The sequence below is a fragment of the Mauremys reevesii genome, linkage group 3 (assembly GCF_016161935.1).
Source record: "Mauremys reevesii isolate NIE-2019 linkage group 3, ASM1616193v1, whole genome shotgun sequence".
NCBI classification, from domain to species: Eukaryota; Metazoa; Chordata; order Testudines; family Geoemydidae; genus Mauremys; species Mauremys reevesii.
Window position 1 is genome coordinate 51543478 of NC_052625.1, and position 72089 is coordinate 51615566.

General features: G+C 43.4%; 1 protein-coding gene and 1 long non-coding RNA gene across 3 annotated transcripts; both read left to right on the plus strand.

Moving 5' to 3' along the window:
• Positions 1-7167: 7167 nt before the first annotated feature.
• HLX (H2.0 like homeobox) lies at positions 7168-11713 on the plus strand. 2 transcript variants are annotated; one of them, XM_039528574.1, is made up of 4 exons: positions 7168-8022; positions 8598-8777; positions 9290-9474; positions 10827-11713. In XM_039528574.1, the coding sequence occupies exons 1-4, from the start codon at positions 7470-7472 to the stop codon at positions 11160-11162; spliced, it is 1254 nt and encodes a 417-aa protein (XP_039384508.1). In that variant the 5' UTR covers positions 7168-7469; the 3' UTR covers positions 11163-11713. The 2 variants fall into 2 exon arrangements, with proteins under 2 accessions (XP_039384508.1, XP_039384509.1); XM_039528575.1 differs by lacking the exon at positions 8598-8777 and having other exon boundaries at positions 7344-8022.
• Positions 11714-17656: 5943 nt separating this feature from the next.
• On the plus strand, positions 17657-34923 carry LOC120401906. Its single transcript, XR_005596828.1, has 3 exons — positions 17657-18646; positions 34568-34653; positions 34794-34923. It is a non-coding gene; the product is annotated as an uncharacterized LOC120401906 (long non-coding RNA).
• Positions 34924-72089: the final 37166 nt, after the last annotated feature.

Here is a 72089-nt window from a genome sequence, read left to right on the forward strand (position 1 = left end):
CAAAAGACACTATGTAAGAATCACCCACATTTTATGCAATGGCATTAATTTTCAGCTGGTGTAAACTGGCATAGCTCAACATCTGGCCCCAAGTATGTGTGACTACTCTAGCTATTCCAAGATTATGCAAAATAACAATACTTGGGCACTTCTGTGAAGCCTGTCACCTTTAATCCACTATACCAAGAATGGTGGAGTGTATCATTTCTAATATATTTGTATCTCCCTCCGTATTTACGGGTCACCTGGTACATTATGGTCCTGAAACCTCTCTCACACTGATGTAAATTGAAGTAGATGGATTTATCCTGGTATAAGCAGACTCAGACTCTGTCTGGATCTCAGTGATATTGCATCGCTGTTTAGATTAGTTACCATGTCTTCCTCTATGACTATGTTCTGATCAGCACAGAACATTCCCTTGGTGTCCAGCAAATTAAGTAATAACTAAATAATGAAATATTACACCAAACAGTGAAGAGGAAAAGTCAAGGGATTTCCAGTGTAGCCACTCCGTTCATTTGTGGTTCTGGAAAAATACTGCTAACAGCATCTTGTCTTTCCTGAATGGCGAACATGGCAGGCAGGTGATTAGCCGGGGGAAATATTTTATTTTCAGAAACAATCCAGCTACCTCTTCACCAATATTATTCGCGTGGCCTCCTTTCAATTGCAGATCCTCAGAGCGGGCTTTTGCCTACTCTGTTTGGAGTTAAATACAATGGGCCTAGCATAGCTCCTTGTACTTCCATGGAGTTATGCATGATTTACACTAATGAGGAGAATCAGACCCTCAAATTATCTTTATCCTGTGCTGCAAACTGCTCCTGCACACACTTCTAAGTGCCAGCTTTGGTTGCTCACTTTCAGGAGTAACCAGTGTCTATTGCCCACACTGCTAGAAAATACCAGCTGCTTGCTTCTAAGTAGCAATTAGACTGGAGGGAAGAGGTTTATAGCAAATCACTGGAATATCAAAGATCTCTTGCTTTATGTCTATCTCATCATCATCTCATAACCTGACTGCAACTCAGCGCTGGCGAATTATCCTATTAACATCTAATAAACTTGAATTATGATGCAGAGAACCAAAGGATCTTCCTCTGTCCAGACTGCTTAGACCTTAAGGAAACGCCCTTTTCGTGTTGTTGTTGTTGTTGTGCGGGAAACAGGTGTTTGTCAAAGCCGATTTTAGAAACCCTCTGTTTCAGCAAGATTAAAAGAAACCTCGCAGGCATAGCTGTGGTCTTTTAGAACTGCAGCGAGATTGGTTTTAACAGATGGCCAGCAGGTGTCGCCAGAGAACAGATTTTCCAATGACTGGCTCTGAGGGCCGGGTTGTACCAAGCCGGGATCAACCGGCGGCCCGCTGCTGTCACGCTGCAGCAAATCCATGTGCCAGCCACACGTTCACAATGGGGCGTATTTCGGAGCATTGTGTCCCCACTAATATGACGGCTCCTGTGGAACTGCGGCTGGTCTATTACTGACTCCGATTTCTTTCGGCGTGGTGCTGGCTTTGTTATAAAAGGGTCTCCCTGGGAGCGGGATGTATCATTCAAACAACTGCAGAATCACAAACCCATCTAAAGTCCGGACCATCGCTCCTCGAGACCCCGGGTGAAAAAACCCAACGCGTCCCTTAAACGAGGTCTGGCTCTGAGCTGGCTCAAGCAATTCACTGCCGTTGTCTTCAGCCAGGTGAAAGCTGGGATGATTATTGCACACACGGTTGTTCTGACTCACGATTGGGTAATCAAACCACTTCAGAGCAGTGTTTCAAGCGCCGCTCGAACAAACCAACAAACAGAAGTTCAGTCGGTGATGCAAAAGTTCCGCTTAACAAACAGGAAGAATCAGCATGAATCGTTGTTTATTATTTATATGAGGGCAGACTGGAACCCCAATTAGATCAGAGCCCCACTGTGTCAAGTGCTATACAAACACGGAATAAGAGACACCCCTCTGCCCGGACAAACAAGTAAAACTATTTATTTGTATTAGTAAAGCACATTATTACTAAACAACAGTAACAAAGGAAGCTGATTCCAAAGCACAGCTGGGATGTATTACTGCACGTACAAAACTACCCCATCACCAGGGTTGGCTCCTGATTATTCTTGTGACTGGCATCAAATGCCCCACAGAAGATAGTGCTAGAAATGCCAGCGTGGCTTAATTAGTGCTTATGGAAGAGACTGCCCGGTGAAACGCCCAGTAGAGTCAATGGGAGTGAATGGGCGTTGAGAGCAAGCTGGATTAGTGCTTGGTGTAGTGGGACAAGAGGGCGCGATGAATGTCACGTTTCCTACAGCGCTCAGCTGCACCTGATTTCACTGGCACGTTTCTGGTAAGCTGGGCCAGTCTTGCATCCTTTTCCCTAGATTGTTGTGTCTGGGTGACTAAGGCTTTTCCATGTATTTTGTTCCAGGGACTGGGCGGGGGAGTGGAGTTGGAATAATGTGGCCTTAAAAGAGAGAGAGGGGAAAAAATCTGGGTCAATGGGCAGGGATCGAACCGCTAAAAAGCAACTGAGGAGAATGGGATGAAATGAAAGCACAGGGCTGAAAGAGACGTTAAGAGCAACAGCACAGTTACGGTGACCAAAATAAAGTCGCCCCAACAGGTCTTTGGTACAAGCCCTGGCATTTTCGAGTTTTATTTTGATAGCGGTGACACAACTGTCAAACCAACGCATCCCAGACCTGCACTATCTGCCTGGCCCTAGCAGAACACTGAATGGGTGACTCCTGTACTGTAGCTCCGGGAAAGTCAATCACGTGGCATATAATTGCACATTCGGCCACTAATCTTTCCCTTCATGGTTCGATTTCTCCTTCTCTTCAAAACTACCTGCGTGTAATAATATTTCCTGCTTTCTTTACGCTCTTCTTCCTTCCTCTTGGGGACACTAGAATACCAGATCCTGAGAGACAGAGATACTGGCTAGAAAGATCCATCTATCTAGGTTCTTATACAGTGCACATAGCGGGGTTTGTGTTTGTGTGTGTATCAGAGAGTTTTACACACACACGTATGCAGATAACATGAAATAAATACGTGCACGTGGAGATAGAGAAAGATAATTGACTGGAGAGGGTAGAAAGAAGCACACGCATAAATCAATGGATAATCCATATGGGTAGCAGATATGTAGGTATAGCTATGTAGCTAGACACGCACGCAGACATTGAGTAGACGGACTTCTAACTCCAAGACACTTCTACAAATCTGCATCTCTCTTACTGCTTAATCTAATGTAATTTTGCCCAATCGAATCTGTTTTTGTCTAATGTAAAGGGATTGGAGATTAAGTGCATATGTTATAGACACACCGTTGCCATTATGTTAATTATCTTGTCTGCTGTTAGGGGAGTGGAAGGGAGGCGTGAGCAGTTTGGATTATTTAATTTTTAATCACTGTTTTTTCCACCCCTGGTCCCCTCCAAAACGTCTTTCAAGACTTCGTTCCTCAAAGAAGTCTTAAGAATCCTGGCTGAGCAGTTCATTTGTGTCCTTCGCAGAGTGCCTCGGAAAAGCAAGATTAAAGGGGAAAGTCGCAGCTGTATATTTATGTTTTCATTGCTAGAAGGGAATTGATTTCCTTGCATTTATTTCTGTAGCTGTAATGCACAAGGGCGGATTTGCGTCACCAGAGCAACTTGCTGGTCGAGATAAAGTTGCACAAATATTGAAAAGGGAAGTGCTCGCGCTCATTATAAAGTTTTTCGCCGGAAGAAATAAGGATTTCTGCTGTATCCTAAAATACTAAAGCCGCTTCTATTTTTGGGACAAATCTCGCAGGCATATCCGCTCATTTAGTCCGAGTTGGAGCCTATCAAAAACAGGAGATGACCTGAACTTCAGTGAGTCCTGAGCTTCCTGCAGCCTTCTTGCCTGTATGCAAGAGAAGGAGGGGTTGCCCCCCCTCCCCCGGACATGGGTGTGTGCGTGTCTCCTTACCCCTGAGCAGGGACGGGTTCCCTAGGAGGGGGAGGTTCTGCTTTATGAGTAGGGAGCCTGTTATTCTTGGGTAGGAGCTCTCCTTGAGCATAGCCAGGGAAGGAGGGTTGCCCCAGGACCAGGCGTCTTGTTGATCCAGAGCAAAGTGGGGTGACCGCAGTCCCTCCCCATGGGAGAAGGGAGCGGATACTTCGGGTTAGGGACCTCGTGCTCCCTGGGAAAGGGCAGGGGTCTCCTCTTCTCTGTAACTTCTTGCCCTCACACAGGAGAATTGGATGCCCGGGCTGGGCTGGCCAACAAGGGATCGTCATTGCTACTAGCTGGGGTGGGGGTGCGACTTCTAGGCGGGGGAGATTATTGACTCTGGAAAGGGGCCTTCTTGTCTCTAGTGGGTGGATGGAATTTGCCCGCTGGGCCGGTGATCTCCTAGTTACTGGACTAAAGGATTATCCCCTCGGAGGAGGAGGCAGCCGGGTTGTTGCCTCTGGAATAAGGTCCTAGGGGGATTTTTGCACCTGCTTTCCCCGAGCAAGGCTCACTCAAGTGTCCCCAATCGTCCCAATCCGCGCAGCACAAGGCCCAGCCCAGAGTCAAGTGCTTTGCTGCAAAGAGGTTAGAATGCTCCTTCGTGTTATTTCTGTCCTTAAAGGATAAAGCCCAAGCACCGGCCCCTCCCAAACTACGGAAAATACAGACAAAGCAGGTTGAGCTGGGGGCTGCTCACTCTTCTCTTGGAATTCCAGGTTTCTAAATATACTCGCTGCCTTCCAGACATCCAGGGAGGGGAGACGGGAAACAAAATTAGGGAGTGGTGGGAGGGAGCTGAGATGAGTGGCTGGAACCAGACCAATGGGGGAGGCGAGGGATCGGGCCCTAAATCAAGTGAAAGAAACTTGCAGACTCAACCTCATGCCTGAGTTAGTTCTAGAGAGAAGCCTTGACCCACGATCCTGTAGTGCTGCTACCAGCCAGAACAATGCATTTTAGAAAAGAAAAACCAAGCGAACGCCTTGTTACACTTCCAAACGATGCCCATGTGTGAAGATACCTCTTAGAAGTGTTGTTCTCTGTTCACCTTAATGCTGCACACCCTACTTCGCAGCAATCGGGAGAGAAAGGGTTTCTCTTTCCTAGACACTTACTTGTTGCCACTCTTAAAGCCCAGCCTTGGCTCTGATCCTACATATTCGGCACTTTATCGCGATGCACAGTAAAACACAACCTTTGCCATTTGAATCCAAAGACTCTAATGGTAAACGTTTGCTAAATGTGTTTGATAAATACTAGAACTAGAACTGCAGCTCTGTCGTAAAGTTGCCTTGGGATATTTCGCTTTGAACAGATCTTTCAATGCACAGGCTTCCCACGATTTCCCCCCAGATTAGTTCATTTAGAAATGAACATTGTCCTTTTATGACTATGCTTCTTGATAAAGTGCCCTATCTGGAGATCAGAATCACAGTGAAACATTACAAAGTGGCAAAAAGTGATTGTGTCTAGAAAAGAAAAACCCCGTTCTTTGCTGCTTGCTCTAAAGTAGGTTGAGCAGCCGTGAGATAAACAGAATAGTTTTTTTTTGCGAGATACCGTCATGTGCATGGCTGGGATCCTATTGAAGAAACACACTTCTTTATTCTTTTCTAAAATAGATTGATAACATTTTTTCGTCTGGCTGAAATTAACAGATTTACTTTAAGGGCACCTGACAAGGAGAAATGGATGGGATTTAGCCTCTTCCCGGCAAATCTTTACATTTTTAAAAATATGAAATGTTGAAATCTAATTCTCCGTTCCCCGAATACCCTCAGTTTCCGGCTATATTTTCACAATTCATCATGTTTCTATTATTCTGCTTAGCCTCATTAAAATAAATGCTGAGTTGTTTTCCATAAAGAGGTGCGTATGCATACATGAATTCACATAAGCTATTTATGTTGGCACTTGGCTGAGAAATATAACAATCAAAGGTTACAAATGATTTCATTTTTTTTCACGACTACATTGGATTTTCAGACCTGAAGAAAGAAAGAGAAAATGTTTGAATTTCTTGCTTTTCACCGAAAACTCTCGGAATTTTGCAGAATATGATTTTTTTAAAACGAACAACCTGGCTGCTGAACATTAAATGCATAGGAACTGTTTAAAAAAATCCTTGTATATGAAGATACTGTACAAAATAAAATATCTTCCCATAGGTGGAAATTTGGATATTAAACAACACATCAGTTACGTTGAAACCTTGTTAGTAAAGCCCTGCAGAAAATGTAATTACTTATTTTCCCTCTCCTAAATATTTGTTTTATTTGGTTTGCTGTGTTTACAAAATACTCAACGAGTCGTTACGGTGAATTTACAAAGCAAATAGAAAAGTGTAAGCACATTCTTGACAAAAGTATGCAGTAAAAAAGCAGTTAGTACCATTGTCTCCGAGACCTGTCGCTATTATTTATATGAAGCCCAGAGCCAACAGGGTAGTGTTCAGGTAAGTACCTACACAAATTCTCTCACAGACAGGCCAAGTCTCACTTGTTTGGAAGGAAACGTCTTTAATTTGAAACGATTTTAAGGCAGGTTTTCGCTCTCATTATGAAAGATTTTACAGTGTGTTTGAATGAAACATTTTGCAATCATAACTGGTAACTAAAGCATATCGCTAAGTCAATCTGTTACAGTTTGACAGTCCTGTGTGTAGAATAATACTGTAGAATTTAGGGGGGTGGGGAGAAGAGGACAGCACTATATACACGCAAGAGTTTTCGGCTCCTTAGCCCATTTTAAGGACGGGGGAGGGGGAAACAGCCTTGTTTATAGCAGAATTTGCAACTCAGCTCCGGGAGGAGACAGCTCTGCACTGTAGCTGCATCTTCTCCCCCACTCGGGACCCCGCAGGGGCATACACAGGGATTGTAGATGGATTAATATTCATCCCCCACCGCTGCCAAGAAGCCCCGAGGACAGACAGGGAAGATCGGGCAGCCTAGACCGCGGCGTGGCCAGTGCCCCGTTCAGGGCTGGGGGTCGGGGAAGGGGAGCTAGGAAGACAGAGTTCAGCCCTGGCCCGGCGCCGGGCGCGCTACAAGTGCAGCGCTCGCTCCCCCGGGGCTCGCAGCAAGCGCGGCGCAGCCAGCCGCCGCCTGCCCCCACCCCTCGGCCCTGAGTGGCTGCCGGCGGCCCAATGAGCGGCCGGAGGCGGCCGAGCAGCTGACAGCGGCGCCCCTGCCCGTTCCGCGGGAGGAGGCGGGCTGGGCTCCGGGCGGAGGGGGTTTGTTTGGGGTGGGTGTTCCCCCCTCCGAGTGGCCGGGCGCGCTGCAGGGAGAGGAGCGGCCCCACTCTCCGGCTCGCTACGGATGCACCGAAGGCGGCCGGCACCTTTGCGCTGAGCTCCCGGGCTGCACGGGAGGAGCCCCGCCGCTCCCCAGTGCGGGGGCAGCCGGCCGCACGCTCCCTCCGGCCGGGGGAAAGAGCCGACGGCGGAGCCTCGTCCGGCCCAGCGCCCCGGCCCCAGGATGTACACGGCCGGCCTGGCCCCTTTCTACGCCTCGAACTTCAGCCTGTGGTCCGCGGCGTATTGCTCCGCGTCCGGGCCGGGCGCGGGCGGCTGCTTCCCCCTGGATCACGCCGTGGTGAAGAAACCTTCCTTCTGCATCGCAGACATCCTGCACGCCGGGCCGGGGGAGGCGGCGGCGGCCGAGAGCCTGCCCGGAGCCTCCGCCGCCGGCCTGGCCGCTCACTTGGGAGCGGTCCATCCCCACGCTCAGTTCCACGCCGCCGGCTCCCCGCTCAGACCCACCCCGGTGGTGGCCCCGGACACCCCCGCCGGCTTCCCCGCTAGGCTCTCCCCGCTCTCTGCCGCGTACCCTCACCACCACCACCACCAGCAGCAGCACCGATCGCCGGGAGCCGCCAGCGGCGGCACCCCCGCCCCGGGCCGGCTGCACGGGAACCCATTGCACAGCGGCCCGGCGCCCGCTCCTTCCAGCAAAGATCTGAAATTTGGGATTGATCGCATTTTGTCCGCGGAGTTTGACCCCAAAGTCAAGGAAAGCAACACGCTAAGAGGTAGAGATCTGAGCTTTTCTCGCTGTCGGTTTGTAGCCCGTCTTAACGTTTACAAAAAAAAAAAATCACTACTCTCAATGTAGTGTTATTTTTCTGCAGTTTCCTTTAACAATCCCTAATCTACAATCCCGTGTACTGCAAAAGCCTGTCATTGAGATTACGCTTCTTTAGAAACAATCGCTCTCAGCTCCCTAAAGATTGTACGCAGAGGGTAGATCACATTTTGGAAGGCTTTTCCTGCAGTCAGGCTCCTCATGCAGTGTGTAAACACGCTGACAACGAGTAAATCTATTAAAGGAACTCCGGTGCTAGGGGAATATACTGCACCTCCAGAGGGAAACCATTGTATAAAGTTCCCTGGCTTGTACGTTCCTATCATGTCACTTCAGAAAGTGTGATTTCCCCACTGCCCACGCTCTTCATGTATCTGACTGTAGAAAAGCTACTGCCCCCCCCCCACAGTCCAAACTCCCACACATACACTTTAGATGAATCAGATAAATTCATTAGAAGCTTCAAGGTGTGTGGATTTATATTGCAATATAACAGAGCTCTCCTTGTTCCTGTGCTCACAGATCTGACCTCCTTATTAACTACAAGCCGCCAAACTGGGGTTCATCTCCCCACCTTGCAGCCTTCAGCCGGCCAGTTCTTCGCGTCTCTAGATCCCATTAACGAGGCCTCTACTATTCTGGGTCCCTTAAACACAAACTCAAGGAATTCAGTTCAGCACCAGTTTCAAGACACTTTTCCAGGTACAAACCCTCCCTCTTAAATCCATCCCTGGCACAAGTCAGTTATCAACAGGGCCTGGACAATCTAGACAGCTGATTGTGGCCCTCAGTGGATCTATATAGAGCCATAGGAGCTCTACCCAAAAGAAATTTGGCGGATGCTTGAAACCTGAAGTTTCTTTTTTTTTTTTTTAGTGAAGATCACACCTTAACATCTCATCTACAACGAAAATCTTGGAGGTGGGCTGCATGTGGGGAGGACAATACATCTAACAAACTGATCACAAATTATAATGCTAGTTAGTGAAAGTAACAGCTGGGGGGAAAGAAACATACCTGACTTTAAAAAAAGATGTAAGAAATTAATGAGAAAATGTTAAGTTGTAATATTTAGGTGGCATTTAGTTGGTCTCCATAGACTGATGCCTGCAGGGAAGGCCCTATCTATTATTTGAAACTCATTTAAAACTTCTCTTCATTCATAAATACAAATAACACGGTTTGTCTCTCTCTCCCTCTTTTCAAATCAACAGGTCCTTATGCAGTTTTAACTAAAGACACATTGCCTCAAACGTACAAAAGAAAACGTTCCTGGTCCAGAGCTGTGTTTTCCAATCTACAGAGGAAAGGTTTAGAGAAAAGATTTGAAATTCAGAAATATGTCACGAAACCGGACAGAAAACAACTTGCAGCGATGCTGGGACTGACTGATGCCCAAGTAAGAGCCTCTTTGGGTTTTATGTTTTCCTCTCCTCCCATCTCTTAAATCCGATCGGGTAAATGTAGATTAATTTGTGTTCCCCGCTTCCCCTTTCCCTGCGTTATGGGGTCATTTTAAAACCTGGCCACGTAGTATGTGGAATGCTGGTGAATTTGTTCCGCTGCTCAACCTATTTGTACAGTGAATCTGCAAATTCATGTGTTTGTATTCAAGTACGCATCTTCTAGCAGAGAAAAATCCCTGTAGCCCAGAGATTTATGTCAACATGCCCTGTGCGTTTGTTTTGGCAAATGCGGAAAAGTAGGAGCAAGAAAGCAAATAGGCCGTGGGAGATGGTAATTATGAACTTTATCGAAGTGCAATTCACCGTAGGAGGCAGTTTTTCTCGAAGGAGATAAACGAGAGAGCACAAGATTATTTTTTTTTTAATTCTCTCTTTCTGGATTATGAAATCCTTAGTTCTGAGGAAGTGAAAACTCCTTTTCATACGGAATCGTTAAACGCCACTAAGTAATGATTCCACTACTGATGGCCCACAGTACATAGAATTGTATAACCTTGCGGTCTGTTGAGCAAGATTTGGTTTCCTGGAAGAAAAAGAAGAAAAAGAAGAAGGAAAAAAACCGCGTGTATTCAAACACCACAAACAAACAACAACAAAAAAATCGTACAAAGCTAAAATATCTTTCGGTCGGAGGAGAATGAGAGCTTTTTGGCAGCCTCATTTTATCCCAGCTCTGCATAGTTACGCTGAGCATTTTGTAAATGCTGTTATGGAGGTAGCAGGGCTCACACAAGAGTCTGTCCCAATTTATAAATCGAAATCGAAAATAGTCTCTTTCCCTGGACATCTGGCTGTCTAGATTTCCTTTCCCAACACATTTTTTAATATGAGGCTAGAACGGTGAATTCACACCACCTCCCGGGGGACAGTATAGATGGTGTATGATATCATCTGTACACGCTCCATGCATGCTACACATCGAGTAGATATAGTGTCGATGTAGGGATAGTATTGTATTTAAAGATAAACTCATCTTTTGGGGAGGGGCCTTTAGAATAACGCGCGGTAAAATGAGATACATTTGTCCGGGCCATTGCTGCTCAGTGCAACAACTGGAGCGCGCAGAACAAATTGGTGAGGAAATGCAGAAGTATGAAAAAAGAAACAGTTAATGCCATTTTTTTTGTAAATGACCCCAGCAAAGTCTTGCTTGAGTGTGCCGGGCAGCGCTGGGAGAATGTCCCCGCAGCACAGCGGAGCCGGAGAGGGGGGGAGCGGAGGTTGGGGTGTCTCAGCCCGCCCACTGATCTCGGGTGGGTCTCTCTTGTGTCTTGGTGACCCTTAGGTGAAGGTCTGGTTCCAGAACAGGCGCATGAAATGGAGACACTCCAAGGAAGCGCAGGCCCAGAAGGAGAAGGAGAAGGAGCCTGCCGAGAAGCCCGCGGCCGAGGGGGAGCGGGAGCAGAGCCCCAGCCGCTCGGAAGCGGAGAGCGAGAGCAGCGACTCGGAGTCTCTGGACATGACCCCCAGTGACACGGAACGGACTGAGGGCGCCGAGCCGGCCCTGCACCAAACCAGTGTCATCAAGTCCTCCGGCAGCCCGGACCTGCCTGCAGCACCGCCCCCGCCAGCCGGCTCCGAGAGCCCCGAGCCGCCGCCTGCGCAGCTGGGCGGCCTATAGAGAGGGAGCAGGAGGCGCACCCGGCCTTGCGGAGCCCAGAGACTCGCTGTACAGGACCATTGCTAATTTATGTCACTGACTCCGAGCTGCCCGAGGAGCCCCAGGCCGGGCAGCCCCCAGGCCCTCCCCTGCGGAAGAACCCCGAGATCAACGGGGGACGGAGGGAGGGGAGCCCGGCTGCGTGGTGGGACGAGCCTGAAGCGCCTACCCCGTGTGTTGTACACACCAGGGCGAGCCTGACAGCCCAAGGCAGAGCCGCCCTCGCTCAGAAAGCGGTAGCGACTTTCCGTGTGCTTCGGCTCGCGGCCCTGACCAGCTCTGCCGGAGGAGCTTTTCCCGTCTCAGCCAAGCGAGGGACTCGGAGACTGCTCTGTATCCCTCCCCCCGCCCCCGCCACCTTTCAACCTCGCCATCAAACAATTTACAATGTGAATATGTTACCAACGCACTCCTCCTCCATTGCCATGTGTTGCTTTGTATAATCCGGCCAAGAAATACTGCACTGAAAACAAACAAAATACTGTAAATAAAATGTTTGCTATGGTTTGTAACCCTGTCTAGTTTGTTACAGGGCCAGGTCTGGCTGGGTTGGTTCAACTTGCAAGAGGGAGAGTTTGAATGACGATATGGTCCAGTCATCATTCCATAATACTAAAGACACTAAATACGTTCACAATATAAGTAGATGAATCCGATCAAAACATTCGGATTAATTTTCCAGCTCTGTAGATGAGAATCTTACTAATTAGGATCGTAGGGGTTTTTAATGATTTTTAAAAAATGTACGGTCTGATTGAACCATAAGCCCTGCCTAGATGAAGCTATATTACATGGCATATATTAGGTGTTTAATCAGAGCTTGGACCAGCAAATGAATTGCATTTCCTTCCAATCATGCACGTGAGGCTATTGCAACAAAGTGCCCAGGAAGGGGATGTAGATTGCTTGGGTTTGGTTTTGTTTCTAAACTGTAAATGTATGAATTTTATTGATACTTTGTATCCAATTCACAGACAGGTCTGAATAGCCAATCGAGGCTACTCTGACGCTTCACAGGGCCTGGATGAACTCCTCGCCGTCCCGGCTGAAGTCCATAGGAGTTTTGTTTAAGGGATGGTTCTTTTACAGATATGAAGGGCCAGAAGGGTGTGAGACATAAAGAGTATTTTACGCTGATCTCGTTAAAGTCAGCGGCCAACACTCCACTGGAAACTGGATCGTGCCCCCCCTTAATGTGGCAAAAGGCTCTTTCCTCTCTGGGTTTCTTATCAGCACGAGTCTCTGGCCTGTGCACTGGGACGACCCTGGGTGTGGATGGAGTGGGGGGATGTCTGCAATCAGGGCCAGCTTTAGGAAGTGCGGGGCCCAATTTGAACAGTTTTGACGGGGCCCCAGCAGGGATGACTAAAAAAAAACAACAAAAAAACTCCACATGGGACTTACTCACCAGGTGGTGCTCCGAGTCTTCGGGGCACTGAAGGACCCACCACCGAAGTGCCGCCGAATACCCGGCGCGCGCTGGGTGAGTAAAAATTAAAAAGGTGCCTCTAGCCAGGGAAGGGATTCTCACTGGGGAGCGGCCGATTTGGGGGAATTGGTGGAATAGGCCTAAAGCCAGCCCTGTCTGCAATGGGTGAGTGCTACAATCTCACACTTAGTCTGAGGGGAAAGCACTGTGAGTGGCGTTGGGCTTGGGGGCTGTCATGGGGCTCTCCTTTCTATTACATGAGGTGCATGGATCGCGCTACTCGGTCCATTTCCAGGCAGGGTCCAGGCTGAAATCAGCTGGCTTCAGTCAGCCCTCTAGGTTCATCTACCGCATCATCCCTGTCTTTGAAAAGGGGAATAGGGGCCAAAAATCTTCCCTTTCCCAAAGCCTCATCACTGCGAGGGAACACTGAGGCTGGCTGTTCATTGAGGTACCCTGAAATCCGCCCCCCCTTACCCAAATGGCGAATCAAGCAGAAATCAGGACTAGGTGGCACTGGGGTCCCATGCACAGTCTAATCTTAGCAATGACCTCGATTGCCAGACTGCCCGGGTGCAGTAGATACTGGAGGATAGGGCCTAGCTCTGATCTCACCCACAGGAAGTAGGCTACTGAAGTCATTGGCCTTCCAACCAGGGCGAGAGGCGGAATCCAACCGCAAGGCGCCAGGCTCTGCAAATGTGACACCTATTTAAGATGAAGAGCTGAAAAGCGATCAGTGCCCTCTGGTGATGGCACTGGGATGAAGCTAAGGGGCTCAAACTCAAGGCGAAAATCTTAAGCAAATAGAGCGAGATTTTCGTCGTCTTGGCCCAGCAGAGCAAAACGAACTGAAGAGCCATAACAGATCGGAAAGGGTGAATAATTTCACACAAAAATAGCAAGACATAAATGCATCCAGATAACAAAGTGATAGCAGCTTCATCCCTTCTAGGCATAGCGACTGTTACAGGCCAGGTGGGGTTCACAGCGTGTCGGGGTGGAAAATGAATTCTAGTAAAGGAGGAACTTAGTCCTTAGCGGCTAAGAAGGGAACGAGAATCTCCATCTCCGAAACACTCCCAAATCTCAGATTCTCAAACCTGTTTCCTTTGCTCCTCCTGACGCTTCGCCGTTCTCTTCAAAGGATTTTTAGTCAGGGTCATTTAGAAAGCGAATGCTTACTGCTGTCCGCATGATCACCACACAGCAAGGAAACAGAGCTGGGAAATCCTAGGGCCCGAACTTACTCCCCACTGAAGTCAATGGGAGCCTCGCCCTTTCCTCCAGTAACCAGGCCCCAGCTATTCTACCCTTGCTCAAATAATTAGGTAGGTAGGTGGGAAAAAAGCTTTTAAAGCAACACGGATACTCCTGTAACTTTGCTATATACGGAACCCAACGAACTATTTTATTTTCACGCAAGTCCAAGTGAGCTGAGGTCATTTTTTCTTTTTGGTTCAAACCATTTTTTGTACCGTTTGCAATTTCATATTTGTCAAGCCTATAGAAAATCTGTAGCGAATAAATGTGTTTTGGTGAGGTCTTCCCAGCCTTAATTTTTACTGCATACAATATATTTAGGAGGAAAATGTTCTGTGTATCTGTCTGAAACACTCACTTATATAAATATATTTATTTGTGAGCAAAACTGTGCTTCAAATATCGGAAAATAATGTGGGTTATTTATATAGCGCCTGCAACATATGTTAGATTGAGTTTATTTTAAAGTAACGAGTTTATAACGATAAATGATACACAGCTAGCCAGCAAAATGTTAGACGATCTCCGTTTTTATCCTCAGCAAACCTACATAACGCAGCTCACAAATAACCACTTCTTTGTTTTTGTTTAGTCTATGAAAAACAACCAAGCTTGAACAGGTTTGTTAAAACATCAAGGTGGATTTTATCAAATATTTGGAAGATCGTTACCAAATAAATTAGAGGGGAGAAATGAAAGGCTAAGTGATTTTTGAAAGTGTGTATATAGATATTATCCTCTCCTCTCGTTTTACAGTTGTCCGATTCTTTTATAAATGTGACTTTACATAATTACACCTTAAAGGTGGCGTGGGTGACTTTTGAAACACTAGAACACAGAAGTCAGAATCCGTTTATAAGAAGAGGTAGCGAGCAGGAGCTCGCTTCGTAGATAGGTAGGTTGAGAGACAAAAGGAGAATTTTCACAGAGCCGTAGCTTACCGTCTGGCCACAACGTTTTAAAAATAATATCTTAAAAGAGGAACAAACAGGCTGACCGAGAAAGGTGATCAGATCGAGAAGGAACACTCCTAAGGAAAACTCCTGATGCTCCATACGAAAGGTGCCATGAAAACATTAGAAATTAATTCCCACCGACCGTTTAACATTGGCACACTTCCTGTACACCTTGGCGATAAAGTTTCAGAGGCCAGTTGTATGCCTACTGCTGGGGAAATACTTTGCAAGGGGAAGAAGTCAGGTTTCAGTCCTAGCTCCCCTCGCTAGGCTTGGTTTGTGCATTTCGTTTATGGATCCAGTTCTTTGTTTTGTTTTAAAATCGCGGAGTGGAAGAATAATTCTTCCTCATCAGAAAAAAAATAATAAAAAAATCCGCCCATAATAGGTTCTCTCTTAAATATTATCTGACGGGCGGTAAGGTGTGTGTGTGTGGGGGGGGGACCCCGATTTCCTAATGTAAAAAGATAGAGAGCTTTATGAAAATATATTTCACTGTTTTTATCTCTTCTCCAGTCTTGTAGATAAACATAAAATATTGTTATATTAGGATAATGTTGTGATTCTGCCCAGATCTGCCAGTATATACTATTGAACCTAACAAGAAGTAAATGAGTATATAAAATATTTTAAGGATGATTTGTCTGACAGTAAAGAATTTTGATTGTTTTATTTTTAATTGAAAGTGAAAAAATTAAGCTCTCCCAGTTGCCAATTCCTCGGATATCTTTAACACCAGGGCCCATAGTCCCTCAGATAGTTTCTGCTACATGATCTAGTTTTTCTCCCCTAAAGGATTTAGTGCATGTGATTTTGAAATCTTTTGCTGTCAGTTCCAATCACGTTGAATACATTGTACTAGCACGACAAGATTTTATTCCAGCAGATCTTTTGTATAGTATATTTGAATTTCTTTGAAGTAAATAGACGTTCTGCTAGTCCCCAGTTTAGAGAGAGAAACGGTAATGTATGTTTCCCTTTAGAAATGACTGTCCTCTTCAAATCTGCGCCTCTGGGGCTACTCAGTGACACAACTGCGCGTTTAAACGCCATCAGCACTTCTGTACCGCTAGGCTCCTTTTCTCTCTTTAGCATTAGGAATGGATCGCACAGTATCTTGCAATTTTCCATTGGTTGTGTACAGCTGGTTGTGTGAGACGCTCTGTCACGGAGTTAGATGAAGCATTTCATGAGAAACAGCCAGGGGAACTTTATCGATTACACCGAGGAGAGAAAAAAGATATTTCCCTCCCTCCTCCCCATTTTTCATGGTGATGGTGGATAACATTAATAATAAACGGTGAGGCCTTTTCGTACTAGTTTATCTGAAGATGGCAACTTTCCTAATCACCTATAATAAAACCCACTTTGGGTCTCTCTCTTTCTCTCAACCCCAGCACCCAGCAGGGCTCCTTTTCACGAGTAGTTTACAAAGAAGCATATGTTTCTGACAGTCTGATATTTAACCACATTGCATGCAGATTTTCCATAGGATTCTAGTCCCCCTGGACAATTACTTACAAGTAATCTCCCAATAGCCAAACAAACGCTGAGATACAAACCAGCCTCTGACATAATCCACATTTTCAAAACAGGCACATTTTTATACGAGAAATATATTGAAATCGTGTCGATTAGAAGATATTCATGTTATGAAACAGATGTCACTGCAAGAGAAATTGCCACAACATTTACATATATTAGCATGACACACACACACACAAGTTCTTGATTTAATTCTGTTCCGTCCCTCTGCGTCTATCAAAAAGCTGTCTGTGTTAAAAATTAGGAAAAACGAGAAAGTGCATAGAAACCTGAAGAAACGTGGAGTTCACATCCCTAGTTAGTTCAGTGGAATAAGCCTACGTTTCTGGACAAATACGTATTTTGAGAGCAGGCTTAAGTTTACAGAATTGTTTTCAAACTTGACTTGGTTCGGAATCCCTATTTCACACGCCCGCCCACACAATCTTCCTTATAGTTTATGCTTCGGGACTGGCTGGCGTCCATAAGACAAATTGCAATCTCCGAAATGTCAACTTTTGCCACAATCTCTGCTTAAAAAATAATCCAAAAACAAAAAACACCCCCCTCCTTATTGCTGTGGAGCGCTCATCAGAAATAATGGCTGTTTACACAAAACCTTTATTCACTTTCTTAAATAAACACCACTGAACTCAAATAAAGCAAACCCTCAGCTATAATTCAGGCACAACGTTTGCTATGTGTATTCTCGACCGTGGACCTGGACAGACTCCTAAAAAAGAAATCTGAAGTCTCCTTTCAGACTTCACCTCCAATAGCAAAATGTCCTTGTTCACCTCGGCAAGTGTAGCCTTACTTTGATTTTTTTTTTTTGGTCGGAAGAATGAAACATTTTCTTCCATCTCCCGTCCTCGGGGATTACGTTTTGATGCTTTTTTTTATAAGGTTGCAACAGCAGCTCCCTCGACTGTGAAACCTGCTAAATATTTACCTCTAAAAATAAGGTGTCAAAAGCCGTGGGGGGAAGAAAGGGGCAGATTCATAGGAATAAAAGCCCTCAGAGACCGTTTGAAATACATTCTTGTTGAACACGAGGTTGGGGAGACATTCTGTAGCAACCTTTGGAAGAGATGAATGCCCGATGCTTGTGTGAAGGTATATTCAACAGGCAATAGCAATTTAGATCAATGTAATCACAAACACACTGTTTTGTTAAAGGAGAGTGATTATCAGTCCATGCTTCACTCACTAATTGCTTTAAATAGCCTAAGGGGTTTGTTATGATCTCATTTGTCTTAAGGAATCATTGGCCGGTAAATGAATCTGCTGGTGTAATTAAAGTGAAAACCAATTAGATAGCCCAAGTACCGTGGAGAGTTGGAGAACTTCCCAGCTGATATCGCTAAATAGCAGCTCCTCCTGCTCTTTGGGGTTGCGAGAGAAGGGGGATACCTGAGAGCACATACACTCGAACTCGCCTCGAGCAACTCCCGGGACAACCATGCCTAAGGTCTTCCAAACAAAGCGTCGCTGGAAGCCATCCTGGATTGACGGGACATCTCCCCCGTTTGAGTGATGGGTCCCTCCCTTCCCCCGCCTGGTTATCAACAAACATGGAAAGTGCCCTTCTCTCTAAACAATCCGGAGCAGTGTGGTGGAGTGGGACACACACACACACGGGTCAGGAAGTTTCCTTCCCCTAAAGCCTGGGACTCCCAGCCTAATGAGCTCCATTAAGCGTATTATGGATGTACAAGTTTGCTGTGAGGTCCTGGCTGGAGGGAAAGGTTCCTGTTGCAGTTCCAAGCGCTCTGATCTGCACCACCTGGCTGAAACCAGAGAGCCGCCGCTGCCTTAATGGGTTTAGCCTGGGCTAATTGGTGTTTTAGGAGAGTTGCCAAATTATACTGCAAGGTCTGTGGAGGGAGACTTTCCCCGCTTTTCATTGAGGGGACTTGCACCCGAAGCACTGAGCGATTCCACGGGTACAAACATACAGGGGCGCGCAGTGAGTGGTCTTAAAGGCAACGTGATAGTTTGGAGGCCAACGGCTACTGGTGCCAAGACCCTCAAGCTGGCCTTTGTCAATGTGAGCGTGCTCCAATTAGGTGCCCTCTGCCTTCCTATGCGTGTGATTCCCGCTTTCCCATCCGTGCCCGTTTCTCCGCAGCTGGCCCAGGCTTTGGGTGACGCCTGACCTGGGCTCTGCACGCTGCCAGCTCACTTTTTATTGAAACGAACAAAATGGATAGTACTGTAAAGCCTCCAGTTCGTGCAAAGCCCCCGTCTAGCCAAATCAACGGATGGAGCAGGTGACACGGATCTCTTTAAAGAGCGGGGTTGAAATGCTCCGAGGCGGTGTTAATGCGTGCACTGGGTGGGCCGCGTGTAGAGCTGCCCGTTTGACTTCCTGGGGGAATTCGGTTTGGGAGGGGGGAAAAAACCAACAACCGTGGTGGCCCATGGGGAGGAAAAGGTTACAGAGCTCGATCTGGTTACAAGACTATCCCCCGAGGGCCATGAAACCGGGGTTGGAAAATCTCAATATAACAACCCCCGCGTGTCGCCTGAGCATTTAGAAACCGCCATGAAATATATGGACGGAAATGGGAATTGTGTGGCGTGGTAGTTTTAAAGGATAAAGAGTTATTGCTGGTCGATTTAAATCGTTTTCATCTGGGTAATTTTTCAAGAATCTCACTAGCTAGGGAAGTTCTGCAGTGCTCCATTCTCGATTGCAGGGACATTCTCTCTCTCTCTCTCTCTCTATTGAATGCCATTTTTCTGAGATACCATAAAGGATCAGTTTCTATTGGAGAGCATAGAAAATTCATTTGTATCTAAAGCTGGATATGCCAGTTTTCCATTGGAAACACGTCATAATATTTGTATCGACGTAATTTATTTTCTCTAAACTTTTTCTCTTAAACCAGTTTAAACACGGAGATCGTTTGTCCACCTACAATTACATTACACCAAGGCACAGAGGTTCTCGGTGCTTTTTCAACCGGCAGAGTAACAGCGTTGGGTGTAAAGTTGCGGAGAGCGCTCAGGTCACGCAGCGTTTGGGGCCAGAGTCAATGCACTATTTTTATAAACGCTAGAAAGCGATTAGACCCTTCACTGCCCTGGAATGGAGCTGGAGTTTGGGAAGCTGGAGGAATGCCTGGCAGAGGCCCAGAGCGGGAGGGAGGGATAGCTCAGTGGTTTGAGCATTGGCCTGCTAAACCTGGGGTTAGGAGGTCAATCCTTGAGGGAGCCATTTAGGATGTGGGGCAAAAATTGGGGATTGGTCCTGCTTTGAGCAGGAGGTGGATTAGATGGCCTCTTGAGGTCCCTTCTAACCCTGATGTTCTATGATGCTGCAGGCCCCAATGGCTGCCAAGAAAGGCCTTTCAGTCAAGGACACAGCAGTGTGGGGGGTTGGTGGGGCTGTTTCACACTCGCTAGGAGATCTACACTGAATGACTTGCTCAGGCCCTTCCTTGATTGGATCCATCTTTTTCCATGCCCAGAAAAAGCCAGAATAGTCTCATGGGAAAAGCCCACCCCAGCGTCACCACAGAAGTTACATCAGTCCAGGGTGTCCTTTCAGTGGCGCTCCCCCTCCTTCTCTTCTTTGATGTCTTTTGTTTTCCTTCCCACTCTGCTCTCAGAAATTACCCACGTCCTCGCAGTCTGGTTCTCTTTCCTTCCCCTAAACGGGATGTGGTTCTGGGAGCTAGGTGAGCGAGAACAGTGCTGGGACTTAACCCCTGTACAACAAACCTTCTGCGTCGCACTCAGAAGCCGTAACCGAGTTTTTCGGGGTGGGGCTGAGGGTTAATTAAACCGAATTCCTGAAATCGGATGCCAGGTTTGCCATGTTCGAGCCTCAGCTCCTTGTTTGCCTCTCAAAACGGGGCTTCAAGGCACCAAATCCCGCCAGTGCATGTTTCTTGCCAGGCCATCCGTCGTACCCCACCTTCCATCAACCCTCTGCTCTCTCTCCGCATCTGTACACGATCACAACTATATACAGGGGACAATACAACCCCTAAGCCAGTGCACTTATGGTGATTAAAAATCCGTGGATATGTTGCTTTGTTTTCCTTCAGCATTAATACCATACTGGACCCCCCTCCAAGTTATCAGGCTTCGAGAGTATCAGAAATCAGTGTCTCGTGTAATAATAATGTATAATATAAACCCTCCAGATGGGCCCAGTAACACGTTGTGTTACGTCTTGCCCTGGGAAATGGGCTAATTCCCGTATTTATCAAAGAAACTGAAGAGGAAAGTTGCATTTTCTTTTCTTTTGATTGAGTTCTTCCCCCTTTAACTCTTCAGAGGTGGCTTTGGAAAAAAAGAAACAGAAGAGCCACCTCCCCAGAAGCCCCTGCTAACGAGGAGGCGTCGCTGGAGGCCCTGCTCAATTCACTTTTATTAAAGCAGACCGTCAGCTGTGGGACATCAAAAGGGACTTCGCCGACGTGGAGCCATTTCAGCAGTTGCAACCTGGCCTGGAATCACAAATTCAAAGACAGAGATTGGACCCGCAAAATACACTTGGGATCCGATCGGTCTTGGGGGGAAAAATAAAAGAAAATGCGGCACATGTTATAATGTGCTGGATCTCATGTAAAATGTGCCTGTTGTCATGGGATCTACTAGAAGGCGACGTGTTTTCAGAGTCTGGGATAACAACACCTCCCAGTGGTATGCAGGATTTGTCCAGTTTCAAACTGCCCTCCTTTGCCCCCGAATTTACTCCAGACCACTTCATAGCCCCCGTCGCTTCCGCATTTCTCTCGCTCCGGATGCACCTCTTGCTTTCTGTCTCCGCTGAACCCCGTTTTGAACATAATTCTTAATTCCCCGGGGCCGCTAGCGTTTAACCCAACGCGGGAACTATTTACACTGCTTGGGCAGATCTGCTGCTGCTGCCAGTTGCCAATTGCCAATTGCCATAGCTCTATTGACTTCAGTGCGGCGGTGACAATTGACGCCGGCGGAGGAGCTGGGTTTGGGGGCGGAGCCGGTAAAGACACAAAACGCGAAGGGCCCAGTCCTGAACTCCACGCGCAGGCAAAGAGCCCGCAAAGCTCTGGCTGAGGCAGGACTTTTGCGTCCTTGTCCCTCTGTATGGCATATGCACTTTGTGTGTAGAGAGCTGATCTCCTGCAAACCACAACGTTAGGGGGTCAACCCTAAACCCTTTACTCCGGAGAAATCCCCGCTCCAATCAGGATCCCCCCCCATCTCTCTCTCGCTCTCTGTACAGTAGACATGTTTACATGTGTGCACGTCCGTTCCCATAAATCCTGCCATCTATAATCATTACCAACATGGAAAGTTTTGCCCCCGGCAGCCCCCAGCGCTCTCCCTCTCTCTCCCCCCCTCCTCTGCCTCTAGTTAGCGGTGATGATTTTAAAAGCATGCGATGATCTAAGCCCTAATACTAATATTATGCATCATTTGGACAGGATAACGATGCCACCTTGTCAAGCGTTGCCTCTTTACACAACCCATTTGCTCCATCTCAGAGTCATAACGGACTTGATAAATGACAAGGCGAAGATCTTTCGGCTGCCCGGCTCCTTTCTCCTGAAACCCGCCCCCTCCCAGCCCCAGCTCCCTGCGGAGAATGCGGGCAGGCGGAGCTGGGACCGCTCTGAGTACCGCAGAGCAGGGCCAGTGAAAATTTATAGTCTGTATATATTTGCTGGCTCCAGATATCGGCACTGTAATGGATGGGTATATTTTATGAAGCCGAGCCTAAGATCTAGGGAATCAGGAGTCCCTTCCATGTATGGTGCACTCCTGTCTCTCCCTTAATCCGCCCGGCAGGCAATAAACTGCCCTGCTAAATGTGCTGCTTGATAACAGGCAACTTTTATTGATTACAAGAAAATGTTTGAAACTAAATAAAGGGCTTTTATGAGAATCCCTGCGAAGAGGTGTCTCGCCCCTCCGCAGCCATTAAGGCGATATCGACGTTTTAATGCGTATAAACCGCGCGCTTGTTTGGCTGTCAAGGTTTCTAGTGAGCGAGAAACAGGTTTAAAATCAATCAAGAAACACCGTGTTTGCAAGAGAGGCCGCGTTCCTCTCCGGATTGTTTTGCAAGGGGCTTTGGGCTGAAATGCACACACAAAAAAGTGCAGGCAGCCGCTTGTCTCTCCCCCTTCCTTAGGATCAGGCCACTTTCAACGCTGCAGAATCGTTTCAAAGCCCGCAGGCAGCAAGACACGGGTGCGGGGTGCAATACAGCAGCTCCGAAGAGACGACGGCTGGACAGTTATTTCACACAGGTTTGAAGGAAGAAAAGATGGAAAGTTATTTTACATCCTCCCCCCTTCCTCGCCTCCCCACCCTCTGGTTTTTGATAGGCCTTGCTGGAGAATCGGTACCAAGATCTTCTGAAATGCAGAATTATACCGCACCTTATTTATTATGTTTTTAACTCTTAAAAGATCGTTAACTGTTACAGTTTAAAGAAAAAAACAACCATCCCGCTTTGTCTGGGTCGACATGAAGCTGAAATGTCGTGTGGACAGGAAGGAAATGTGAAGTATACGCCGAAATAACAGATCCGCCTCAAATATCTTGTTGACAAAGCCGATTTAATGTATGTCCCTTCTGAATTGTATGAGGGAATGAACTCTTCTGTACGAAATCGACATCTCTCCGAGGGCGGGCATTATAGATCAGTGTGTAAGGTGGGCATCATTTTAGTTTCCCCAGAAGATTCGTGGCCAGTAGAAATGCTACAACGATTGGTCAGAGACCTCTGAACCGTAGACTTCTTTTCTTCGTGCATGGTTCAGCCAGGAAATATTACACACGTAGACACGACAGTTTGGTGTCTAGGTCTCTAAACAGACACGCATGCTCCCATAAACTCACCACGCTTCTCATCACTGGCATCTGGAAACTCCGGTGACTCGAGCTGGGCAAAATATTTTGAATGTTGATGACGCATCAGATTTTGCTACAAAACGGGGAAACATTTTTTGACAACATTTGAAGGAGCGGCCCCCTCACTTTTCGGACTTCTCGCGATGTTTTTCAAATGTCAGAACTTCGACGAAAGGTTGAAGGGGAAAGAAAAGAGATGAAATTCCCATTGTATTTCCCCCTCTCGTTTAAAACCAGCTCGATGGCAGTATCCGTTGCAGTATTAAGACCTAAGGAACGCCATAGGGAGGGGACTTACACAACTTATCACACGTTCTAAACCTCACCTTCCATACTGGGGAAAAACACCCTGTTTTATTCTCTTTAGGCAGAATTAAGTGGGGACTGACTCTCCTTGACTGACAAATAGAGGAATAACAACTCCCACAGATCCCAAAGAATCGGCCGGGATCGAACACCTATTTTGGATTGTTTTTTTGATAATGAGTTTATTTCACCTCGCACATATTAAACCTTCTCTTGGTCTTTCTTAGGTGGCCAGGGTAGCAAGTCACAAACACATTATTTTCTCCTGCAAAAATATTGCCAGCCTTCCAAGCAGGGCTCAAACTTTTTGCCACACTCTTGAAAAGGAACTGTAAAATCGCTTGGTGTCTGCAAGTTGCACCACATTTGACTGGAAAGCTATAAAACTGTCTTATCCCCTGATGTTTCTTGATTAACTTATGAGCGTAAAGGAAATGCTTGAGTGGTGTTCCCTCTGTGGTTTGCTGTTTCTGCAAAGGAAAGCCAAGGGAAGATGCTAATATTGTCATCTTATTTTACAACTTGTACCGCCTGCCTAAACAATGTATATATACAAATCAAGACGCAATGGGGTTCAGTCTCTTAAATACAGCCCATATATTTCAGAAGACTGGGAGATCATACTTGCATTTATAGCCTGCGTGGCGAATTATTTAGCTTGCTCTTTACTGCTGTTAAAATGTTGGCTTCCATTTAAATAAACAAAGTGATCCGGAATCATTCATCAGTTCAACAGAGGTCCAGTTAATAGCATGTCCCATCAGCAATTGTGTGTCAAAATTCATACACCAGCTTCCTCGTGCTTCTTTTCAACGGCCTTGCCTTTCTGCTCACTTTTCAGTCTCCCATCCATCTGCAATAACCTGCACATGGTCCCATGGCCGCGCCTAAAAAACCTGACTTGTCTCTCAACTCACCATGTGCTTACACTTAATTTTTATCTTTCATCCTTTTTTTGGGGGGGGGGAGGGAGGGGGGTGGAAACACATGGCAAGAGCTTTTGTTTTTTCTTAATTAGGCACCTTTTACCTATAACATGCAAAGATCTTTGAGGACTATTTCTCTCATTAACGGAATTAGTGGGGGAGAACCAAACCGAAAAGTAAATGCACAAATAGTGACAGAATTGGAAAGCATTTGGGGGGTTGTCATATTCAGGCCAGGTCATAAATTAATAGATGATTTATTCTTCAATCAGGAAAAAAGCCATTAAGGTTTGCTCGGCCCTGGTCTGTGGGAAAATAATTTCTTTGATTGAGTTTCCCCTAAAGACCCCCAGAAGTTTTCTCTTTTCTGTCATGAACAGTCTGCTCTTTCCTGTCTTCCGGAAGGAGGGAAGCATAAGACCTCCGGAGAAATGCAGCTTTCCATCTTAGCTAGCATCTTGAATTTCACTTTGCATCTTTCTTCCTACCTGCTGATTTCATTTCTCTTTTGCATTGGAAAGCTTTTAAAAAATCCATCAGAGAAACCTCTAGGATCATTGGAGTAGGATAGCTTCTTTTATCAGCCTCTGCACTGGTGGCCAATATTACATTTTAAAAGGAAAAAGAGGTTTTTAAATTTTATAATGGTCAATAATAATTAATAAAAACATGATGTGGAAAGAAATTCAATCTGAGGAATGAATAAAAGAGCAGGGCTGGTGACTTTTCCATTGCTTATATTTCCTACTAGAGGCAGTGATTACCAATCACTGGCATGCTTATTTATTTAGTGTATATATATATTTCTTAATTTATGGGAGCCTCTTGTATAAAGCCATATCCTCAGCTGCTGTATTGTAGCTCTAGCTTCATTGGCTTCAGTGGAACTGCTTCCGTTTACACCAGCTGAGCGCCTGCTTCATAGTTTCTGGTTGCCAAACAATAAAAAAAGAACATTTATAACTTGTTGGCCCATGGGCGTGTTGCATGTATTATTTAACTGCATGCCACCTTGGTAATCACCCCCTCATGAAAAATATGGGTGTTATGCTCTACCCCAATGGCTGCAAGGTTCAGGCTGAGATGGAGCAAGTTCTATAGAGAAGGGCTTTTCACCCTGAATAATGTACAGCTCTGGCTCCCCAGACATTCAAATCTAGGGACTCCTCCTCCATTTACTAATTTAAAGCTCTGTCCTGGAGAGTACTGAGCATGTCCTGTGAGGTAGTGTGTGGCCTCAATTCCCATTAATCTGGAGGGATGAACCACTATGCTGGGCCCTGGTGCACCGACCACGTCTCTTCCAATATTCTAACCTGCAGTGCCTCTTGGGCTGCTCCACACCCTAGCCGCACTAGTCCACTGGGCTGTGCTTAAGCTAAAGCATGGTGGAGCTCCAATCCCAGTCTTTCAAAAGCCCAAGACTGATTATGGGTTTCAGCACCTACATTTGAATGGAAAGTGACAATGGCAGTGATGCAACCAGAATCTCAGGTCACGGTCCTGCAATCAGATATGTTAGGGTCCGATCCTGTGAGGTGCTGAGCACCCTAGACTTCCACGGAGTTCAGTGTTTGTTGACAGTACTCAGTACCTCACAGGAATGGGCCTTTAGTGCACACTCTTGCCTCTGTCCAGAGATCTACTGTAGCCAATGGCACAGGAGTCTGCAGCAATTAACCTGACTGTAGGATGAATCCTGCAATTGACTGCTTGTGGGCACACCTTTGTGCTTTTGAAGGCAATGGGGTTCCACTCAGGTGCAGGCATGTGCTTAGTCATTTGCAGGATTCGGGCCTAAATAATAGAACATTGATAAACCAGAATTAGAACACAGATCTTTATTTAAAAAAATTGCCAAGTTTCACTCCATTATACTATCCAGACAACTGAGAGTGATTCAGAAATGGAAACAGAAAAAAAGCAATAAGTAATTAACTTAATCGTGGAAAACTGATTGCATTTGCTCAATTGATTTTGCAACTTATTTTTAAAAATTGTTATCATTGTGATGAATTATTTGGAAGTCAATTTACATAAAGCATAGCAGGAAAATATTCCTTCAATGACATTGTTTAAAACGGCCAGTGTGGAATAGTAAGCAAAAAAGTGAATCAAATCAACACAAGGAGCCTAGATTCCTACTGTAGGAAAGAAATGTTAAGTGGATGTTTTTTCTTTTGCAATTTTTTTTACAAGAAGTTTCCTAAAATATTCACTGTGTGATATTAATAGTGGGTCTTGTGTGCATTTCCTTGAAGATTTATTTTAATCTGATGCTGCTGCAGGAATGTTGCATTTTTATCCAGTTTAGGCTATGCCATAGACCTCCTTTCTTGGTTCCAAGTTTTTGTTTTAATACTAATTACATGAAACCAAGAAAACAAGAATTGATGCATAGCAGTTTGGTTCCAGGGACCACTAAATATATATTATATAAAATTTCTAATGAAGACTCTCTATGGTTCTATCCTACTTGACTTTTCTTTAAGAGGGGATGGCACTCTAAATAAAAAAAAATTTCCATAAACAAATTACAGAATTCATAGCCTGATTTTTGTTCTGTTTCATATAGTAAATATACCAAATCTTTGCCCCCTTGAACATGTGAATTCATCTAAAACAGCTAAAGACAGAATTCTGGACTAGGTGGACCATGGGTCTGATTCAATAGGAAAATACCTAAGTTCTTGTGTAATATTATATTGCTGAGCAAGAGAGTGATAATTAAGTGATACTTGCTGACTTCTTCATAAACATCCTATGTGACTGATCACACTTGCTGTTTCTCCCCCAGAATTTCATCTGAAGTTTCATGGATGCCCCAATCCTTACTGAAACCCAAAACTTGTCCTGCAGCTGCAGAGTTCAGCACTCTTGTTAGATACAAACATCTTCCTCCATCTTGTTGACTGATATTTCCAGTTTGTTTCCACTTAGCCATGTGAAATGAATCCTTCTGGTAGTAAGATGCATCTTTCATGATGTACCTTTATCATTTGATTCAAATGCTGACATGTTTGATTGGTATCATTCATCTGGAACTCTGATTTTTGGATTACATTTTAAAAGTTAGTGCAGAAGGGCTGGGTTTATTTGACTGTATTTGGAGACCCCCAGCTACGAAATCTCAACAAAAGAGCACTCAACATACGCACCAAGTATTGGTGTGGAACCATCTGCTGAAATAAAAGCAGAGATAGTATCCTAATTACACTTACACAGCAAACAATGTAAAGATAATTATGTCTTTGCCTGAGAGATTCCCAAAAACCATATGGCTATTGTGAGTTTAGGGGAAAGGATTGCAAAATTTGAGGATCATGTACTTTGATTTAATGATCTCTATTTGCTATTAGGGCAAACCATCTATTAAAAGTGTTAGAAATGTTAGCTTTTCCATGTGAGATACTAAACTTGAACATTTTGACTTGCATATGCACCTCAAATTATTCCTAGCTTCATGCTTACATCTTGCTGTGAGATGGAAGGCAGGTTTCTTCTTTATATTAGGAAAATAGCTGCCACCTTTTACTGCACTCTGACAGAAAGTTATTCTATAGGCAGTGAAAAACTTAGCTGGGGGCCTGCAGTCTAGCAACTGCTTTACACTTCATAGTCTGGAGGAAGCCCTTTACAGCTAGACCTCAGACTCTGGTGGATGGAGCAAAGTGGGAGGATGAACACCAGTAACGAGGACCCAAGCAGAAGGACTTGAGCAGGTGAAAAGACTCAAATGCAAGTGGTTTCCCAGTAGCAAGGACTTACATAGATCAATGGAAAAAGAACAGGAGTACTTGTGGCACCTTAAAGACTAACAAATTTATTGTAGCATGAGCTTTCGTGAGCTACAGCTCACTTCTTCGGATGCATAGAATGGAACACACAGACAGGAGATATTTATACATACAGAGTATGCATACTTCCACCTTTTCATGTTCTCTGTATGTATAAACATCTCCTGTCTGTGTGTTCCATTCTATGCATCCGAAGAAGTGAGCTGTAGCTCACGAAAGCTCATGCTACAATAAATTTGTTAGTCTTTAAGGTGCCACAAGTACTCCTGTTCTTTTTGCGGATACAGACTAACACGGCTGCTACTCTGAAAATAGATCAATGGAGCTATGGAAGGGATGAATCTAGCCATGTTTTGCACAAGAAGCACATGGTCCATTAATAGTAGGATGAAGTTCTAGAATGCCATAGGAGCTAAAGAGATACTTGAACCCACAGCTATCAGCTCTATAGGTTGAGTGATCATGGAGTGAAAAAGGGTTAAACAAATAGCCCATAGCTTTCTCCCTAAATGGATATTATTTTTTGAAAATCCTGCAAAGATAATTTGCTAGGAGCTGACACTTATGCCAGCAGATCACACTGCTATCAGCCGAAAGTGCTGTATTCTTTCTTGGCAGCAGCTTTACTCGTGTCCGGTTGTGATCAACATTTAGTCACTCATTGAAACAGCAAATAATCGTCATTCTTACCACCCACAAACCACAAATCCCTATTATCAATGATGTCATGCTTTCTATCTGACTGTCTTCCAAACTCTTTAGCAATATGGTGCAATAAATATTAGCACACTTTACCATAGAGCTAACTCATAGCTATTGCGTGATTTTTGCCCTCCATAGCCATCCCATACAGCTCTTGCAATCTGACTATATGGTACTGAACAGATTTTTCTGTTAACATTTGACACTGAAGATAAAACCAGCTGTTTTTTTTAAATGAAACTCTCCCCTAAATCAATCACTCAATCAAACACCGGATGTAGAAACCAATACAGTGAGAAGAAGTATGTAGGGGGGAGGGAAATTCCAGCCTCTTCTGCTAAATGAAGTATCCTTTTTTATTAACTTTTTATTAATTTAGTATATATATATGTAGAAAACAAACAAATATAAAATATACTCATAATATTATGATAAAATTCTCATAATATAGTAACCAGTTGTTACCTAGCCTTAGATATACTTTATCTAATTACATATAATATGAATAGTTAAACTATAAATCAATTAATTGCATTTCATAATTTACAAACAATGAAATATCCTTGTTAATTGCAGCTATGAATGTAATAATATATAAGGAGGGCAGAACCATCACTTTTATGACAGGCATGTTATCACTGTTCCTAAGTCCTTTATCAGATTTTGAAAAACCCATTGGAAAAGTAAAGGGCTACAGTCAGACAAACTTTTGTTGAATAACTTTGTTATTACTTCATGAATAACTTAATCAGTTTCAAGGGCCTGAAGCAGAGGAAGGATGGTCCAGTGTTTGGAGCAGTAACCTGGGACTCGGTGACTTGGGTAAAATTCCCTGCTGTAATAGACTCCTTGTTTGTTTCTGGGCCAGTCACTTTGGATCCAATGAAGCGGGCTGTAGCCCATGAAAGCTTATGCTCAAATACATTTGTTAGTCTCTAAGGTGCCGCAAATACTCCTGTTCCTTTTGCGGATACAGACTAACACGGCTGCTACTCTGAAACCTGTCACTTTGGACAAGTCCTTTTGTGAGTCTAAGATGCCAAAATACTACAGAATTAGTGCAGTAAAAGTTCCCTCGGCGCCTATGTTTCTGCCTTCATGCATGTGCACTGCTGCCCCGCTCTAGGTATCCAGAAGCCTAAGATCCAGTGTGATACATGGACTGGGGAAAGGTAGGTGTTCCTTTGCCTAACTTGCCTGCACGGCCCAATCTGGCAAGTGTGCTCACACCTTGCCTATCAGATCGGGCCCTGCTTTTGAGCTCGCACAAAATGTCTGCGGGTGGGGAGAAGAATCTTCCTCATAACTTTTGGTCCCATGGTTAAGTATTCAGCTGGGATGTGGGAGACACCGAGTTCAAGTCCCCCCACATCCCAGGTGAGTACTACAACCTGTGGGCTATTCCTCTTTTGCTAAGGAAATCACATTGTGTCCTAGTTTTAAGTGTTAATATTTTTTTTTTCACTAAGTGCTTACAGTTTATGGCATAAATGGAGGTGCAGTAATATGCTATAAAATGCTATACAATAAGCCGTATATAGGACATATTGAGTAGTTTAAAGTGATTACATTAATGACCAAAAAGTGTACCTTTTTTTACAATTTAATGTTGAGCTCACTGTTCCTGAGGAAGCCATTAAATCACATTTGTGCAGAAGGTAGGACTCACTACACGACTACTGTTTCAAGAAAATATGATGCGTATACAGATTTACATCCAAGTATGGAAATTAGAAGGTGGGCCCCTGAGGCTTTCTGGCAACCTATGTGCGCTTGAGGAAGAAGCAACAGCTGCTTCAGCTATCACTGGAAAAGATGAGAGTGGAGGGGGATGAAACCTCATAAAAGAACTTCAGCTCCTTGTGAAGGAGCGGCTGAGGGTTAATACAGTGACTTCATATAGCCCCATGGAATCACCAAACATGGCACCAAACAGAAGATCTGCTTGTGCTCCCATTGACACCAATGAGAATTTTGCCACTGACTTCAGTGGAAGGAGAGATTCATAGAGATTAAGGCCAGAAGGGACCATTCTGATCATTTACCAGTTCTTCTGCAGAACACAGGCCATGGAATTTCACCCAGTAATGTCTGAAGTGCCGGGACTCATTCTTCTCTACTAGGCAAGTGAACATGATTGAGCCCAGGACACTGAGTGCACGTTGAAAGTTCCTTCTGGTTTTAGAAATAGTAAAGGTTTAAGAGAGATTTCTTATCCTATGCTACTAGAGCTGATGAAAATTTTAGGTGCACCCACTATAATTTATGGTTGAATTAGAGCATATTTTTTAGAAAGATGCAGGGTAAGGGTCAAAGACAGCTGAGTTGACTCCAACGCAAAGAGGCTCGGGCTCAGACAAAACTGATAAATTAATTCAAGGAGTAGATACGTCAGACTGGAGAAGTGTCTGACTGGACTCATTGGGCTTTTCAGACAAGAGCATTTTGACCTAAAAGTGCCTTCAGATGTTAAACCAAGGTATTAGTGTGGGCTGTCATTCACTCTTCCAGGGAAGACAACAAATGCCTCGATGAAATATACTCCTCAAAGCAATCCAGACATATGAATGAGCTACACTGTTGGCAGATGGGGGAATAAAACTTGATAATGAAATTCAGGTTGTGACTAACAGCTGCCTTACAAATAAAAAGCAAATCACAGTTGCCGGTGCTGTAATATAACTGATGCTGATGAACAGTGTCAGCAAATTGCAGATCATTTCTGAGTTACTAGAACTCTTTAAAGCAAAATCTGCTGCCAAAACTAATATCAAAAGCAGCCATCCAAAGAAATACACATGGATCTTTTGAAACCACAATGATCCCAAAGGAATCAAAGCCTCCCCAAAGTGGTGTGCAATTAAATTTCATTGAAGTAACAATAAAAATATCACAAGGTGATAACACAGCTGGTTACACCTCACTAATGAACTCAGATAGTCCTAGGCTGCACTTTTCAAAGGAGCCAAAAGCAGTTAGGCCCCAACTCCCATTGTGATTCAATGCAGGTTGAACGCCTTTGGAAATCCCCTCTCTGCTTTGCAGGGTGCTCACTGAAGTCAATGAGAGTTGAGGGTATTCAGCATCTCACCGGAGACGCTCAGCACTTTACAGCATCATGCCCTTCGTTCAAAAAGGTACCATGAGGAGAATACCCAAGCTAAGTGTATGCATGCCTTCCACAAATGGGGGCCAATGTGGCTGAAGTCTGTTCCATCATTTTAATTTAATATATTGGGTCTAATTCTCTTATATATTGGAGCAAATTTTTGCTGGTTCCCCCCCCCCCCGCACCGGCCACTTGCTGACAGCTAAATGATTCCTCCTTGTAAATGAGTTTTTGAATGTTGCAGGAAGCATTACACCAGCTGTTAGCGTATGGGGCATGGCTGGGGGAAAGAAGGGTTACTTATGCATCTGGCTGATTCACAGCTACTAGAATACTCCCTGGGCCTTGTTGTCAGCCAGCACAATTGGAGCAGTTTTAGGGTGCTCTAATTTATGTTGAGAGCCAGCACAATGCTTGACAACCCCAGGATCAGAGGGTGCAAAAGTGCCCTAATCCACTTATACATAAACACGAACCTGTCCACTTGCTGTAACCTGTGTGGAACATTCCTCAGCCTCAGCCCAAGATCGAGGACTTTATGTTCAGACTGAATTTTTAAATCTGCATTGACACGGCATAAATGTGGCTGAGGTCTGCAGTTCAAACAAGCTATGAGAAGTCACTACAAATCAGCTTGTCACGTGGCCATGAACGTCAGCCTCAATCTCAAATAAAGGATTTATGCTCTGCCTTCCCCCCCCTACCCCCCATTTGATTGTGACTTTGTGCTCACTGGCTGTAAAGGGGAGTCACTAAAAGGTGACTGGACACCTTTTCATCTTAAAAAAGTCAAATGTTTTTATTCTTTAGCAATATAGCACATTTATCAGTGAAGAGCTGAAAACCCCCCATGCTTTGATTTTTGTCTGTGGGCGGTCAATGGCTTTTTGGAAAATCCTACTTAATGGGAAAAAAGTTGTGGCCAACTGGGGATGAACTAAATGGGTTTGACTGCAGTAAGTAAATGTCAATTATCTTAATTTGTGACTTTTAACTATATTTATTAATCCCCATCACACTGTTCAAAACATCCATTAGCTCACCTCACATTTCCCTCTTTTCCCATGAGTCTGAGCCCAATTTACTTAATCTTGCCCCACTGCTAAGGGCCTATAAGGTGCTGAGAACCTTCCACCTCTATTGAACGCTAAAGCCCTGATTCAGGAAAGCATCTCTATTCAGCAAAACATTTCAGCATGTGTTTATCCTTAGACACATGGCCAAATTCCACTGAAATCATTGGGGCTACTCACATGCTTAAAATTGAGCAAGGGCTTAAGTGCTTTGCCAACTTGGGCCCTTTAAGAGGCAGGTTCTTGATTTAAAGGCATGATCTTCCATTGATGTTAAAGTGAGTGGAGGCCCATGGATTCACTGGTACCTTTTGCTTCTCCAGACTTTTTGTTGTATCTAGCTGTTATCCCTTGTCATATATGTACATTATACACCTTTTGGGGTGGGGACCATCCTTTTGTTATATGTGTGTACATTGCCTGGCACAATTGGGTCCTCATTGCTGATTGTAGTCTACAGATATTACCCTAATGACAACAAAAACAACAACAAAACATTCAGTGCTTTCCTTCCAGTCGCAGTGGATTTAAATGAAGCTCTATATAGAAACTTTTACTTTTACTTGCTTTTACTTTTACTGCTGCTTTGCACTAAGCTGATGGTTTCCATGTTTTTTTCCACAATGGCTCCCAAATGTTTTTTCCTGATCAGAATGCTGTACGGCTGTTCCATTTAACATATCATACTGAGGTTGACTCTTTGCTACCAGACAAATTGTTTTACCTTTGCCTACAATGAATGACATTTGTCATCTGCTGATTCACTTACCTATCTAATAAATATAATAATAACAATAATAATAACAATAATAATAATAAATAATGACCTGGCTCTATATAGAGTTTTTTTTGTCAGTAGACCTTTCTGAATCTTGTTACACAGCTCTTCATTATTTGCCATGCCTCTAATTTACAAATTTTGTAATCTTGTTTCAGATATCCTCACCCAGATTTTTACCAGGGGTCCATTGAGTGCTGAGTCCCTTTTGATATGACAAGTTTCTATCCATGGCTATTCTTTATTTCCTGATTGTCTTAAGACAGTTTTCTATCTAGCATCCTATATTCTCCCTATTCCATGACTCTTCACTTTAATCATTACTCTCTGATGTTGTACCTTGCCAAATGCTTTTTGAAAAACTAAATATATAAAATCGATTGAGCAGAATTCAGAAGTGAGGATAAGTGAGTCTAAATTGCTTTAACTTACACCTTCTTCTGGCCACCACAGCATATAAATGACAGCATCCTCGATGCAGTTACCTACTAGGTGTGAATCTAAGGAGTCCAACTGCATCCAAATTGGTGTAGCTCTCACATTGAGGAGGCCAGAAAAAGATGTGATACCAACTTAGACTCCTTTACACTCACCTCTGAATTTGGCTCAATTTAATTTCCTTGCTTGTTTTCTCCCACACAGTAATATCCTTAAAGAACTTCAGCAAGTTGCTAATCTGAACTCATCATGACTGAAACTATGTTGGCCTTACTTGGACAACTTTTCAGGTGCTTCATCCTGCCTCCTTTCAGAATCTTTTCTAATTTTTTTAAATAATTGGTGGAAAGCCAACCTGTTTATCATTTTTTTGTTTGCCATCTGTCAAACCTAATTTTAAATACTCTTTTCTAATCTTCTGAATTTGTAGAGTTCCACATCAACAGAGGATCAAGTTCAATGCAAATCGAAAAAAAGGGAAAAGTGAAGAGAATGAGAGAAGTGATACAAAGGGATTTTCCAACACTGTCAATAAATTTACCACAATAGTTACTTCCCCCATGACATATTTTACTAATAAACCTTGGTGAAGCATTCACAGTAATAATTCCTTCAGTGAATATTGTTCCTTTTTCTGCTTGCAAGTTTATCTGTGAACAAACGTGAATGTTTATGAATTTGTTTGGTATTCAAAAATAATTCAACAAATAGCCAGGCTTAAACCCGTTGATTTATCGTGCACTACTAACCACAACTTTAGCTTTGAGCACACACTCTTCATAATTCACCATTCATGCAGTGAGATTGGTCACCTAGGTCACATGGCATTGTTTCTACTGCCTGCTTGAATAACTCCCAAACCCACAAAGACCTCTCAAGATGGCAATGGGAAAGCTTCTGCTGTGACTATTAATTCAAATGCACATCTGCAGGAGTATTCATGAAATTTCCCCTTTCAATGAACATTCTGGTGAGCAAAATGTTACTTGTACGATTACTGGTTAAAAAAAATGAACAAAAGGGAAGGTGATGCACAGTTCTGAAATCAATAAGATGGATTCAAAAAAGATAAGTGAAAAGTACTACACTTAGGAATGAAAAATTAAATGTACAACTTAAAATGAGGAACAACTAGCTAGACAGTGGTACTGCAGAAAAGGATCTGGGGATTATAGTGGATCACAAATAGGAGTCAACCGTGTGGTGCTGTTGCAAATAAGACAAATCACATTATGGCTGTATTAACAGGAATTTACTGAAGGTGATTGTTCCTCTCAACTCATCACTGGTGAGGCTTCAGCTGGAGTACTATGTCCAGTGTTGGACACCGCACTTTAAGAAAGATGTGGACAATTTGGAGACAGTCCATAAAAATGGTTTCTAAAGGTTTAGAAAAGAAGTCCTCTGAGGCAAGTTTGAAAGAACTGGGCATGTTTAGAGAAGAGATGCCTGAGGAGGGCAGGATAACAGTCTTCAACAGGGGCGACATTATGTATTTTGCTGCCCCACGTACGGCAGACAGGCAGCTTGCGGTGGCGCACCTGTGTGAGGTCCGTTGGTAACGCGGATTCTGTGGCATGCCTGCGGGAGGTCCGCCGGTCCCACGCCTTTGGCATACCCATCGCCGAATTGCCACCGAAGCCGCGGGACCGGCGGATCTCCCACAGGCATGCTGCTGAAGGCAGCCTGACTGCCACCCTCACAGTGGCCGGTATGCTGCCCCCCATGACTTACCGCCCCAGGCACGCGCTTGCTGCGCTGGTGCCTCGAGCCGCCCCTGGTCTTCAAATATGTAAAAGGTTGTTATAAAGAAGATGGGGATACATTGGATAGGACAAGAAGTAATCAGCTTAGTTTGCAGTGAGGGAGATTGAGGTTAGATATTAGGAAAAACTTTCTAATTATAATCATAGTAAAGCACTGGAATAGATTGCCTAAGGAGATAATGGAATTCCCATCACTGGTTTTACAAACAGATTATACAAATACCTGTCAGGGTTTGTCTAAGTATACTTAATGCTGCCTCAGCACAAGGGCATGGACTAGTTGACCTTTTGAGGTCCCTTTCAGCCCTACATTTCTGTGATTCTGTTTGTGAAAAGTGAATGCCATTGAAGGTAATGCACAGCCTTTATTGGAACAAATATTCATGAATTCTTTCTCGCAGTATACACCCAGCTCAGATTAGTAACATTGCTGTTGCAGAAATCGGATGAATCAGAGATACATGAAAGAGAACTACGAGAAATCTGGGAAAAATCTACTGGTTATCATGTGTCATGTAGATGCTAGCAAGGCTGTAGTAATCATTAATGTAAGTCATAAACCCATCTCTTGGCTTCCATTAGAAAGGGAAATAAAGAACAGAATATAACAGTTAATCCTACTTGTCAAGGTACATGGCACATAGGGATTGGCTAAAAGTGGAGGCAGATTGGCCTCACTCATCATTTTTTGAACAGGAACAGACTCAAAGGCGGTGCAAATAGCCACAAAATATGATCATTATCTGCTGCTTGTCACTGCAGATTGTATCAAGATGAAGACTAATGTCAGACACAAAAAGTTTATAAGTAGAATAGGAATTTGGTGTCAGATTGCAACTTGAGACTTTTGATGAAAACAGGAAGGCCAATAAATCAGACACTAAAGTGCCAGGTTTTGAAAACCCAGCCTTCTTTTTTACCTGTGAAACTCGGAGTGCAAAAGAACCTTACAAGCACAATTTTGTCACTTAGATATATGAGAACCTGCAATCAGATACTTGGCCATCTAAGTGTCTTTAATAATATCCCCACAGTTCTGAATGAAATAAATCAATTTTTTTTATCAGTGAAGACTGGGCTGAAAATCAAGCCCAAAGGCTCAGATTCAACCAAGAGGGAAGTGGGAAGTGTAAAATTCACCTCCCTGTGTTAGCTCAGCCCATACACCAGGGCAATTCATCTCATTAGATGGCAGGGAATGGCACCAATCTGGTTACCACTTTTTAAAATCTCAGGATATCATGGGCCATTGACCAGTGCCACTGGGGTATTCAAGTGGAGTGGCATTTAATTTTTTTTTTAAATAATTGGAGATATACTAATCTCCTAGAACTGGAAGGGATCTTGAAAGGTCATCAAGTCCAGCCCCCTGCCTTCACTAGCAGGACCAATTTTTGCCCCAGATCCCTAAGTGGCCCTCTTAAGGATTGAACTCACAACCCTGGGTTTAGCAGGCCAATACTCAAACCACTGAGCTATCCCTTTCCCCTCCATGTCATGGAATAGCTTGGAAATCAACTCATGTTGCTATTTTGGATAGGTTTGAGTGAGTGTCAATATTTGCAAGGAAACAGATATGAGCATGGAGACCTGTTTGAGCCCACACAAGCACTGATATGATCAACAGCTGGCATTAATGTTCCTCTATGTATCTGCTTTTGCCAAACAGAATGTTTCACTTTTGTTTTTATACAGAAAGGTGAGAAGGATAAAGAAAAGAGGGAGAAAACAAGGCTGGGCTGGAATTGTGTAGGCCTGGCTGGAACTGTGTGAGTTACTTGTATAACAGATAATTTTGCTTCCTAGGAAAATACAAGAAGACCTTGAACCACATGTTCCCATCTTCCCCTGCTCCTGCTTCCAGGTTTTTTCGGTCTGTTGCAGTGATTCTCCCTTAAGGTGACTGGTGTTTTCCTGGGCTGTGATTTCAGTAGGCATTTCTAGAACAGTGCAATAGTGAGCTCAAAGTCCAGGGCCACAATTTCAATAACCAGTTCATTTTAAAAACAAACCCTTGCAAAATAAAGACACTTCTGCCCCAACAATGCCTATGCAACTAGATACAAAAGTTTGGGGCAGTAGGGACAGGAAAAGAGGGAGGATACGGTGTCCTTTGTGAACGGAGTCGATTCTACTGGTGGGGAAACCAGTGTTTCTTTCTTGGCATCTCACGAGTTCATCCTTGTCTGATCCCCTATGAACGTGCTTTGGCGTTAGCAATGGAGGAAGTGAAGGCAGCAGCATTTGGGCTACCGCATGCCACATCTTTTCCAACTCTAGTTTCAATAGGCGGTACCATGTCATCAGATTTGTCAGAAGGGTTCTCCATTGACAATCTGTTATTATGATATGGGCCAATGATTTTATATTAGATCACTTTGTCCATCTTCCTGCACATACAGGAAATAAATAATAAATGAATAATAATCATCAGGGCAAATGAGAGAAAACTTGTGAGATTAAGTCAAACCATTTCCTTTTTGTGGGTGAGGAAGATATTTCAGAGCTTGAGCAGACCATTTAAACCTCAGTCTCTGCCCTGATCTCACTGAAGACTGAGTTCCTCTTCTAACCACCAAAATCCTTCTCTTCCTCCCTGGAAATGTGGAAGTTTGCCATTACCCACATATATGTGAAACTCTCCTTGTAAACCCAAGTCAAACCTTGGTACTTGACTTGACTGATAATCTTCCACTTATTGACATAAATTGGTGCACAAATTACTTTACATTCAGACAATATCTAGGGCATTTTTACCTCATAATGTTTTATATACCTCACTCATTTAAGATAGATTAAATTAAAGGCTGTATTTTTGCTCTGTGGGCAAAAAATGAATGGATCTTTCATTTATAACCATATGATCTTTTGAAACTGAAAAGAAATGCACCAGCTAATAAATCATGTGAGTTAATCTATAAACGTGTGTGAAGTATCAAACGGCTCAGCCTTAATACTAGTAGTTTTAGGTATAACCTACAGGCATTATACTACAGACACTTTGTTAACAGCGGTAGCTAATATTGCATGGGAGGGTAACAGATAGAATACCAGAACCACAAAGGAGAGTGACCAAGTGAGATAAGGTGGGTGAGGTAGTATCTTTTATTGGACCAGCTGGTGAGAGAGACAAGCTTTCAAAATCTTGGTCCAATAAAAGATATTACCTCTCCCACCTTGTCTCTCTAATATCCTGTGACCAACACAGCTACAACAACACTGTATATAACAATAGTGACCAAGCGAAATAGCAATTGTTTTTGACGAGGATGTCGCTTTGACTAGCTAGCCTACTATCTAAGTTTTGGTCTTGGAAATAAACAAATGAAGAGCAAATATACTTGGAATTCTAGGCTCCTCACGTAGCTTTACTTTTCTTCAGAGAGTGCTGTGTGCATGGAGGACAGATGGGGCTTACGCTGTAATATATTTTAGGACAAAATATACTCCAAGTAATCAGCTACATACTCGACAAACGTAGTCTGACTTTCAACAACCATATTGTGGGTAGCTCAGGAACTCATGTTAGGGCACAGTGCCTATCATCTTCAAGTGACCTGGTTTAGCTTGGTAGGGGCCAAAAGTTGTTAACATCTGATGAGAGTTGGTGGCACGTGTAAATTAACTTAGTGGGCTGACACAAACATTTGTCCATCAATCATCTGAGATGAATGAATAGTGGGAAAAAGGGGCTGTGAGTATTCAATCAAATTCAGGAGAGAATTTTGGTTTGCTCCTGCGTATGTATCTCTCATGTTTGCTCTTTGAGAACCTTCAAGCTCTTGAGCTTTGCTGTGTGAACACTTGTGAAATGTGACATTAAACTTGAATGTTTGAATATTATCCCAAAATGGATTTGGAATTGTATATTCAGTTGTAAAATTTGCAGCTCTGACTGTGTTGGTTAGTTACCTGAGTCACTCATTTAGCGATCAGGAACAAGGCAGTGGGATTTATGTAGTTAACTAACACCAATGCGAATTGCAGATTTTCACAATGAACTGCTTGCAAATGATCTGCAGGCGAAGACCCACTTGCTGAAATTTGTGAATCATTTTAAATACTGGTTGGAGCTGAGAATTTCACCTTCTGCTCAGGAACAATTCACAAAGAGTAAATAACAAAAGGGGAAATATGCTGAATAAATTATTCAGGGACAATGATTTGCTCAGCTCTGAGGCCCTGTCTCCTTTGAAGAAATTCACACTAGTGTAACTCCACTAAAATAGTTACTATGGTGCAAAGCCTCAATATAGACATACTGAACTTGCACAAAACAGTGCTTACAATGGTGCATCTTATGTCAGTATGTTACCGCATCAATATAGTTCCATCGGTATGAATTTCATTAACCGAGACAAGGACTAACACATACACACAATATACATTTGCTTTCTCTCACAGAATTTGGAGAACATTCCTCACCAAATTCTAACAGTTAAGGCAGCTCAAATTTGGGGTTTAAACTATTTGACAGTCTTCTTTTAATCTGTAGCGAGCAGTGTTTTCAGCAAGAAGCATTATCCTATTTTCAAAGGTCAAATAAATCACCTTTAGGCTCATGAAAAGGTAAACACACTGATGCCTGTGTAGCTTTCCTGAGTTTATGAGATATCCTGGCAATAGAAATACAAAGAAGCACCATAAATCCTACTGCTGCACAAAGCATCTAATTCCTGGGGGGTTTCCACTGCCATTTGGTGCAATTTCCTCTGAAACTATCATTAGGAAATATTAAATCAAGTGGAAGTGTAAACCCCGATAGGTAACATACTTTGAAAGGAGAGCATTTCCTACTAGAAGGCTTAGAAAATGTTAGGGAGGTGTGGAAAACAACCACCACCAGATCTGGAGACATCTTCAGCAATGCTAGATTGTGCCATTTTGACACTACATAAACAAAATGATTGCTGCAGATGAAAAATAATGTAATAGGATTACAGCCCAGGTTTTACTACCAGTCATTTTCAGCTTTTCTATTATCATCATTTAAAGTTTCTAAAAGGTCATAGCAGCCCCCTTTCAGCACATTCTTAAGTTATATATATAGCTAAAAGAAACCTGTTGTAAATATATGTTATTCTATAAATGACTAAACCGTGCAAGGATATAAATGTGTTTTAAAGACCTTCCCAGCAAAGTGCTTAAATTATAGGCTATTATTTTGGAGTCCATGCTGTAATGAGGCCCTGCTGGGTGTAAGCAGAGATGCTGTTAAAACAGTGATTACAGCAACACTTCATGGAGTGACATGAAAATATTTTACAATCAAGGGCTCTTTAACAAAGAGAAAGGAAGCTTCAGTGTCGCCAGTGCAATAGTATCCTAAGGCATGCCCCATCTCACCTATATATTCCTGCTTACCCTGCGTGTCATCCCAGAGTGGTTATTTTTACCGATGGGCGGCCTGTGGAAGGTTTGGAGTTCAGCACTGGTTCAGATGAGAGGCCACGGCACTGAATGCTTCTTCCAAGTTAATCTGAATTCTCCAGCCCCTTGAATCTGCACAACTGGGATGAAACTCTCACAAGGAACTGGCGGGCGCCTTCCTGACACCATGGGCTGCTTCAAGGTCTCAATCCAAAGCCCAGGGAAGTCAATGGGAGGCTTTCCATTGACATTTAACGGTCATTGGTTGAGATCCAAAGTCACAAGAAGAAATATGGAAAGAGCCTTGCCTGACAGCTTGCTGTTTTGGGCCCAGCTAGAAACTGGAGGAGAGACAGCTAAGTAAATAAATGAATACAAATGTGGTCACACCTTTCAAATCCATAACCAAGGTTTGGTTTGCGTTTGAGGGGTAGAGAGTGGTCTCCCCATGACAGGGTGTGCATGAGTGGGGTGTGAGGAGGGTCTTCCACACAGCGCTAGCCACAATTGAAGTCCTCGGGCCTGATTTGCCACTGCCTTCCTCCAGACTTACACCAGTGTATTGCCAGTGATGTCAATGGAGTCACACTGGTGTAAAATTGGAGCAACACAGTGGCTAGCTGAGCTCCTTGACAGCAGGCCCTGCTTCCTGTTAGTGCCCTCTTGGGCTGGTGAGGAGAAGCCAGGTCCATGGACCCACATCTCCCCCTGCTCTGCACCCTCTAAGGTGTGCAGCAGTGGACACACTCCCTCTGTGTGCTGGGGAGTTCCAGGACAAGGCATCCTGAGCACCTGCTGGGACAATGCTCTTCCACACGGTGTGTGGGGCTAACTGCCACCATCGTAAATGGGAGTCTCTCCCACTGATGTCAGAGGAAAACAGATGGGGGCTCCAGTGCTGGGTTGGGGCTGAAAGCGTGAGTCTGAAAATGGGGAAAGACAGCATGTGATGGTCCTGGTCGGGTTCTTATTTTGTTTCGGAACTGGTTTTCCCACCTCTAATTCTTTTAAAGACAAGTTCAGTTCTACTTCTTAATTAATTCACACTGATACTCTGGAAAGCATCCCAAGAAATCAGGAGACATTACTTTTATTTTAAATGGTCCCCGTCTCCGTTTACACGAAGGAAGCTGAGCCTGGGGTTTGTCCAAAACAGAGCAGAGAGACCACCAAGTAGTCTCATCAGCAGAGGACTAATTGTGGTCATTTATTATAGTCACTTATCTGATAGGAGCTTCTTTATCTGTGATAGTTTTACAGGGATAAAATCCCCAGGCATTCAAACCAGTATATAAACATGTTACCTTGTGGCAGAGTGTCTGTTACTTACTGTCAACACTTGCCGGCAGAAAAATGCCTATCTCCAGCTTATATGAAGTAACCATGAGTTTAATAAGCTCCAGTGAAAGCCCCGGAATAAACAAGGCATCAGGAGTGTTTGCCTTGTCGAAGCTCTTAAACAAATAAAGGTGACTGAGAAGTACAAACAACTGGTTTGGGGCTTACCACTGAGATGTCCACAGTGCAGCAAAGGCAAATACCACTGGCTAGTGAGAGTCGCAGACACTGTAATTACTGCAGAGGAAATACTTAACTGGGGCTTTAAAACAGTCATTGGGAGGATCTACCTAAACACTTGAATACGGATCTGTAACACCATTGCCATTCCAGCCCTGGTCCCAGATTATCCTCCCTGGGAGGGAGAATGTGGTCCAGTACCTAACGCACTACAAGCAGGAGAGCGAGGTTTCATTCTCAGCTCTGCCATTCATGGCTTTCGCCTTTTCAGCCCAGTTACTCACACTGAGTAATATTTACTCCTGGGAATAATCACACTGAACCCATAGTTACTTTATGAATTCACTGGGATAACTTGTGTGAGTAAGTGCTACTCAGCCTGAGTAAGGATTGCAGAATCAGGCCCTGTGTGGTCACATAAAATGCTTTGAGATCCATGGGTAAAAGTCACTGTAATTATTATATTTTACTGCTACTGAACTGAGCTGAACAACTTCATTTTCTCCTTGTGACCACAGTCAAATATGAGCTCAGATCTTCAGAGGTGAAACTATGGCCAAAATTTTCAAACATGGGTGCCTAAAGTTAGATACCTAAGTCCCTTTTTGGGGCCCTTAAGCAGGAAATCATCCTTGATCAGGAAGGTACTTAAACCAATGCACATGTCTCCTAAATAAAAAATGGCTCAATTTTCAAAGTGCTGAGCACTTATAACACTCTTGGATTTCAGTGGAAGTTGTGGGTACTCAGTCGCTCTGAAAATCAGACTTCTTTTATTGAGGAGCTTAAAGAAGCATTTAAGTATCAAACTTTAGTCATCCAAGTTTAACAATTTTGGCTTAAGGCTTGTGCATTAAATTAATGTACCATTTTATATCCATTATGCTAATAAAATAAAGAATAATAATATTTAGCTCATAAAAAGCACTTTTCACGAGTAGGTTTCAAAGTGCTTTACAAAAGAGGTCAGTCTGATTATTCCCATTGTATAGATGGGAAAATAAGGCACAGGGAGATGATATGACTGGTCCAAGGTCACCTGGCAGACCAGTGCCAGAGCTGGGAGTAGAACTGAGGTCTCTTGAGTCCCTGTTCAGTGCTTTATCCACTAGGAAGCACTGCCTCCCTAGTCACCCTGTTTTGGTATTTAATGGCCTTTTCCAGATGCATAAATTATCATGATTCACAACAACCTTAAATGTGTCTCAAATAACAATTTTCAATCTTTAATCTTCCATCAGATGCAAACCTGCTGTTATTTTAAAAAGCAAATTGAATTAATGCTTCAAATACACTTGAGAGCAAATGAATATTTAGTAAATAAGAAAAGACTAGGCATTATTTCAAACCAGTTTTCCTAGAGATGCATCTTTGTTTCTATGACTCTGAATTGCATTGCATCTCTCAAAAACAGCTGCCATTTTTTTTTCTGTCCTAGCAGGAAACTTAGTCTAGTGCTATAGTCTGAGACCAAGGAAGGTTATATCAGCACACAGTGGCTGACAATAAAGAGTTAACACTTACCTGATTATAATGTTGCCTTATGATGCAAAGTGGAAATATGTTTCATTTGCCACAACTGAAATGTTTACTTTCTAGAGCCAGGGAATTTTGAAGGCTGTTGTAAGGCAAATTCTCTTATTGATTTGAAATTCTGGGGAGTCTTGATGTGCTAATGATTTAATATATGCCCTGGGACTAGATCCTCATCATGTGTAATTGATTCATTGACTTAATGAAACTATGCTGATTTGCACCAGCTGAGGATCTGGCTGTCATACTTTCCACACAAAACGCAGCATAAATTATTTTCCAACAAATGTGAATGTCTCAGCCTAGCTGCCCTTCCTGGGTCTCACATTTTGTCAGCAGGCCATCAAGATGGCTGCTTCCCATGTAATATTAGGGATTAGAAAACCTTCCAGCACTGATGATTTTAGCAGCTTCCATGGTGAGCAATAGGACTCACTTCAAAAACAAAACGAAAAAGCCACTTTATTGACAGGTTTCCAAAAAATATTTATTTCCAGCACCCCCAAACAGCCATCAGATTAGCCTGTTGACAACAGGACTTGAACTGACAGCTCACAAGGAAGTTTCTTTTATAGACCGGAGCAATTTTGAGTTACTTTTGAGCAATAAACAAAATGACTCAGAACCCATTGAAATACATTGGCAGTGCCGTCCACCTGTTGTTCAGGATGCTCCTAAAAATAAATAATTAAAAGAGAAAGGCTTCTGAGGGCTCAGATGGTTGGGAAGGTGAATGTAACACTCTAGGCACATCAAGAACTACATGGTCATGGGGTGGGGGCTTGTGTGTGGCTACAGATTCTTCTCGTGCTCTCTATCGCTAGTTCAACTCCTCCCCCTGAATAATAGTGACTAAAAGGCTTTATCCTGTCTCAGCTCTCTAGTAGTGAGGTTGATAGACAAACAGTTATGTCACATGTGGCATCTGCCATCAAAGGAGTTGTCAAGACTGAATGTGTCATTGGCACTAATATGAGTGAAATCTGTGACAGAATAGGTGTGGAATTAAAACTGCCTTTTGAACTCTCAAGATATGACATATCTTGGTCAGGGCACACCTGTTTGCCAGCTTGCTGCACCTGCCATGTGGATAGCTGAAGGATTCCAGTCTCTAGGACTGGCACCAGAACCATTGTGTCAACCCTGAAAAGTGCCCTAGTAAAAATGCTATTGGGAGGTTTGATTTTTACTGTTGTGCAAGGACCCCTTATCAGATTTTCTCCTTTAGAAGTAAAAAGATGATGGGCCAAATTCCTTGCTGCAGTTGATGGAGATGGTACATAAGTAGAAAATGTGGCCGAGTTTTTCTATTGCTGGCCCTGCAAACTCAGCCTAGGATCTGAAAGCCAAGCTAAGCTCTCCCACGGGTGATCAAAACTGTGCAGTTAGAATTTAGTTAACAATATCGTTGATGATCCATGAGCAGGAAGAGACCCAGCTTCTTCGTCCAAAGTCTTGCAGGTTCTACACTACTAACAGAGTAGAAAAGGGTGGTGCTGGGGTGGGAGAATATTTTTATTGGTACACTAAGAAGATGTGTCAGAATTCACATGAAAGACAGCAGATCTGTTAAATAGGAAGGTGTCATTTTTATGATCACTTTTCTGACCTGAACCATATTTTAAAACCCCACAAACCTGAATGTCAATAAGATTTTATATTTAGTAAATACATTAGAAAAATGAGTTAACATGTTGCAGTACCTTTTCCCTGGGCTACACCAGCCCTGTTATTCGCTTTGCTATGAGTTCATAAATTATCAGGCTGAGTTCATACATGATCCTGTTTCCAAACCAAGCTGTTTTACAAATAATATTGCTCAGTTGCTCTTTTTCACTGCTACATTCACAAGGAAAGGGGTTATAAATTAGAGAAGGATACAGCCGGAAAACAATTCAACAGGTGCCAACTAGCTTTGCTACAGTTAAAAATCTGTTATCATTTCAACTGCTGTTCCATAACCTCCTATTTTCAATAGTTGAGAACATGATCATAAAATTCACTTCCAGATGAATCTTCACACACAAAGTCTCAGCCTGGAAGTGAATTTTAAATAATAATAATAACAATAATAGTAATATGTTTAGCAGTTTTCAAGTGCTATGAGTGCACATAAATATTAGAATCTGACTGGCTGTGGAAACTCTTTTGTACTAAAACAACCTTTGTATGAACAATAATACAATGTATCGATTAAGACAGAATATACTTTCCATATTTAAACTTTTTCATAAAAAGCCAGGGCACTTACAATTTAATAATTGGGTCTGAAGCAAGGACAGCAACTCCTTTTTATATCTATTTATGGTGGGTTTGCTACAGTGTTAACAGTACAGCTACAGAGAAAACTTTACAAATGGAGAGCAGAAGAAATGACCTGAGTCAAAGCCTGAGCTTTGGATCAGGCCCTGAGCTGTTAAAGGCTAAATCCCACCACCTTTACTCACTGAAATTCATTGTGTAAAAACCTTCATTAAAATAACAATAATCTAGGGGTGACATCCTGACCCTTTGAGGAGTTTTGCCATTGCCTTCAGTGGGGTCAGGATTTAATCCCTTAATTTCACATGACAAAATAATTGAAATTCCTTCTTTACACAACTCAGTTGCAAATATGTAGGAAGCAATAGGGAAACCTATATTTTCTTAAGTTTGGGAGGCAGTCTTTCCTGTTTGATTGGTAGTCAGGAGATCTGGTTCTAATCCCAGGTCTGTCACTGACTGCTTCAGAGACCTTGGGCAGAACGCTCCACTTCTCAGTGCCTCAGTTTCTCATGTGTAAAATGAATGTATTAATACTCAGCTCACTTTGTTAAGAAATTTGTGATTCTCAGATGAAAAATGCTATGTAAAGAGACAAAAACTCCAAGGCCGGTCCCGATTTATCTAAAACCACTTTGGAAATTAAGAACATAAGAACAAACATACTGGGTCAGACCAAAGGTCCATCTAGCCCAGTATCCTGTTTTCCAATACTGGCCAATGCCAAGTACCCCAGCAGGAAAGAACAGAACAGGTAATCATCAAGTGACCCATCTCCTGTTACCCATTCTCAGCTTCTGGCAAACAGAGGCTAGGGACACCATCCCTGCCCATCTTGGCTAATAACCATTGATGGACTGATCCTCCATGAATTTATCTAGTTCTTTTTTGAACCCTGTTATAGTCTTGGCCTTCACAACATCCTCTGGCAAGGAGTTCCACAGGTTGACTGTGTGTTGTGTGAAGAAATACTTCTTTTTGTTTGTTTTATACCTGCTGCCTATTAATTTCATTTTGTGACCACTAGTTCTTGTGTTATTTACTTTCTCCACACCAGTCATGATTGTATAGACCTCTATCATATCCGCTCCTTAGTCATCTCTTTTCCAAGATGAAAAGTCCCAATCTTATTCATCTCTCCTCATATGGAAGCTGTTCCATACCATAATCATTTTTGTTGCCCTTTTCTGAACCCTTTCCAATTCAAATATATCTTTTTTGAGATAGGAAGACCACATCTGCATGCAGTATTCAAGATGTGGGTGTACCAGGGATTTATATAGAGGCAATATGATATTTTCTGTCTTATTATCAATCCCTTTCTTAATGATTCCCAACATTGTTAGCTTTTTTGACTGCCTCTGCACACTGAGTGGATGTTTTCAGAGAACTAGCCACAATGACTCCAAGATCTCTCTCTTCAGTTGTAACAGCTAATTTAGGCTCCATCATTGTATTTGTATAGTTGGGATTATGTTTTCCAATGTGCATTACCTTGCATTTATCAACATTGAATTTCATCTGCCATTTTGTTGCCCAGTCACCCAGTTTTGTGAGATCCCTTTGTAGCTCTTCGCGGTCTGCGTTCGACTTAACTATCTTGAGTAGTTTTGTATCATCTGCACATTTTGCCACCTGTTTACCCTTTTTTCCAGATCATTTATGAATATGTTGAATAGTACTGGTCCCAGTACAAACCCCTGGGGGATACCACTATTTACCTCTCTTCATTCTGAAAACTGACCATTTATACCTACCCTTTGTTTCCTATCTTTTAACCAGATACCAATCCATGAGAGCACCTTCCCTCTTATCCCATGATCGCTTACTTTGCTTTAGAGCCTTTGGTGTGAGACTTTGTCAAAGGCTTTCTGAAAATGTAAGTAAACTATATACACTGGATTCCCCTTGTCCACATGCTTTGGCCCCCTCAGAGAATTCTAGTAGATTGGTGAGGCATGATTTCCCTTTACAAAAACCATGTTGACTCTTCCCCAACAAATTATGTTTGTCTATGTGTCTGACAATTCTGTTCTTTACTATAGTTTCAACCAGTTTGCCCGGTGCCGAAGTCAGGCTAACTGCCTATAATTGCCAGGATCACCTCTGGAGCCCTTTTAAAAAATTGGCATCACATTAGTGATTAGCGAACATTTATGTTCAACCTCTATTATGGTGTCTTTAAAAAGTTTCCATTGGGTTAGAAATCACAAATTGTGACTTTTCCAATACTCCTTGGTTTACGAAGTTTGATCATTGTAATACTACTATACTTTCACATAACACTATTTGCAATGATGCATTTGACCTGTTCTAATTAAGACTTACTAAGGCTGTCACAGGGCTGGAGTTAAGGTTGCTTTGGTGCCTTCACTGTGAATAGCCATATTTTAAAAACTGTTGGTTAAGTTGAAATGAAAATGAGTTAGCTGGCTTTCTAATGGTTGCTTTGTTCATTTTTTGGATAATCACAATGCTCTTGTAGGGTTTTTTTAAACCTTAAGTTACTGATATCTAGCCTTGACCTTCACTCCATTTGAATAACCTTTTTTTTTTGGTTGGAAGTTACAATCCAAAAGATCATTTTCTCTCAGAGTATTTTGATACTTCCTCTGCCAACTGAAATTAGGAAACATGATACAAAGTTTGGCAAAAAATAAAAATGTAACCAAGTCTTGCTTAGCCTCCAAAACATACATTTTTTTGTTAAAATTTTAGGTGATATTTTGAGTAGTCTCTTATTTTATCTACCACCCGTAAGTACAGCATCCTATAGCCCTGATCCTGGAAATACTTACATGTGAGTAGGTGCACTGAATCTGATAGGTGTCTCATATATATAAAGTTTTGCACATGCGTATGTGCATGCACGATCAGGTGTGCTCTATGTGAAAACAGTGATTCTCAACTGTGGTACTTCCAGTTTTAAGCCAGCACAATTCCATTGGAATCAATGGATTTGCAAACATGTGACACTGGAATAAAACAATGGAGAATCTGATCTAATGCTTGAAGACAAACCGCGATGCTTAAGTATAATGGAATGGGCTGCAGATTTTTAAATCTGAATTTCCTAGCTAGTGTTTAATCCACTTCTTAATATTTGTGTGTGTGAATCACAGGGACTTTTTGAGTTGTTCCAGCCACACCAGTCAATTTGGTAGATGCTCTCAACCACTTCTTCATTTTATTGTCCTTTGTATGAGGAGAAGCACCACATAAGATACAGGAGAGTAACCTTAAACCACAAGCTCAGACTGCACCTTGAAACAATTTTGATGACTCCATCGAAATCAGTTTAGGTTAAGCGTACATAAATAGTGTCAAAGGGGAACACACCCAGAATTCTCTGGGAGATCATGAGAAACACTTCTAATGTTTTGCAGCTGGGCTCATCATCTGTGCATTTCACAATAAAATTTTATGAAGCATCCAGACATCCAGCTGGTTGTATTCAATGGGAGATAGTTTTCTCCACTATGGCATTGTGTTGCTTATCCGCTGCATTATTCTCCCCCACTTCTGAGCCCACCACTCTTTTTCTATTAGACATCACAGATCTTGGTGTTTTTAAACTTGCCAGGCTTTAGAACAGATTTTAGTTGTTTAAAAAAATGGTTTCTCTCTAAGGCTAAGTAGATACAAATTAGAATTAACCATATCAAAGAATATTTTATTTCAAAGTGTTCATCTGATATTTCCAAGGAGATAAATATACCCCCCCACATGCATCCAAAATGAACATGTAGCTCCTCATCCTACAAACACTCACACACTGAACTTTAAGCATGTGAGTAATCACATCTCCCATCTTAGAGATTAACAAATTTATTTCAGCATAAGCTTTCGTGTAGCCCACGAAAGCTTATACTGAAATAAATTTGTTAGTCTCTAAGGTGCAGGGCCGGCTTCAGACCCCAGCGCGGCAAGCACGCGCGTGGGGCGGCCCTTTCCCGGGAGGGCGGCAGATTGGGCCGGCGGACCTGCCGCAGTCATGCCTGCGGGAGGTCCACCGGAGCCCCGTGAAGACCGGACCTGCCGCAGGCATGACTGCGGAGGGGGCGCTCGTCCCGTGGCTCCAGTGGACCTCCCTCAGGCACGCCTGCGACAGCTCAAGCGGAGCCGCCGGACCTGCGAACCGTCTGCAGCTGCGGGAGGTCCAGCCGAGCCGCGCGACCAGCGGACCCTCTGCAGTCATGCCCGCGGCTCCGGGGCGCCTCCCGCACATGACTGCTTGGGGCGGCCAAAAAGGTAGAGCCGCCCCTGCTAAGGTGGCACAAATACTTCTGTTCTTTTTGCGGATACAGACTAACATGGCTGCTACTCTGAAATCTCCCATCTTCTTTCTCTGTACTGAGATTCTAACTGGACTACCAAAAGCCTTAAAGTTAAGCACATGCGCAGCCGTTTGCCGGATCAGGGCCTAATTTTGTTTGAGTAATTTAAGAATATTGTATTAAGAAGACAAAGAAACTGATTCTCCTCTCATGTATGGCAGTTTTACACTAGTATTGTGGAATTACACCTGATTTACGCTGCTGTCGTTAATAACAGGCGGCTCAGGTCCTAATAGCTCAGATTTAGCTGTACTTCTTTTGTTTTCTTTCCTTCTTTGACGATTCCTAGGAAATCTCACTTCAGGGAGAAAAGCACCTGGAAAAATGTTGAAATTCATTTCAGACCTGCCTAAAATGATCAGGCAGGTAACTGGTAAGAGGAAATACCCCGGCGAAGGGATTTATTGTGCTATCATTATTCCTTGCCAAGTTGCAATATCTTAATCTTTCACGATGACATTATTATGAACCAGCAAAAACAGAGACAACCCTGAGAGGCCTCTGGTTCAGCTATTTGCAGGTTTCATAGAAATACTTGACCTGACTTGATCTGGACTCTACCAAGGGTTCTTCAAACCCCAAACCACTGAGATCCAACAAAATGTGAACGAGGCTCCATATGGTGGAATGTGTGCTTCATACTGAGAAATCAAGGCAGAATCACATAGCCAGCTGTTGCATTATGAGTTAAGGCCTCTGTTTTAGACATTGCAACTTTAATCAGTGGGTTTTCTAGGATTTTGAGGGTGGCAGATTCACAGAGGTTAGGATGAACCAGGACCTCAGGATGTAGCCCCCCATGATAACAGCAAAATGCAAATGTCTGTAGTCTGTACTGCCCCTAGAGTTCAACTGGAGTGGCAGGAGGGAGGAGGTAACAGGCCCCTTATCATCCCTTTGGGTATAGTCCTGTTTATTACAGTAACATTAATTTCAGTTTATTTCAGGAGGTTGAGGGGAAACAGATTAGTCATTATTAACTGGCATAGATAAAACACCCAAATGGATGGTTGCTTTATAATGCATATGCTGCGTCACTGCCTTTGTAAGCTCCACAATGACCGGTGTGATGATTCCTCTCCTACTTCTCAAATCTTGTGGTTATAATGGTTTTCTCCACTTGCAGCCCAATTACTTGTGCTGTGGGCTGGGATCAGGATTAGTCTGGAGAGTCCCATCTTCTTCGGAGGTTAGAGATCAGCACTAAGCCTGAGACACATTTCAGACAGTTTGCGTCATTGTGTAAACAGTGATAACCACACTTAATGACGATAAATCTCAATTTCACCACAAAACTGTACAACTACCAAGATAATCAATTATGCAATTTACAGCTAATAAAAATGCAGCCAAAGGAAAAAGCAAACAACATGTAAGGCAATGAGACCAATGTATTGGGCAAATACTGTGGTGTTATTTGTTTTTGTGTTTAGTAGCACTTAACAGTCAGGGGGCATAAATAACCTTTATTACAATGAGGAATGTTGCTAGTGAATGTTTGATACTAGGTTGGATAGTTGCCTCTGGCAGTGTAAAGGGGTAAAATTTTGCTGTTCTTAATAATTTAACAGCTCGCCCCAGCTAATTTAAAGTACATAGTCATAAATAAAACAATGACAAGAGATTAAAAAACAAAAAAAGTTGACAAAATCATGCACTATGGATTTACCAAATAGTGCAAACATTTATAACTTATTTTTAGCTCCTCTGTTTATCTTTTTTCATATAAGAAAAAAAAAAGAGGAAGAAAAATGAGGAGCAACATCTGTTTGCCATATTTCTTCCCCTTTTTTCTTCCTCTAACATCTTTTCAGCATTTTCCTTTCTCCCATCTTTTCATATTCTGTATCATAGCCACTTGAGAGATTTATTATTGTTATTATTATCTGTTCAGAAAATGACATTCTCTGTGAAAAAAGAAGAAATGAAAAGATTCTCCCCCGCCCCCTAAAAAAATACAAAAGTTCCCAGACATCTTGGAGCTTTTCAATGAAAATACTAAAATTGTTTGGGTTTTGAACAGTGAACATTTTTTGGTTTTAGTTTGCATTGAAAAACCAGAAACTTTCAAATTAAATGTTTTTTTTTTAACTGAAGTTTTTCATGGTACAGTTTTTCACAACAAAAATAACAGAAAGTTGCTGTTATTATTTCAGTTGTCTGAAAAAAGGTAATCAACACCCCCGGCCTGACCCAGATAAAGATAAACAAGGGGAAAGGTGCTGTGGTCTGGCTCGCATTTCTTCTTACTCAACCAAAGAACAAAATGCAAAAGGATGACACAGACAGCTACGAACTACTGTGCAAAATGGAAATACAAGGCTTTACTTGTCATCGCTGGTATTCAGCAGATTCATATTAATAAAAATGTGACTACTATTGCCATCTTTTGCTACTATGATTTGTATTACAGCCGCACCTTGAGGCTCCAGAGAGATCAAGGCCCTCTGGGGCTAATTGGTGTACGTACATGCAGTAAGAGACAGTCTGTATCAAAGCACCTACCCCATATTGTTCCCCTCATTTTCCAGATGGGGCATCATCAGAGAAAATTAAATGATTTGCCCAACCTCACTCAGGTAGTCTGTGGCACAGCCAGGAATTGAACCTTAACTCATCACAGCTACACAACTATACTAGCATTATGAGGCATGGGGATCAGCTTTTGGGAAATGCTGTTAATAAAATGTGTTCCATGCATCATCACTGGCTAGATTGGGCTTTAAAAGCACAGCCCGTAGTAAGGGGCAGGGCTGAGCTGCACAAGTCTAGGAGGAGTATCAGGAGGCATTCTGCTTCAGAAAGACAACTTCCCAGCAGTGAGGGGGGAGAAACACAGTCTGACACAACCTCAGGGCTTCCCAGAGGGGGGGCGCAAGTGGGGCAATTTGCCCCAGACCCCCACGAGAGTTTTTCGGGGCCCCTGGAGCAGGGTCCTTCACTAGCTCCGGGGGCCCTGGAAAACTCTCGCGGCGCCCAGGCCCCAGAGCTTCTTCTGTTCCGGGTCTTCGGCGGCAATTCGGCAGCAGGGGGTCCTTCCACTCCAGGACCCGCCACCGAAGTGCCCCAAAGACCCACGGTGGGGGGTCCTTCCGCCCTGGGACCTGCTGCTGAAGTGCCCTGAAGACCCATGGCGGGGGATCCTTCCACCCTGGGACCCCCTCACCACCAAAGACTCCAGGCCCCCCGAATCTTCTGGGCGGCCCTGCACAGCCTTTCAGGGACACAGCATGCTCCTCTTTGTTGGCTGGTTTCCAGGGGGTGGAACCATGGCTCTGCCTATTTTCTCCCCCGCTTTTTCATGAATTGCTGGGTAGCCGCCTCTGAGATCTTCCTATTGTCTGGCCAGCTCTTATGTGGCTCACATAATGTGTAGGTTCAATTACAGATATCATATGAGATTTTGCGCAAGTTACTTAAACCTCTGTGTGCTTCAGTTCCCATCTCTAAAATGGGGCTAATAATGGGGAATTAGCTCTTTGAGTCAGGGACTCTTACTAGAGATACAGACAGCATCTTGCACCAGGGGCCCTGATTTCCCTGCCCCGGCACTGTAAAATTGGGACTTTTTTAGATAATACTTATCTCCCTTCTGGGGGGTGTAATGAAATGTGATGTCTTTTATCCAAGGATCTCTAAGCGCTGTAGAAACATTTATCAATGATTATAAGTAAAAAAAATATTTCACTGGAAAAGATACTGAAGATTTTCTGGCTTCATGAATAAATGGTCCCCTTCACCCTCTGCTGACTTGGCACCTTCCAAGTAAAACCTGATACTGAATAACAGATCCATTTTTAAACCAATAAAAGTAAATATGTTTGTTTACATCTTTCCAATCCACAGAGGCAGCATTGTCACAATGCACTGGATTTTTCTGCGTGCAGCATATGACTGCAGCTGGTTAGCACAAATATAGCTGTTGTGTAATGTTTGGACCCTCCATTATTTCATTCATTCCATTCATCAAACTCTATGATGTACTTCGGGAAAGATCTGCTTTATGGTAAATTTACATTCCCTCTCCGACCAGATTGCTGTTATTTCTCATAGTTAAAGGACACAGGCAAGTGACATATCCATAGAGTTTCAAATGTTGTTTACTTTGTAATTTACAGTGTCCTCTTAAAAGTTGGAAAAATGGGGGAGAAAGTCCTACCAATTTTATGTTTTTTCCCTGAGAAAGACAAGATAGGTATCTTTTGCTGGATCAAATTATCTTGGTGGAAGGTACAAACTTTTTCAGCTCTTCTTCAAGCCTGGGGAAAGGAAACCAGAGTGACTGAACTAAATACAAGTTGGAACAGATTGTTAAGCATAAGGAGTTAACACATGTTGTGGGAGACCACTTAAAATGAAGTGGGCAATTAAGGACTAGCGGGCAGTGAGGTGTGTTACAAATTGTTGTAATGAGCCATAAAACCAGTGTCCCTGTTATGTTGAAGGTCTTTGGCGTCTAGCAGAGTTATTATTTTTAGTTTGCCTGTTGAACATGTTCTGCAGGTTTCTGTTGGGGATGAGGACTGAGAAGTCAGATACAGAGTGAATGCTTTGGGTTTTGTCTTTTATGACTTTTCTGTTTGAGTTCATTTGAGAGCTTAGTGATTGGTTTCACCCATAGTTCTGTTGGGGCATTTGATGTGCTGGATGAGGTACACCACATGTTGTGATAGGCATGTGTAGGACTCAGAAATCTCGAAAGGTGTGTTGTGGGAGGTATTGTTCATTGTAGCAGTGGAGACATGTCTGGTGCTGCTGTGGGTTGGTGTGCCCTGGTCTGTGGGGAGCTTGCTTCTGATGATGAGCTTGGCGAGGTTGGGGGATCATTTGAAGGCCAGAAGAGGGGGTTCAGAAAAGATTTCTTTGAGGATGTGGTGCTCCCTATCAAATATCAGTTGTAAATGATGGGTTCCACTGTGGGGTGGTAGGTGACAACTAGGGGCATATAGTTAGTGGTTTTCTTTTGTTCTGTATTGAAGCAAGTTCTCCCTGGGCATTTGGGTTGCCCTTTTCAGGATGCGATCTACTTCTCTGCTGGAGTGTTCTGTTTAGTGAAGGGGGTTTTAAATGTGTTTAGTTGGGTCTTCTGGACTTTCCCTTCAGAGCAAATATTGTGGTTTCTGAGTCTCTTGCTGCAGATAACAGATTTTTTGGTATGTCTGAGGTGGTTACTGCCTCAGAGGAGGTAGGTGTGGCTCAGAGTACACAGGAATTGTATTGAATCAAACCAGGGCCCCATCTTGTCTCATATCCTGTTTCTGATAGTGGCATTACTCATACAAATAGCCCTCTCTTAAATCAGGAGTGACTCCACTGAACCTACTGGTGTTATATTGGGGCAAAGCTGATGTAAGTAAGATAAGAATCAGTCCTTTTTTCTCCAAGAGTACGGTCTGTAGCCATACAAGGGCTGAAAATGGGACTCCTCTTTTGAAAGCACTGGCAGCAGGATGAGAGCCTGATTTAACTACATTATACCAAGCAGATGCATTTTCATTACTATTTATTATTACATAATATAATAAATCTTTCAGATGAGACTTAAAATCTTGCACATAAGAACTTCTAGTGTACCTAGAACCTTTATGGAGTCTGAAAGAAAATGGAGGCTCTTAACATCCTTACGAACTCAGGCCAGGACAGAGCACAGCTTGGCCATGAAAAGTAGGTCCGTGATTTTCAAAGATCTCACTCCTCCAACACCTCTTATGGTTCTACCTGCAGTTATATTTTTCCCACACTGGAGCCCAGACTCCACAGTGATGGGCATATTGGACAAGGGCATCATTCTTGGCTCTTCACATGGAACTTGCCAAATAAAGATTACAAGAAGAAAAAATAAAGATGCTGGACTAAATACAAATAATAGAATGAAAGCAATATCCACTGTCTTTCATTTCCATTTCTTCTTGTTACATTATATGACATTTTTCCCTATCAAAAGATCAGAGTTTAGAATTCAAGTCCCATTTTATCCTTGACTAGTGATACACCACTTAACCTCTTGACCCTGACCAACTGGATTACCACTAACGGCAAAAATCCAGATTTTCTCACATAGGTTCAGTGGCAAGGAAGAAGCCACCATAAGTGCCTTTTTCCTCGGCTCTCAAAAGGAGGACCCAGGCAGAATGCTAACGTGAGAACTCTCTGGTCCTCATATATGCTCCTACCAGCATAAACCAGGAGTAACGCTACTGAAGCCAGAGAATAATCAGCCTCTCTGAGCACTAATTTTAGGGCTGGCTCGCACACTTGGGGAAGGGAATGTGGCCAGCTGGGTTGGAGTCTAGCTCCACCATGAGTGTCTGTTAGCATCGAGCAGCAGGCACTCACCGGGGAGGTTGCAGAATGTCCTTTTTACCAATAGGAGTAGCATTAAACACCATGTTCCCCTGCAGAGCTTCCTGAGATAGTTTGTCTGTGTTTGTCCTACACCGGCAGAATATCTCAGAGCACTGCAGCTCAGTTGCTACTGCTCCCCAGCCTCTTCTATTGGAGGTAATGCTACAATTTTACTATAGGCAAAATGATTGCTAGTATTTTCCAAATTAAGCGGTGGACATTCACTATCACAAAACTAAATTGCTTCCCATTTTCATTTTCTGTTCATGAATCATTTGTAAAATACTGCTGATTTATGTGAATGTATCTGTTATTTGTGTTCATTCAGTAGTTTATTCCAACCCATGGGCTAGACATGAACTATTTGCTTTGTTCACTATTCTGGATTTGTGATGTGTGGTTACTCACTTACATCACATGGTATTGCCTGTGTTCAGTGATTGGTTGTCTGATGCTGTTTAAAAAGGATAATTCTGAATGGCAAATTGTGAAGAATGAATAGCACATTTTGCTATGGCCTTTTGACACTAATAGTCATTTGTGCCAATGCACACAAAACTAACTAAAGCAGTGGCCATCCCTCTAGTTGCAAACGATGGTCAATATGACCCTGACAGAAACATCAGAGCAATCTCATAATGTAATTTGCAAATCACAGCTCTAGTCCCAATTAAGACTAATCCAGTTAAATGGGGGCACAGTACACTGTCTCTAGTTACCTCCACCTGATGGATTCCCAAGGTTAATAGATAGTCTCCTGCTGGGTTTCCTTATCAAGAGTTAAATTCCAGTGTAATCAGATCCATAACATAGTTAGGTATTAGAAGGGAAACTAACACCATACTGACATCACCCCCAAAAAAGACCTCTGGGTCTAAATGCCAGGAAGTTTGCCTATGTCTTTTGCACTACAATAAACCTTTACATTTACAATTCAATCTGTGATTTCAAAAATATGTATTTAAAAAGAAATATTTTAACCATATGTCTGATCTTTTGCAGCACCAAGAACCCCTCAATTTCCATCATTTTCCGAGTGAGCAGAGGGTACTCAGCACCTTTTACAGAATTGGGGCCCAAAACTACATATAATTCTCCTCCATGTGTGTATCCCTTATAGGTGTTTTCTAAGGTACACTGAGTTGTAGTGAGCATTTTTATTGGCCATTTGATAAACTGCCACTCCCTGTTGGTCTGATCAACAATGTGAATTCGCTCTTGATTGAGTTACTTGCCATTTCTATCCTTCACAAAGATGACAGAGCCTGCAAAGTCAGAAGGTGACATCACAAATCGTCCCTCGACTCCCTGTGTCGAGAGTGAGGAGTCCTAACCCTCTGGCCTGAGGGATTATTGCTGCCTGCTGGGATTGGGAAAGCTGGCTCAGTGTTTTGAGGACTTGCTCAAATGATTTCACAGCACTCAGAGTTCAAAACAAAGCAACGTTATAATGTCGTGTCCCCAGTTTGATTCACCCATAAAACGTATAGCCTCAGCGTAAAGCTGTGGTGTTTGCTCAGGGAAAAGAAGGTCTGAGAAGCTGTGGATGGGGCCACGGGGCGGCATTTGTTTTAGTTGTGTCAGTTACTTTCAGAGACTCAAATCAAACTCCTCTCTCCACCATTTGCTCTGTGGAATTCAAATGGTTTATCTCAGGCTCAAGCAATAGCCAAAGCAGTGTGCTGCAAGGAACCGCTGCTTATCGCAACTTTTACATGGCTTCTCTAAGCAAATGTTTAGCCCTACTTGACTCGAGGATGAGTGCTGTATTGATTATTAACTTTAAACAAACATCTGGTTTTCATTACGAATAGTAGCAGGCCAGAGAGGGGTGCTGTACTGGGCGGTGTGGTCACTTAACAACCATCAGGGCTGGTTATAAAGAAAATTTAACATATCCTGCAATTACAGTCCGCCCAGCACAGAGGGATTTGAGATCTGCAGATCTGATTTCAGAACAGAAGAAAATGTTTATTGTATCTGCTACACACATTTATTTACTCAGTAGTAGCAGGGCTTTTGAAATATTGCCTGTAGAAGAGCTTATCCCTTTGCTTATGAGAAGGACTTTCTTGTTTAAGCCAGGAAACCCAAGCAAGGCTCCTGGTCAGGCTGGCCTGTTTAATGCTTTTACAGGCTTCAGGATTGCAGCCTAGGCAGAGTATACGGGTCTGTTCTGAAATATAAATAACAGCCCCCGCCATCAGTGCCTTGCTGCTTAGGCTGGCAGGAAGCGCTGTGGAGGCAGCATGCTCAGACCTGAGAGGGTGACCCCCTCCAGACTCTTTAGTGACCCCATCCTCATGGCCAGCATTTCAGAGCGGGATTGCTGGGCTATGGGGGAAAATACTTTCAAAATGCACAAGGCCATGCTGTAGCATGGCCAGCAGTGCCTTCCACGTCTGCCTTGTCTGGGGCAGAATTTAGGGAGACCCTGTGTGCACGTGGCAGTGCATGCTGGACTCAGGTTGGGATCTAGTGAGAACTACAGGGTCCTGTCTGTGTCCGGCATCTTGACAAAGGCGTCCACTTTATACTCATTACAGCTGAGCCATACCCATTCTCAACCCTACAAGTCCCAGGGTGGCCACAGCTTGGGTCCTTTCGGGGTTATAGTGAACCTGGAACTAATTCAGGGCAGCAATTTTGGAGGATTTCCACCTTTCTTAAATTCCTGGACAATATTATGTGATGTGTCATCCATGAAAGGGTTAATTTGCATCAGGCTGCGGCCTCTGAAAACATCAGAGTCCGGCTCTCAGGGCACGATCAGCCAAAGGGAGGTTTTTCTGGTGATGTAATGCTTGAAACTTGATATCCTGCTGAAGCGCTGTGGTGGGTGGAGTTTCTGTGGAGCCAGACAAAGCTTGGATCCGCTCTCTCTGGCTTGCTCATGCCGTCTCAATTAAAGCTGCGTGGAATTAATCTTGTACACTTAATGTCAGTTGCTATTTTTCTAATTCACCTTCAGACTCTTACATACTATTTCTACAAACACAGCAGGCCTGGTCTTCAATTTCAGGCTGTCAATTTCATGGGCTGTTGATACATTTATTAGGTGTGTTATTTGCTATTTTTAGGAGGCTGTGGGGGAGCGGCACAACTTTCTTCTTTGCGTATAAAGCTCTTACAGTTCCCTGCCCACTGCAAATGTTGTCACTGTTAAAATACAGTATTTAGGTTCAAATTCCTCCCTGAGGTAATTCCCCTGACCTCTGTTTTGCCTGGGGTGAATTTGGCCCATATTGTTGTATGTGCTCTTCAGACAGATGTTAAAAACGATTGGCCACTGCTGGAGAAAGAAGAGTTCCAAGCTAGACGGAACAATGATTTGATCAGAAATGGGCCTCCACTAGAAATCCCCATAGGAACACCCCAGAACTTTGCTGGCTGGGCCCATCCCGAGGACTGATTATAGCCAACAGTCACGAACATTTATGCACAACCTTTGTATGCTCTAGAGCATGACTAGGACATGTTACTTGCTTAACACACTGAACTCATTTCAAAGGCTCATTGAAAGACTTGCCAAATAGTTGAGATGCACACATCTATGGGTGTGGGTTGGCAGGGCATGATCTGCTTGATGTATTTACGCCCATAAGGGAGGGTGACGTATTGCTGGCTCATGGTTCCATAACCCAGGGTTGAGAGAGGTGATCATCATCTCTTATGGAAAAAAATAAAATTAAAAACCTCCCTTTTTTGCCAAAAAAGGTCTCACACTGGGGAGTTCACACATTATACCCTAGCAGCCCATTGAGCTGCACTTTAAAGAACCCCATGCAGAGGCAGTCCAGGGTTGTGATGCACCATAGCCATCAAAAGGAAGAGGGGTGCAGACACAACCATATAAACCCAGATGGCCTTGTGCCCAAGGGGCCAACCACATCACCAACCAGTCCAAGCAAGGTAAGGACGTGGTTGGCCAGTGAAGGGGGAGGCTGATCAGGATTGCTCAAGCTACAGAGGCTGGGAACGGGCCTCATTTCTCAAGTCCTTCTCTGCAGAGACAACTAGCTTTTTCCAAATGAGTCCAAAAAGCAAAATAAAACAGTAGGGCTTGACCTAGTGCAAGAGTGAGGAGAATTTGGCCCATAAGATGTGGGCTAACACCTTTATGACAACTTTTAACTGAATGTGAATTGGAAGACCTGGCATCAAATCCTTAAAACGAAACATTAATTGTGTTATATAGTAGGAACCCTGACTGACCTTTAACTAACCTGCTGTAAATGGGACACTGTTGAAGACAAACAAGATTTTCACCCCTGACATTCCTTTGGTTCTATACATTTCCTTCTCAGTGAGGGTGTGTTTTAAGTGTTCTGTACTTTACTACGGCTAGTGATTTTCTTTAAATAGCATCCTCCACCCTGAAAAGCACTTGTACTTGTTGCTGTACAACAGAATAAACTTTATTACAATCTAATAAACACAGTATAGACTGCCACTACCTTAAAGTACAACAAATAAATGAGTGTGTGTGTGTGTGTGTTTGTGTATAAAAGTGAAAGTAAGGTATTTAAAGGGAAAGATAATAAATGCAGTCAACAGCAGTTATTCTAAAAATATATATATTTGAAAAAAAAAATGGAAAAGCTTTGTGGTGTTTTTAAGAGTAGGGAGGAAACTGAAATGTGATGGATTCCAGGGGGAGTGAGGCATTGATTTGTATTGCTTGCTTTCCAAATAAACACACCAAGTTAATTAACTGCTGCTATCTCCATGCATTCGCTATGTGTACTCGACTCTGCTTCTGCTACATCCACTGTGGTCTTCAAGCCCGACTGGCCCAACAAATGAAGTGGTACAACTCCTACACGCACACTCGTCCAGAGCTTGTTATAACTAATCAAGTGGTAAACGATAGACAAGCCAGATAGTCTGCTGATCTGGACAACAGAACTTATCTTAATCACACAAGCAACTGGTCCACAATCCTTCATGCCAAACCCTGTAAACGAGGGACACGCCACAGCCTATCTCCTTCTCTGTGTGAGGCCTCGATAGGAAAACAGGAACAAGCTAAAGTTGGTGGGGGGAGGGAGGAGTCCATCCCCTTTGACAGGGAAAACTGTGAACATTCCAGACCTAAATTTTAACAGCATGAACTCTATTCTTGTCAACACAAGGGCTGGCATATTTGCACACAGTCGAGTAAGCAGAGGGTAGTTAGCTGGGTTTATAAGCACTGATCTCACAGTTTGTAAAGCTATTTGAGATCTGCAAATGAAAAGCACTACATAAGAGCTATGTATTTATTTATGAATTATGATGATTATTAGCCCAGTATTCTGTAATAATGGCCCAAGATGATCTTACCTTCACTAGTGATAGACACTTATGTTTTCAATTATTACTGTAGAAAGCTGTATTTCTGGAAGGCTTTTCAGCATGCATTTATTTGGGAAATACTTCAGCTAGACCTCATCAGTTTGGTTTCTCAGGGTGGAGAAATGCTACAGGTTTTTCTTCCTAACTATTTAAAAAAAGAAATCTGTCAGTTTTCACTCTACAAGTGATGAAAAGAGAGCACTAGCACGTTCGTGAGTAATAACAACACTAATAATACTTTAAATATTATGAACAGCTTATTTGAATTACACGCACACAATCTATAATAAAGACTGTTATTAAGTTTGCAAAGTCAAGCACTCAAGCATTGGGAAATGCCAGAATTAAGGTGGCCTGTGCCACCTTAATTTGGCCACCTCGGGGGGGAATGTTTTAATTACATATCATATACTGTTTTTTCCAGATTCATTTCCTTATTCAGTGCAGAGAATGAACAGTATTCACATGAACAGCTGCTCAATGTATTGTGACTGGTTTCAGAGTGGTAGCCGTGTTAGTCTGTATCAGGAAAAAAAATGAGGAGTCCTTGTGGCATGTTAGAGACGAATAAATTTATTTGGGCATAAGCTTTCGGGGGCTAGAACCCACTAGCCCACAAAAGCTTATGCCCCAATAAATTTGTTAGACTCTAAGGTGCCACAAGGACTCCTCGTTTTTTTTCCGAATGTATTGTGTTGTTCTCATTGTTCAATGTGTGGACCCAAGCCTTATTCACTGCACATTTGCCTGCTTGGAAGACAGAATTATTAATGTCAAGTATCAGAGGGGTAGCCGTGTTAGTCTGGTTCTGTAAAAGCAGCAAAGAATCCTGTGGCACCTTATAGACTAACAGACGTTTTGCAGCATGAGCTTTCGTGGGTGAATACCCACTTCTTCGGATGCAAGTAGTGGAAATTTCCAGGGGCAGGTGTATATATAAGCAAGCAAGAAGCAAGCTAGAGATAACGAGGTTAGATCAATCAGGGAGGATGAGGCCCTGTTCCAGCAGCTGAGGTGTGAAAACCAAGGGAGGAGAAACTGGTTCTGTAATTGGCAAGCCATTCACAGTCTTTGTTTAGTCCTGAGCTGATGGTGTTAAATTTGCAGATGAACTGAAGCTCAGCAGTTTCTCTTTGAAGTCTGGTCCTAAAGTTTTTTTGCTGTAGGATGGCCACCTTAAAATCTGCTATTGTGTGGCCAGGGAGGTTGAAGTGTTCTCCTACAGGTTTTTGTATATTGCCATTCCTAATGTCTGATTTGTGTCCATTTATCCTTTTCCTTAGAGACTGTCCAGTTTGGCCGATGTACATAGCAGAGGGGCATTGCTGGCATATGATGGCATATATTACATTGGTGGACGTGCAGGTGAATGAACCGGTGATGGCGTGGCTGATCTGGTTAGGTCCTGTGATGGTGTTGCTGGTGTAGATATGTGGGCAGAGTTGGCATCGAGGTTTGTTGCATGGGTTGGTTCCTGAGCTAGAGTTACTATGGTGCGGTGTGCAGTTGCTGGTGAGAATATGCTTCAGGTTGGCAGGTTGTCTGTGGGCGAGGACTGGCCTGCCACCCAAGGCCTGTGAAAGTGTGGGATCATTGTCCAGGATGGGTTGTAGATCCCTGATGATGCGTTGGAGGGGTTTGAGCTGGGGACTGTATGTGATGGCCAGTGGAGTCCTGTTGGTTTCTTTCTTGGGTTTGTCTTGCAGTAGGAGGCTTCTGGGTACACATCTGGCTCTGTTGATCTGTTTCCTTATTTCCTCGTGTGGGTACTGTAGTGTTGAGAATGCTTGGTGGAGATTTTCTAGGTGTTGGTCTCTGTCTGAGGGGTTAGAGCAGATATGGTTGTACCTCAGTGCTTGGCTGTAGACAATGGATCTTGTGGTGTGCCCGGGATGGAAGCTGGAGGCATGAAGGTAGGCATAGCGGTCGGTAGGTTTTCGGTATAGGGTGGTGTTAATGTGACCACCACTTATTTGCACCGTGGTGTCTAGGAAGTGGACCTCCCGTGTAGATAGGTCCAGGCTGAGGTTGATGGAGGGGTGGAAGCTGTTGAAATCATGGTGGAATTTTTCCAGAGTCTCCTTCCCATGGGTCCAGATGATGAAGATGTCATCAATTTAGCGTAGGTAGAGAAGGGGCGTGAGTGGACGGGAGCTGAGGAAGCGTTGTTCCAGGTCGGCCATAAAAATATTGGCATATTGTGGGGCCATGCGGATGCCCATAGCGGTGCCACTGATCTGGAGATATATATTGTCATTAAATTTGAAATAGTTGTGTGAGAGGATAAAGGCACAGAGCTCAGCAACCAGTTGTGCTGTGGCATCATCAGGGATACTGTTCCTGACAGCTTGTATTCCATCAGTGTGTGGGATGTTTGTGTAGAGAGCCTCTACATCCATGGTGGCTAGGATGGTGTTTTCTGGAAGGTCACCAATGCATTGTAGTTTCCTCAGGAAATTAGTGGTGTCACGGAGATAGCTGGGAGTGCTGGTAACATAGGGTCTGAGTAGAGAGTCCACATATCCAGACAGTCCTTCAGTGAGAGTTCCAATGCCAGAGATGATGGGGCGTCCAGGATTTCCGGGTTTGTGGATCTTGGGTAGTAGATAGAATAACCCTGGTCGGGGTTCTAAGGGTATGTTGATTTGTTCTGGTGTTAGTGTAGGGAGTGTCCTGAGTAGATGGTGCAGTTTCTTAGTGTATTCCTCAGTGGGATCTGAGGGAAGTAGCCTGTAGAATTTGGTATTGGAGAGTTGTCTGGCGGCCTCCTTTTGGTAGTCAGCCCTGTTCATGATGACTATAGCACCTCCTTTATCAGCCTCTTTGATTATAATGTCAGGATGGTTTCTGAGGCTGTGGATGGCATTGCGTTCTGCACGACATAGGTTATGAGGCAAGCGATGTTGTTTTTCCACAATTTCTGCCTGTGCACGTCGGCGGAAGCATTCAATGTATAGGTCCAGACTGTCATTTCGACCCTCAAGAGGAGTCCATGTGGAGTTCTTCTTCTTGTGCTGTTGGTGGGAGGGTAACTGTGTATCAGTGCGCTGTTCAGTGTTGTCCTGGAAGTATTCTTTGAGTCGGAGACGGCGAAAGTAGGCTTCCAGATCGCCGCAGAACTGTATCATGTTGGTGGGGGTGGCAGGGCAGAATTATTAATTGCCTCCTGGGCTTTTCTAGGGTTCTAATCAGTGTAGTATGTGAGTGCTTCACACACCTTAGTGAATTTATTTAACAACATCTTTACATTGTATCCATTTTCACAGATGGACAACTGAAGCATACAGAAATTAAGGCAAAAATATCCAATAATTTTGAATGCCTAGGACCTGATTTTTCATAATATGGAACAATACATAGCACTTAATATGTTCAAAGCACAGCTCCCTGTTGACTTCAGTTGCAGCTGTGAGTGCTCAACACTTCTGCAAATCAGATGTGAGAGTCTCAAGTCAAACACCTATTAAATGAGACACACACACACAATTAGTGACAGATTTCAGAGTAGCAGCCATGTTAGTCTGTATCCGTAAAAAGAACAGGAGTACTTGTGGCACCTTAGTGACCACCCATAAAAAGTTTGGTGTAAGTGATTTGACTAGCATCACATAGGAACACTGTAGCAGAGGCAGGGATAGAATCCAGTTCCGTAGGGCAGCATTCAACTGCCTTGTCCTTCTCTTCCTGCAATCCCCTGCCTCATTCAGTAAACACTGTCCAACTTCTGTCCAACGAGACACAGGTCAACAGATAACAACCTCCTTCACTACAGAACCCTGCTTCGTCCCCAGAGCAAGTCCATCTTGTACACTGAATGAGGCAGAGGTCCTGTGGAAAAATAGCATGTCATCACGTCGATAAAGACCTTATCATAATGCATAAGCACCAGGGGGCTGAATTTAGGTTGCATGTGCATTTCCTGACTTTGAGTGCTTGTCTGGGCAACCTTAATAATATACTTTTAATGCAGTTTTTTGGGTGTAATTTCCTAGGATTTTAAAAAAGCAAACTAAGAAAACAGAAATTCCATCGTGGGGCATTATATTGACATACACATGGGTCATCAGCAGAGTTGGAACCTTTAGAGCCATTACACAGGCCTCTGCCCCTTGAGCTAGGAACTAACTGATACCATTAGTAGTTTGCCCATCTCTTTGTGGACCAGCACTAGAGGGGGATGGGACCTTTTGCCAGTGGGTTTCACAGATATTTGCGGATAGAAGAAGAATGGTGAGACGATGCTACAGAGGGGAGTGTGCTCTAGTGGGCAGTCTCTTCTGCCCCATCCCATCCAACCTGTCCTTGGCCCAGTCCTGTATCTTCCCCACCCTTGGCTCCTCATCCAAACCCCATTCTCAACCCCTTGCCAGCTCCAATCTCTACTCCTTGGGTGTCTCGTCCCAGTTCCAGTCTTTCCCAAGCCAGTTCTAGTCTCCCTCTCCAGAATCCCCCTCCCAGTCCCAGTCTCTTTGCCCAGTCAGTGGCAGGTTCTCCTCATGCACCATGGCTCCACATCAGTGGTCCCCACCCTCTGTCTCCCAATCCCTCCCATTTCCCTCCCAATATCCATCCACAGTCAGTTCCAAGTTCCCCTGCCTCACCTTCCAGCTCCAGTCTCCTTGACCAGGCAATCCCAGTCTTCCCCCATCCCATCCCAACTCCCAGTCCCAATTTCCATCTTACTCCACCACTCTCCTCCCACTCCCCCCCAAGATCTTTGTATTAATTTACTTCCCTTGTACCTCCTCTCAGGTCTGGCTCTATCCCCTGCATCACAGTCAGGCAGCTTCCTCCTTCACACAGGAAGGAATCACTGAGAGCACAGGAGAGACAGCCTCCCCACTTTCAGTTATGGTGCCTGGTCCTGGCCAGCAGCAGCAATTGCAGGGAAAGTCCTGATCAGTTTTCTGTAGCCCTGGGCTGAAGCACACTCAGTCTGGATGGAATCTTTGGGGTGCATTTAACTGTGAAGATCTAATTAGTCTTTACTGAGCACGTGCAGACTACAATTTTTCAAAGGTTTATTTGGCCAAAGTGGGAGGATTTTCACAGGAACTGCAAAAAGCATGTCCTCAACACGCAGATCACTCCCCTGACAAATTTCAAGTCCTTGCTTCAAAGCATGGGGGCAGTAAAGCTTCGCAAAGAAAAGGTCATCAGAAATTTTTAACATTGCAAGACAATGTATTTTTCCCTAGCCTTGTTCTCAGAAACAACTGACAAGTTTTGGGTAAAATTAAAATAAATAAATAAATAAATAAAAATATTAAGCCAGAGGCAAACACCCAGCGCAGAAAATTTCTGCCCAAATGGTTAAAGTTTAGCAAAGCTATAACCAATTGAAAACAGTGTCGTATAATGGAAAATGATGGGCAAATCTCAATAATAGGCAACGTCACCAGTCCCACCTATTGTTTCATCCCAAATGATTCTAAAGTGCTTAACAACCCCTGACTGCCAGAGGCTGGGACTGGATGACTGGGACAACAACTCTGCTCAAGTGGCTGAGAATGGCCCCAGTTGCTGTACCAGTTTAGAAGAGTGAAGTTCGGTTCCCCTCATCCTTCATGTGTCACTGGATAAAGCCCAATCACTAAAGTTGGTCAAAACTGATCTGTTAGAATATTATTTTCCCACCAAAAATGGTGGCAAAAAGAAAAATTATCATGGAAAATTTTCATTTTGGTTGAGATATTCTGGTATTTTCATGACAAAACAGAAACTATTTTTTAATTAAAATTTTCATTTTTCAGTAAAGTGTTTGGTTTTCAAAAACAATAAAGCAAACCAAGTGTTTATAGAAAACTAAAGATTTTGACTGAAAGCCCCCCAAATGTTTTGGTCTTGGCTTCAGTTTTTAATTGAAAAATTGGGGGGCAGGATCAGTGTTCATGTAGTGCTCCCCATCAGTACCTGCTGTGGGGAAGCTAATGATCCAACCGGCGGACCAAATTTGGTGATGAATCCCGGTCGCATGCCACCTGAGGCACGTTGTGCATATGCTAAGAAGATTGAAAAATCAAAATATTTGGTTTTTTTTCTAAATGTAGTGGTAAGTTTAGGAAAAAATGAAATATGTTTGAAATTTCCATGAAAAACAATTGGTGTTCTTTATGGAGCTCTAGTGATTCTGCTGGTTTTATGTTAGTCAAGTGACTTTCACATATTAATTGTATTCTCTGCCACCCATAGTAGTCTGAGTTGTTTGTCATCTCATTGTCAGGGGATTTCCATTCACTCTTGACAAGGGCCAAATGTACATAGTTCATGATATTTTCTAAATGAAGTTTAGAACTCTCAACTCATAGTCTCATCTGTGAGGTAACTTCAACAGTGTTGAATTATTCACTGACAATCAATCTGAATCAGAATGATGGTTATTTGATGCTTAACATGAGAATTTGTACTGGAAACTACTGACTTGGTTGTGGTTGTTGGTGGTGATTGGACATCTAACATAGTGAATGTCAGTGAAAATGAGGTAGGATCAGAGGCCAAAATAGGCAAAGAACAAGTTAAAAATTACTTAGACAAGTTAGATGTCTTCAAGTCATCAGGGCCTGATGAAATACATCCTAGAATACTCAAGGAGTTGACTGAGGAGATATCTGAGCCATTAGTGATTATCTCTGAAAAGTCATGGAAGACGGGAGGGATTCCAGAAGACTGGAAAAGGGCAAATGTAGTTCCAATCTATAAAAAGGGAAATAACGACAACCCGGGGAATTACGGACCAGTCAGCTTAACTTCTGTACCCGGAAAGATAACGCAGCAAATAATTAAGCAATCATTTTGCAAACATCTAGAAGATAATAAGGTGATAAGTAACAGTCAGCATGGATTTGTCAAGAACAAATCATGTCAAACCAACCTGATAGCTTTCCTTCACAGCTTGACCGCTTGAGGTCTCTTCCAGTCCTATGACTAGAAGCTTTCTTTGACTAGATGACCTCTTGAGGTCCCTTCCAGTCCTATGATTCTATGATCTTTGTTATGTGTGTCCAGACAAAAATAGCAGGCTCTCAATCTGAATGACTTTTATTTTAGATTGAGACAAGAAAAAACAAACGGATCTCAGCTTGATTATAGTATAGTACAGAGAACTGATGGTGGTAGAGAGGCTGGTATCCAGGTACAATGCAGACAGGATTGCATGCTCAGATTACAAGGTCTTCTTATTTTAAATTTCATTAATTTTTGCATGTACAAATGGTCCTTTTTTGCTTGAGAAAATTTCATATTTTTTTGCATAAAAAGGGGAAAAAATGAAGACAAATCCAGTGAACATATATAGTGCACTTGTCAGAGGAGGGCCCCTTGGCTCTCAGCAGCATTACAGATGGGATCTCCTGCATGCTCTTGTGCTGACACCCTGGAGCTCGGTGGGATTGTCTGAAGGCCTTGGAGCGCAGGTCTATTGCTAGAAGAGGACTATCTCGCTCTCATCTCTTGGGCGGAGAAGGACACTTTGGAGTTAGTGCTACTCTTGGTGCGCGATACTATTGATCTCAGGCCTGGTCTACACTGAGGGGGGCGTGTTGAACTAAGGTACGCAAGTTCAGCTACGCGAATAGCGTAGCTGAACTCGAACTATCTTAGTTCGAACTACTCACCCGTCCAGACGCCGCGGGATCGAAGTCCGCGGCTCCCCCGTCGACTCCGCCACCGCCGTTCGCGGTGGTGGAGTTCCGGAGTTGATGGGAGCGCGTTCGGAGTTCGAACTATCGCATCTAGATTAGACGCGATAGTTCGAACTCCGAGAAGTCGAACTCTACGCGTCGACCCGGCAGGTAAGTATAGACCTACCCTCAGTTAGGTCACTGCAGATGAACCCAATCTAATAAGGAAGGCTAAGGGTGCAGTCCTCTGCTGCCCCAAGCTCATGCATAGCGCAGATGAAGGGAGGGGGGCCAAGCTGGCTCTTAGAGATCGGCAGAGATGATTGTGCTCCAGCCCCTCCCACTGAGGGCATGTACCCTCAATGTCTCAGAACACGCTCACCTTGCCTCCAGTCAGTTCCTCCCTGCCACCTGACCCAGGAGAAGCTGACATAAAGCCTGCTACAGTAGCTAGTGCCAGGCCAGGATTCCCCCTAACTGCGGGAATACTCATCAGCTACTGTAGGGCTGGTTTAAGAGGCTCTGGCCCTAAACTCGCACACAACAGCTTTGCCTACAAGAAACATCCATGCACATATATTGGATCCCTATATTAACTGCAGTTACAACTACTGGATAAATCTCACACATACATAGCTGTGGATTCAGGACTCCTGTTACTTCAATTCCAAACCACCGGCCTCTATTACTTAAGCTGAAGGAGAACTCTCAAGTGTCATTAGTTGTAGATCCCTCCATATAGGCCTACCATTAGAGGGCAACATTACACACACATCCATATACATGAAGTTAGTAAGTATGCTCTGTATCACCCATAATTAGCAGTATCTGAACCACGCAGAGCACATTACTCTTTTAAACTCAGGCTGATTTCTTTGAGTACAGCTTCTCAGGAACCAAATATCCTGTTTCTTTCACAGTTTACTTTGCATAAAACTGCCTTCCCTTTTCTGGTCCTGTCCTGCTTTCCCTTTCCAAGGCTGGGGCATCAATAAATCATTTCTCCTACTCACAAGAGGTTTCTGAACAACAGGAAACTTCAGAGTTGGAACAGCAACATTAACCATCAATTGTGGCTGTTGCATTCTGAACACTGAAAAACAGTGTTTGTGGTACAAACGTAACCAGTCGAGGTTTTTCTGGGTGTGCTATTTGATTACTGCAGTTAAATAAAATAAACCTTTGGCCTTTGGTTTACTGCATTATAGGACTAGAGTGTATTCTGCTTAATTCAGATGTGTTTAATAAAGACAATTGCTTTACTGAGATATCTTACAGGGAACCAATTAATCACAGTATTTTCAGCCCCAAAGCTTCAAAACTAAGGAATCAGGAATTTAAAAAAAATCATGAGATTGAATGAAAAACCTCACTATTTTATCAGAATAAAAACTTTTGGGTTCTTTTTTATTTGCCTTCTGTTTTCTGAACCTTTAGGGTGCATTTGGGTCACATTTTCAAGCTTTTTTTCTACAGCCACAAGGGCTAAACATTTACTTTAAAAATTAATTTTAAAAAACGAAAGCTGAAAGTCTCACTAAATCACTTGCCTCCAGGAGCTGGGGTTTTAAATCAAACACCTAATATTGTGAGATTCATGAAAAAATTGAGAGAGTTGACAACATTGTAAATGAATAAC

Bases quoted from the DNA above. Each gene is read 5' to 3' on its own strand.
- HLX (XM_039528574.1), top strand. From the start codon at position 7,470: ATGTACACGGCCGGCCTGGCCCCTTTCTACGCCTCGAACTTCAGCCTG. The intron at 8,023-8,597 runs GTAGAGATCTGA...CTGTGCTCACAG, and splicing joins GGAAAGCAACACGCTAAGAG to ATCTGACCTCCTTATTAACT. The intron at 9,475-10,826 runs GTAAGAGCCTCT...GGTGACCCTTAG, and splicing joins TGGGACTGACTGATGCCCAA to GTGAAGGTCTGGTTCCAGAA.